Source organism: Leptosomus discolor, chromosome 6 (assembly GCF_034619465.1).
Source record: "Leptosomus discolor isolate bLepDis1 chromosome 6, bLepDis1.hap2, whole genome shotgun sequence".
Taxonomy (NCBI): domain Eukaryota; kingdom Metazoa; phylum Chordata; class Aves; order Leptosomiformes; family Leptosomidae; genus Leptosomus; species Leptosomus discolor.
This window is the reverse complement of record NC_141396.1, coordinates 44,611,091-44,672,038: the sequence shown is the minus strand read 5'-3', so window position 1 is coordinate 44,672,038 and position 60,948 is coordinate 44,611,091. Positions and strand designations below refer to the sequence as shown.

General features: G+C 43.3%; 2 protein-coding genes across 4 annotated transcripts; one reads left to right on the top strand and one right to left on the bottom strand.

Moving 5' to 3' along the window:
* Nucleotides 1-10,734: 10,734 nt before the first annotated feature.
* C1QL3 (complement C1q like 3) lies at nt 10,735-16,343 on the top strand. The gene is made up of 2 exons (XM_086466982.1): nt 10,735-11,322; nt 16,164-16,343. The coding sequence occupies exons 1-2, from the start codon at nt 10,735-10,737 to the stop codon at nt 16,341-16,343; spliced, it is 768 nt and encodes a 255-aa protein (XP_086323108.1).
* A 2,938-nt stretch (nt 16,344-19,281) lies between these two features.
* PTER (phosphotriesterase related) lies at nt 19,282-30,242 on the bottom strand. Of its 3 annotated transcripts, XM_086466895.1 has the most exons (5): nt 29,811-30,242; nt 27,391-27,656; nt 24,332-24,367; nt 23,885-24,025; nt 19,282-19,888 (listed from the first exon to the last, which is right to left on the bottom strand). In XM_086466895.1, exons 1-5 carry the CDS (start codon nt 30,240-30,242, stop codon nt 19,678-19,680), a joined length of 1,086 nt encoding a protein of 361 aa, XP_086323021.1. In that variant the 3' UTR covers nt 19,282-19,677. The 3 variants fall into 3 exon arrangements, with proteins under 3 accessions (XP_086323021.1, XP_009953069.1, XP_009953070.1); XM_009954767.2 differs by lacking the exon at nt 24,332-24,367; XM_009954768.2 differs by lacking the exons at nt 23,885-24,025; nt 24,332-24,367.
* Nucleotides 30,243-60,948: the final 30,706 nt, after the last annotated feature.

Here is a 60,948-nt window from a genome sequence, read left to right as displayed (position 1 = left end):
CCCCTACAGCAGCTAGAAACTTGTGTAACTGCTAAAAAAAAAAAAATAAAAAAAAAAAAAATAAAAAAATCTTAAAATATGCCTCTCCTTTTGGAAAAAGGCTCTTGCTGATTTTTTTTTTTTTAAGAATTTGGATCTGCTTGCCTTCAGCATGTGACTCTGCAAGATCCTTTGGCCAGACAGACACTGGGTGTTGCCAGACTGCAGACAAGCATGTCCCTTGTAGATCAAACTCTGTGCTGCTTTAGTGGCCTCAAGCTACTGGGTACATCAGCAGCTAAGCTGTTTTCTCTGTGGGTCACACGTACGACTGAGCACTCTGCTTTCCTGGCACAAGTGGGCAGCCTCATCCTTCTCGATTTTGTGAGCTGTAAGAGCCTCAAAACAGTATTCTCTTTAAAGGGGAGCAGTCAAGGAGAGATCTGCTAATTATCTCGGGTAGAGGATCCTTTAGGTCTTTGCCAGTTTTTATCAAAGCATAAAAAGCAATTATTAAAATTAATGCAATTTACCATGTGTTCTACTTCTAGCAAAGCTATTTTTGGCAAGGGTTGCCATCTGTCCCATTCAGCAAGATCAGCCACAGACTTTTGCTCTCTATTCCGCTTCCCACAGTTCTCATGTGGAGCCAGGCAAACACATGCCTTTTGCAGACTCAAGTATCTCAACTGCAGCGTCCATCTTACCTGAAAATTGCCATCACCTGGTGGCGAGTGTCCTCTGCATGACAAATACTTTTTCTGCTTTCCCAGTTGCTCTCTGCTGCGTAGCACCTGGGTGAGGAAGTGCTGCACCCTCTGCCCGAGCAGTGTCCAGTGGGACAGGCTGTGGGGGCAATGGCAGGCCTGTCTGCAGGGTGACAAAAATCAGCTTTTGTCTTTTTTTTCATGGTTCTCCAGCCTGTCTAACCTGAAGCAAGTGAAAATTAGTTCATTTACATTTTTAGACAACTGAAGATAAACCAGCGCAAGGAGAATAAATGCGTAGGGATAAAGAGCCAACTCCAGGGGAGTGTTTGTGGGTCCACAGGCATTCAGGGTGTTCTTGCAAGGAGACCATGGAAACCTGGCACAAACACCTGCATAAATGGGAACACAGCAGGCCTGGTTGTCCAGCATGGAGACGAGTGAATCCTCCAAGTGATGTTCTCATTGCCATCCCCTCGAAGCCCTCCAGCAGCAGCACCCTCTGCACTGAGATCTCTCCTCTGTACAAACGAAAGAGAACCTGCAAAGGAGGGAGCAAGGGCAGCTCATCCACTCGTCTGAAGCTGCGCAGATGAAGGAGGTTGGGCAGGTAAAGGAGACTAGTCTAACATGACATTCTGAAGTCATAGCAGTGAGGCAGTTTATTTTCATTGGAAAATAAATTAAAAACCAAACTGTATTTTTACCTGTCCACTGAGCACAGTAAGAGGAAGGGAAGGCCAGATGTGCTGCCATCACTGAGACACATACCTGCTTACTGGCTTCAGACTAGCTACTTCCTCGCACTTTGAAATGAAGAAAGGTGTAATAGATAGAGGGAGGAGGTGTGATAATGACATAATTAATAACAGAAACGTATTAAAAGATTATGCTAAATGCCAAATAGATGCCTGCCCGGTGTAAAAAGAAATAATCTGGGATATAATCCCTAAGGAGATGATTAAATACATAAGGAGGGAACTCTGACTCAAAGTCTTTACACTTGGGCTGTCTGATGGCTGGATCCCACAGCGTCCATGCTTGGCAGCACAACAGTGTATTGCTTTCCACTTGCCATACTTTCTGAATAAAGGAACCTGAGTGACAAATTTGGCAGCGAATTAGTTTGTATTTAAAGCCATTAGTATCCCTACCTGGTGGGAGACAAATGTTGGAGGAGCAGTTACCAGACAAGTTGTCTGGAGGAAGAGGTTGGTCAAAGCTGCCTTAAGTTGCTGCCGTTCACCTCAGCTGCAGCGCTGCTCCACGTATTGAAGCACAATGATTCCTCCCACAGACAGACTCTGCTCTGCCTTGTGCCTGGTTCAAAATGAATTCTCAAAATGATGCCTGACTACGTTCATCTCAACATATTACCACTGCATCATTAGCACTAGAAATGCTGCTCTCCAGAAATGATGTTCCCTTTGTAACCCAGGTCCACAATAGTGCCCCAGTCAGACAGTCTCACTCTGCTCAGAGGCACTGCCCTCTCCTCAGATACAATTTTCTGATTCCTCCCAGCACTGCAGGGAGAACTGGCATTTATCAGGATACTCAGTGCAAATTCTTCCTATTTCCTTCTCTCTCAGGCATTGAACTCGATAAAAGATTCTCACCTCTTTTAGATATTTAAAGACTGACATTAGCAATTTGAAGTTAATTAAACAGAAGATTCCAGGCTAAATTCCATTGTCACAAATAGCAGTGAAACTCTAACGTAAGTTCAATGAGCTTCTCTGCACAGTAGCACCGGAGTGAGGGCTCCTGTCAGGCCAATGAGTCGCTCATGTGTTAAGTGCACACAGCGTTTGGCACTCTGTTGATTAGCTCAGTAGAGTAACTTCATGTGCACGCCACTGATTGAAACTATTTTCATGGAATATTGTGTGTGTTATCCTGCTCTTTTGGATTACATATAAACAATAACATACAAAATAGCAGGTTGCTGAATTGTGATAGCCACAGGTTTTAGTGCTCTGTTCTGATTCCAGAAAAACTCACACCTTTCTGTTTTACATTCATGCGCATACACATGCATGGGTGTGTGTGTCTCTGAATATTATAAATGTACGTATAATGAATGACTCACTACATGAAAATTCCAGCTAAGATTTTACCTTCCTGGAGAGCAGAAAATCTCAGTCCCCAGATGGTAGTCACACTCTCTAGCCCGTTGCCATCCTCTTCTTACCTGGTGCTTTTTGGATTTGTGCAGTAATTGTGGATACTAGAGTTTTATTGCCGTATAGAAAGAACGCAAACAGTCTGGCTGAAGGTGTATGTACTGCATAAGAACACATGTGTATCTTGGAAGGTGCTAAATACTTTGATTTTTCTCTCTGATATGCATTCTTTGTTTTGTTGTTACTGCTAAATGCACTATCACGGAATCACGGAATCACAGAATGTTTGGGGTTGGAAGGGACTCGAAAGATCTTCTAGTCCAACCCCCCTGCCAGAGCAGGACCACCTAGAGTAGGTCACACAGGAACGCGTCCAGGTGGGTTTTGAATGTCTCTGGAGAAGGAGACTCCACAACTTCTCTGGGCAGCCTGTTCCAGGGCTCTGTCACCCTCACAGTGAAAAAGTTTTTCCTTATGTTAATGTGGAACCTCCTGTGCTCCAGCTTGCACCCGTTGCCCCTTGTCCTGTCATTGGCCATCACCAAGAAGAGCCCAGCTCTATCCTCCTGACACTCGCCCTTTACGTATTTATAAGCATTAATGAGGTCACCCCTCAGTCTCCTCCAAGCTAAAGAGACCCAGCTCCCTCAGCCTTTCATCATAAGGGAGATGTTCCACCCCCTTCATCATCTTTGTGGCTCTGTGCTGGACTCTTCCAAGCAGTTCCCTGTCCTTCTTGAACTGAGGGGCCCAGAACTGGACACGCTATTCCAGGTGCGGTCTCAAACGTAAGTTAAATTCACAAATACCAACCCCAAGGTTACATCCAGTACAGGACAGCCTATTAATAATGGCATTGGCAATACGTGATGCTGGGAAACATACACAACAGTTCCTCTGCACGTCTCGCATCTCTGCAATGCCATGAGGAAACCTGGTCCCTTCCTCGTTGTGCTGGCACAATCAGTCCCTTCTGAGGATGAGAGCACTCACGGTACCTTCCAGTGCTTTGCAGCTCTCTGAATGTGATGCATAGTGGGCCGAATTCTGCTCTCACCTGCATTAGTTAACTTTGTTTACAGCTCACCTCAGTGGAGCTGTTCCTAATTTGCGACGGATCAGGCCTACAGATCAATATTGCAATACGCCCTTTTCTAACGATTCTAACAAAATTCTGAGCAGAGCTGCCTACCACAATCAAAGACTCAGCATCTTGCAGGATCACGCCAAAGTCCACTGTATGCCATTTTGTTGTAAAGAAGATTGTTTGGGATTAAAGAGTCTCCTGCTTTAATTAATGAAACAGATAGGATGAAAAATGAATGATCAGAAATAATTGCAATTTGCAATGTAAATCACACCATTAACTACTCCAGAAATCAGTAATACGGCACAAAAAGAAAATCAGTTGAGGGGGTGACAGAAGGAAAAAAAAAATCTCTTGGGCATCTTGCCACTCTGGGGATTTTAATTTTGAGTTTTCCACTCCCAGCTATCCATTCTTATTGCCCATCCATCAACCTCCTGATGAATATAAAGGACTCTAGTATGAAACACAAGGAAGGTTGCTGGGTGCATAGAACAATGAAAGGGAGTCTTTAAGGTTTGGAGGAGGTAGGGTAAATAGCAGATGACAGTTTAGAAAAGCTTTCCTCTGCTCTTGCTTTTTTCCTCTAACATCTCTTTTTAATAGCTTTGGCAGCCTGATAACCATTTCAAAGGTAACCAAAATTGTACTCATGGGCAAATCACCCGGAAATCTCCTCCTGATTGACTCTAACAAGTGACATAATTTTTAATAGAAGTGCAACATGATTTATGCCTCTGCTTATTGGTATAGTTTTAAGCAGGAACAAAGTGGTCGTTTAATCTTACTCCCATGTTAGAGGCATTTATCTTCCACCCCTTTGTATTTACTATTTACATCTTCATAAGAATGCTGACACTGTAGCCTTCACTATTAGCAATACTCCATGATTTAGTAGCACTTATTAATATCTCTATATTTGGGGGTTTATTAATGAACATTGTAAGTCCTTCTGTGCAGCTGCTTATAACAAGTTATCTGCTATGGATTTTGATCAGGAGGGAGTTAAAGGGGGGGTCAAGCAGAAAGCCTCCATGAAAAACATGGCAACCACTGATGGGGTTACATAGGTGGTTGCAGAAGCCAAGGCTTCCACATTAAAAGAGGGTGATGAGTTAAAACGCCCATCCTCAGGAAGGGAGAGGTGGAGGGTGTAGAGAAAAAGGGTCTTCAGCAAGCGCAGCTGACTCAGGCTGTGAGGTGGACCCTACTGTGAGCCAGACCCTGCTGCAAGCCAGACACTATCATGGTCTCTGGGGGCACTGGGTATCCAGGCTGCTCTGAAGAAAGCTGGTGGAAGCTCTGTGTAAAACAACTCATTGTTTGAAACCCAGGCCCTGAAATGCAGTACACTTACTGGCAAATGGAGGGTGTTTATGGAGGAGGCATTTACTGGTTGGTGTGAGCACTGCTCAGAGGCACCTTCGCAGTGCCATGGCTCTCAGCGACCTCGCTAGAAACTACCCGAACCACTGCTCCCCCTGCAAAGGAAAGCGTTGGTCCATGTCACGTAGAAGGGTTGACAGATCAGAAAAAGGGTCTCGGCAGGTGCAGCTTTGCCCAGAGACCATGAAGCTGACGCCAGGTAACAAGGAGAGCCCTTGCACTTGTACGCCACCACCAGTGCAAGAGCCATCAACCTGTCAGGCACCACTGGGACTGGAGAAGACCACCACTACCAAAAAACACTCCCGAGGCTGATGGTACACATCCCATTCATCACTACAGCTTTGTACTTGCCGCCTTGGAGCACGGGGAGGCAAGGGAAGAAGGAGATGACAGAGGGAAGCAGGCTTGCAGGCACCTGGGAAAGGAGAGGAGAAACCTGCAAGAACAACCTTTTCTGCTTGCAGCCACTGCTTTAATCTTTGGAATAAACAAGGGCATTTGCAATTATGAGTGTCTTTTATGGCTAGTTAATGCTATTCATGTTGGCAATTATCAAGTGTCATATATGATTATTTTAGATCTTTAAACTTGGTCAGTTGAACGTGTAATCTTTAGCTCCCCATGTGTTTAAGACTTATTTTTATGTACACAGTTAAGTTTTTATATCTGCGGTAATTCAGCAGACAAAACATGATATACATTACTTGGGGACAGATCTTTCGATCTTAATTTCTCTCCCCCAGTAACCAGTCATGTTTGACTGATCTTTCCAGATTAAAAACTAAAAAGGAAGAGATATGTGGAATTTATTTGCAAATTCTCCTTGTTGAGCCCTGTCACTTTAGTGACAGCCCTCCTGAATTCCCCCCTCATTTGGATTTGAAAAGTGGTTGTAACCCTTTCAAGGCTGGACACATTTTCTTTGGATCATTTTCCTGTTTGCCTTTGTGTTCAGAGGCTGACCTTCAAAGGGCATTATTCATTGCAATAAAATTTAATCTAGAATATTTCCAGTCACACACACAAAGAAGGCTTAAATCCCTGAACAGTGGAGAATACCTGCTGGAGGACTTCCTACATTCCAAAGGACAGGTAAAAGTTTCCCAAAAATCAGCAAAACAATTTTTTGTCTGTTCTATGCTGAAGCTGATTTTCCTTCCATGAGCATGAAAGTCTTAATTTTATGAAAGAATCCAGTGGGCAACGGGCATCACTATAAACACAGATGTTCTTCAGTCACGTTGACCAAAACGAGTTTCTGGGAGAGCTTAGCTAACGCTGCCTGTACAAGCACCTACCGAAACCAGTGCAGGTTGTGGTCCTGTCCAGGACCTACTACATGACACATGCCAGCCCTGAGATTTCAGCAAACTGAGTGAACCAAACTGAGACAGGAATGGCCTAGGATAGCAGCAAAGGTGTCACCACCATGTCACCATGGCATCTTTGAGCCACCTACACTGATACATCTACCCTCTTATGTTATATTTTTATCATTTAGCATTGAACCTGCTTACCTGTTAAGAGCGAGTGCAGGTCATTCCTTGGCCACACCACTGGTGCCCAGGTTAAAACGCTAACCTTTACATTCACAGTTAGCCTGCTGTTTATAAAGGTACAGGGTAGCAAAGCCTTCATTTTCGAGTTGACTGTATTCAAAACACTTCTCTAAAAATAATAATAATTTATAAAAAAGAATTAAAATATAAGCAAGAGCAAAACAGATGCAGATAGGAATGAGCAGGAGCAGCATGGGACTTGGCACAGCGTTCGAACACTCCTTTGTTCAGCATATGACTTTTCCCACGTTACTGCTGCTCACTGTAGCTGGTGAAGGGTTGCCCTTTCTCACAGAGTGTTTTTTCCTGGGCTAACCCTTTGGATCTAACATTGCAGGCATGAGGAACCATTTTGTGCCTGACAACTGCAGAACGTGTTCCCTGTGTGCCAGTGGGTATGTCCTTATTTGGTTTTCTCCAATTTTTCCCTAAGTAAGCGCTGAGGCAATCGCACACACACACAAAACAGACACACATGTTGTACTGTACATCTTTAAGGCTCTGTATGAACATTAACTAATTAGGCAGTAAGGAAAAGAGCTGTGGGCAGGCTGATTCAAATGGCAGAAGCTGCAGGGGATACAGCTCGAACACCAGCTGCAGGTCTGAATGCATAAAGGCCCAGAGACCGGGGAGGGAAGCACAGAGGCTGAAAGGCTGGAGCAAGCCTGTGAGAGGGCTTCGAAAATCCGAAGAAATTTAGCATGTTAAGACGGGCAGCAGCTCACATAGGTACAATGGTTAGATTAAGAATGGACCGACAAGCTCAACTGTTAGCCTTTAGCACAGAGAAGAGATTATATGGTAACAGAAATGCTACCCAAGCCTTAATTACAGCGAATCACTGCTTTGACACGCCACTTCAGGAAAACAAAGGTCCTATGGCAAAAAGAGGTTTCTACATTTCCTTTAACTCTGCTCCAGACTACGAGACCTCTAGTGCATAATTTCCGAGCCTTCTGTTTCCCATTCTTAGTTTCCTTGGAAAAGACATCTTTTCCTTGGGAGCTAAGGATGCTCTAGTCACCAAAACACTGGCCTGGCATTCAAGGTCCCAGGCTATGTTCCCAGCTAACACACAAGCTCCACTGACAACCCAGCACCAGTACTTGCCCCGTTCTCTCTATTCTGCCTACTCAGGGTTTTGTGGCCGTCTTCTTTGGGAGAAAGTCTGCAAGAATTTAGGGTCAATGGGCATTCCTGGCAAGATGCAGGAGGGTAAAACTGTCTATTAAGAACGTAAACGCGGTTGGTATTGTAGGACCTCACTTTAAAAATCAAGGTTATCATGGCTGGAGTAAGGAACCGAGCATGTGTCTGACGCAAATAAGTCACCCAGCATCACTACAGCTTGACAGACCATGGTAGGGGTGTGTCTGAAGGAAGAGATTTGCTGTTTTCTTGATGTTACACGGCTGCTGCAATGGAGGCTTACGCACATCCCGATGTCACAAAAAGCACCTGGGTTAGGGATGGCTAAATACAACACCTCAAGGGCCCAGCTGCAGGCTGAGGCAGACCCATCACTCTTGGCACAACTTTTCTTTTTGTCCTGCCCAGACGCAAGAGCAGTGTTGAAAGCCCTCTCCTATGGGGTGAAGAGCGTGATGAGGTAGAAATATAATCCTTCAAGTGTGCTCAACTGCCTTCCTGGGTCCTGAGGGGAAACCCTTGCCTGGGGGGACTGGCTAGCTTCTGTCAGTGCCAGATAAAGAACTTTTTTAAGACAGAGCGTTGAAGAAAAAAGAAAGAAAAAAAAAACCCTGGGAGGGGTATTTACAAGTGTGGGAAACGGAAGCTTTATCGGGAGTTTTCTGAGCAGATAAGGAGCTGGGCTGGCCCATCGCTACGCAGTGGTGTGGACGCACTCGCTGCCTTTGAGTCTCTCAGGAAAGAGCAAAAGGAGCTGCTGACATTTCTGCTTAAAAGGAAGAATCAATGAATCTTTGTTTCCCACCACCTGCTTGTTTGACCTTATTGTGTTGCGGAATAGAAAAGAAAGAGAAGAGAATGGGTGAGGGGAGAGGGGATTCGTGCTAATAAAATCCAAGAGAAGATCACAGCCCTCTGATCATCACTGGAGATGCTATTATTTGGTTGCTGTCCTATTTGCCGCTGTTGCTCATTTCTGATTCTTGCCTTGCTGTAATAAGTCACACTCTTTCCACCCATCATCCCTGTATTGACAGGCAAATGTCACCCGCATTTGATTGACGTCCATTGCTCCTGAATACAGAAGTATGATTTAGGAATCAATTCCGTTTGTTTATTTAAACAGCTCTATGTGTACCTTGTATATCTGTAAGCAGGACATTAAGTCCCTTAATATTTTCTCTGGAGAAATGCCACTAAGATTGCACATTCACCTTCCCAATCAGCCCCAGAGATGCCCACCAGCCCTTGGGGGAGGAGAAACCGTTCACACACACAAAAAAAAAACCCCAAAAAACCCCAACAAACCAAAACAAAAAAAAAAAAAAAACAAAACTTAACAAAACATTTTGCTGCCCCCGAGTTAAGCCAGAGAGACCTTTTTCTCAGGTCCAGGCATCTGTTGATCTGTATATGTCCCGCGCTTTCCTTTGACTTCTAAACAAAAGGGAACTCTTTCTCTTGGTGTCAGTTTGCTAGCAAAGCGGTGGCTGGCTTTCACACCAGGAAACACTGCAGCCGGTGAGGAGTATGTCAGGTTTAATTCACAGAAAGAACTGTTTCCTTCTCTGCCTTTATTGGGGAGCAGGGAAGATGGAGATCCAAAATTGTGAGAGATGCTAATCGCTATTGCTGAGCGAGGTGGGAGGTATATTTTCAAGTAACTTCCCCTTGGACAATCGGTAACGGTAAAGCATCCGTACGTTTAAAGCGGTATTTCCCAGAAAACACTAATATAGCAGGGTGGCCTCAGGGAAGCATTAAGCAGGAGGTGGATTGACCTTTTAATTCTCCATCGGTGACCTGAAGGGTACCCAGAGGCTGCTAAGCACATCTCTTCCTTTCGGTCTGCTCCAGAAAGGGCTGTCATCGCAAGATGCAGCTAGTGAGTGAGGCTCACGATTTCACTGTTCATCCGTTTGCGGGAGGGGTGGGGGAGGGAGAGAGGGAAAAAAAAAATATTTCCCACACTGCCAGAGTAATGCCAAACTCTCTGTGAGTGGGAAGAGCAGAGCAGATGCTGGAATGAGATGCCAAAGCAGCTCCCCTTTCCCCTGCGCTTTTGGGTGCCTATAAATTCCTCCAGCACGCTCGTCAGCCTCCTCCTCTCCTGGCAGGTGGCACCCGGGCAGGATCCCGCTCTCCCTCCAGCTCCGGCTCCGGCGCGGCGCAGCGGCGCGGGCTCTCGGCGGCGGGGACCGGGGCGGCGGCGGGGCGGCCGGGAGGCGCGTCCCCGCTGAGGACTGTCGTCTCTGCGAAAAAAAAAAAAAAAAAAAAAAAGCGAGCGAGGAGGCGAGCGGGGCGATCGCGAGAGGAAAGGCAAGTTCCAGGGAAAGTTGACTCGGACTGGCACAGCCTGAAAAAAAAAAAAAGTCGATCGCCAGCGGGAGCATAAAAGTGCGGGCGGCCGGGGCGCGGCGGCAGCTCTCCCGCTCCCGCTCCCGCTCCCTCTCCCTCTCCCTCTCACTCCCGGCGGCTGCAGCGGCCGCAGCGGAGCGCCGCGACCCGCCGGAGCCCCGCGACCCGCCAGAGCCCCTGCCGCCACCGGCAGCGGAAGGGCGGCGAAGCCCCTGGGGAGCCGAGCTCGGGCGGGCTCGGCTGTTTTTCGGCTCTGAGGAGGTCCCCGACCAACCATCAAGATTTTGTCCAAAAGCAGGCAAGAGGATCGCCCTGCGCTGAGCCGGCTCGTGGGCAGCAGGCGGCGGCTGATAGCGGCCGGCGCGCTGGGGGTGGTGATGGTGCTGCTGCTGGTCATCCTCATCCCGGTGCTGGTCAGCTCGGCCGGCACCTCGGCGCACTACGAGATGCTGGGCACCTGCCGCATGGTCTGCGACCCCTACGGCGGCACCAAGGCGCCCAGCACGGCGGCCACGCCCGACCGCGGCCTCATGCAGTCCCTGCCCACCTTCATCCAGGGGCCCAAGGGGGAGGCTGGCCGGCCGGGCAAAGCGGGGCCCCGCGGCCCCCCGGGGGAGCCGGGGCCGCCCGGCCCGGTGGGGCCGCCGGGTGAGAAAGGCGAGCCGGGGCGGCAGGGCCTGCCGGGCCCCCCCGGGGCGCCGGGGCTGAACGCGGCGGGGGCCATCAGCGCCGCCACCTACAGCACCGTCCCCAAGATCGCCTTCTACGCCGGCCTCAAGAGGCAGCACGAGGGTTACGAGGTGCTCAAGTTCGACGACGTGGTCACCAACCTAGGTAACCACTACGACCCCACCACCGGCAAGTTCACCTGCTCCATCCCCGGCATCTACTTCTTCACCTACCATGTGCTCATGCGGGGCGGCGACGGCACCAGCATGTGGGCCGACCTCTGCAAGAACAACCAGGTGGGCGCCGCGCCGGGCGCTGGGCGGGAGTGGGGGACATGAGGGCAGGGGGCGCCCGGGGAGAGCCGGGCTTCCTGAGGGGAACCGGGGACATAAGGGCAACGGACGCCGCGGGGGGAGCCGGGCTTCTTGAAGGGCTCCGGGTGCCGTGAGGGCAGCGGGCCCCGGGGGGAGCCGGGCTTCCTGAGGGGAGCGGGCGTCTTGAAGGGAGTCGGCGCCCGGGGGAGAAAGCCGAGCGCCCTGAGGGAGCGGGTGCCCTGAGGACAGTGGGCGCCCGGGCGCAGCCGGACTCCCTGAGGGAAGCGAGCTCCGTGAGGGGAGCGGGCGGAGCGGGGCGGCGCGGGAAGGGCGGGAAGCGGGCGGCGGGCGGGGAGGGGGAGCCAGTCGGCCGCGGGAGGCGGTGCGGGGCGGGGGAGCGGGGCCCGAGTCCGGGCAGTGCGCGGGCAGGGCGAGCCGCCGGGGAAGCTGAGGGGAGACGGCGCCCGCCGTCCGCAGCCGGCGGGGACCCTGCGGCCAGCGCTGGGGCCGAGGCGGGGCGCCCCGCTCTGCCGCGGGTGCCCGAGGACAGCTGAGGGGCCGGGGGTTCCGCGCAGAGCCGAGGCGGCCCCGGGCTGCCGGCTGAATGCGGCCTCGAGGCACTCTTTTCCCCGAGAGTCACGCCGCTGGCGCCCGCTCCCAGCCCGCTGTCCGCGCCGGCCCGCGGGCAGAGCGGCACCTGGCCGGCGTCCGCAGCCGTCCCGGCCGCTGTTGGCCAGCCCGCGGCCGCAGGGCGCTGCTCGCAGCTCGGCCGGGACGGCAGCCGGGGGGTGGTCCCGCAGGCAGCGGTGCCCCCGCGGGGCCGAGCGGAGCCCGGGCAGGAGCCGGGCGTTCCCCGAGGGAGAGGACACTCCCCGGGCAGGAGGGGGAGCCGGGGGCAGCGGGTGAGCGCAGGAGAGGGTGATGCTGCGTGGGACACGGTGAGCTGTGGGGGAGGAAAGCAGCCACGGGACGGGACGGGGTTCCCACGCAGCGGGGCGCCGAATCGGACCCGCTCAGCCCCCGGCCCCGGGGGAGCGAGGTTTCCCTCCGGCAGGGAGAGCTGGCAGCCGTGTGAGCTCGGCGCCCGCAGCGCTCGCCCCGGAACGGGCTGGCCCCGGGGACGCACACGGGGCGCCCGGCCAGCACAGGCACGGCCCGGCACCCCCCGCGGGAGGGTGGCAGCAGTCGAAATAAAGGTCTTGCCCTGCTACCGTCTGAAAGACAGGGGAATCGCCCATTTTACCTAGGGTAAACGCTGCCACGGTGCTCGCAGAAGAGGCTGTGCCTGTGAGATTGCCCCCGGGGAGCCGTTCTTCCCCATTTTGCGCTTCTTCCGTACGTAGTTAACGGGCACAGACAGACTGGCTCGAGCTATGACAGCGTGGCGGTGCCGCGACCCTTCTCTGTCCGGGCTGGCGCCTGCCTCCGGCAGCTCCGCGGTGCTCGCGCCTGTCTCCGGCCCCCGTGGGCGGGAGGGCGAGGGACCAGCAGCCGCTCAACAGGTCGGCCCCTGCCGGAGCCGCCGCGGGGCGCGGGGGACTGAGGGCCGGGCCGCAGGGCCGGGCCGCCGGCTCGGCCGGGCTCGGGGAGCCCCGCGCTGCCGCTGGCCGTGCACCCTCCGGCGGGGTGGGCCCGGCCGCTCTACGCGGCGTCCATGGGACTAAGAACGGGACTCGCTGTCCCCGCCGCGCCAGGCAGGTCGCGAAGGGGCTCGTTCGTTGGCACGTCCCCTCCCGGGGCGGCGGGGTCGCGCCACGGCCCGCTGCGCTAAGCGCGGGCGGGAGCGTCGGCAGCCCGTAAATTAACCTGATACGCCACTTAACCTTTTGTTTATAGCTCCTCAGAAGTGCTGTGAAAACAGAATAACGAGGACATCGGCAGCAATTAATTAGATTAGAAAACGTCTACCATAAGTACCATCTCAGCAGATAAACCAGGACTAGTAAAACAAAATACACCGTAATAGATTCACGTCGATTTCTTCACACAAAGGCAATATTGTCCACGGCGAGAATACCATTTTACTTGCAATTAAAATATTAATAAATTTTTGACCCCTATTTATGTTTTAAAGTGTTCATTTTTCCAAACCCTGAAAAACAAATATGTACCAGTACTTTTTAAAAAAAGTAACCAATCATAAATATTAAATTGAGCCTGAAGTGTAGCTCTTCACAAATATAACGACTTCCAGTACCACATATGAGACAAATCGAACTCGCAGTGATTCAAAGAAAAAAAGGCATGTGGTTCTATGTATGTATTTGTGTATGTCTCTGCAAAGATAAGTATTCAGGTAAATGTCTGCAAACAAACTATTTAAAATTAAGGCACAGTTTTGATGCAGCAATGTCGCCTTTTGATTATAATTTATACTTGAAACACTAAACGCTGATGTGACAGCAGTTAACTTTGTCTATTATTTGCAAGAAAGCTCAGAAACTTTGGAAGTAAAAGGCATTAAATAGAGCCTGGCAACGAGAACATTATAAATTCAGTGTTTTCTAACAATGAAAAAACCCAAACATGGAAAGTGTATGACTGCCTTACAGAAAAAAAATCATGCCTAAGCAATGCAGAGGAGGAACCTCAAGGTCTCCACCGTTAACACATTGCCTTCTTTAATGGTTATAAAGCTCGAACAGGGAAGTGCCGAGATCACATAGCTTAGCTAGTATGCGTGTGCAGCTTGAAAGTGTAACTTCACGATAGATGAGGTGAGCAGTCATGCAACTTAGGAAATGTATAGTTCATTAGTGGTTTATTTTCGAGATGCATTTACCCTCTTGCAGCAGTACACGGAGAATTCATTCGAGACTGTACCCCCAGGCTTTAAAAAGAAATTGCTGTGGCTGACCAAGCAAGGAGGTAAAACCTCCATGAACAGCACACTGGGGTTTACAGGGCATTTGTTCATATGTAGGACAGTAAGATCTATACTTTGGTTTCTAGACTTTCAGTACCCAGAATCTTTTTTTTTCTTCAGCCAGTATGTACTATCTAGAATCTTAAAAATAAAATATCCATCGCTGTTGTAGTCTGTGTCCATATGCTGATTCCCTTAGGACAGTCACTAATAGAATTCAAATTCTCCTTTACTACGCACAAAAAACCTACATTTTAGACAAATCCACAAAGTAGCATTTCATTATGATGTAAATAGAAATTTGGAAAGTGATTTAAGCCATTTTGTTTGCCAGTATGCGAGACACTAGTTCTCAATGGAAGCTTTTCTACTTCAGCTATAGCCTTTTTATTCCTTCCCATTTGCCCTTTCCATTTACAGACAGCAACAGCCTCAGCCCCGTTATTTTCTTTGGAGGGTATTTCCAGGGTTAATGGCCCGGAGCCTTCAACTCCACTCTGCTAGTCATTATCCGGAGGAAATACCCTCTGCTTAGAATAATTATTGCTTAAACACCAGCAGCACAGATCGCCTCTGTAAACACCAGCAGGCAATTCAGGATCAAGAAGCCCTGGAATAGCTGTGGTTTATTGCCATGCCATGTATCAGTTTCCAGTTGCAGACTGACATTACTGAAGGTCCTTCAAGCCTTTCTCACTCTTCTTGCAGGATGCATAAAGAATTTCCACCTCCTCTGATATTTAAGCTGCATAATGCCGTAAGATCCTGCATGGTAAAGAACCCCCTCCTTTTTACCGTTTCAATATTAATGTGAGATCGTATCACATGAAAATTTAATTTGAAAATTTATCATTTAAACTTTGAAAGGAATCCATGGAAATTTGTGACTTACAGCCTATTTTTTCAGTTCAGAACAGATAAAATCCCACATACAGTACGCCAAGTCATGCATTATTACTTAGTTCAGGTTTGCAGTACCACTAAATCACTTACTGCTCTGTAACTACACTGGAACAAAGACAAGCAACAAGCAGATGACGTGTTACACTGAAATAAATCACACACAACTAAGTTTAAATATTTTACCAAACAGGGTCAAATTATATAGAAATAATTTGGAGACTTACAATGGCACAGGCTATTCATTGCTGGAAACCAACATATGCCACAAAATTACAGATTACTTCCAGTTTGATAGTAATGTCAAATTTAATCAGTAGTGGAACAGCAAGGGAGAAATGGAAAAAAAGGTATGTTTAAGTGAAAGCTCCAAATGAAAAGTCCTCAATTACATGTAAGTTCGAAAACCTCTTAAAGCAAATAGTGACTTGCCTGTGATTTTTCAAATGTGCATCTCTTACAACACACAGAAATTAAATGTTTGCTTGCTGCAATGTGGCAATAACAGTTTTTCCAAACCTCAGCTAGGATCCTTACCTGCTTGTGCGCATTGGAGTGTGCAGGGGGAGGGGGTGTGTGTGTGCTTTTTGATTCTTTTTGCAGCATGATCCTATTGGTAGTATGGCAATACATCGCCTCTGGAGAAAGCGCAGCCTGGTATCCGTAGGGCCTCACCCTGGATCCTCACTGACGTCAATCACTTGTCCTGCTGAAATAAAAGTTAACATCAATGCAAAACTGGCACACGACCAGCATCGGGTCTCCGATCTCCAGCTAGTATCGCACCTATATTTAAAAAGGCTCCGAACATCTACAGGAGTACAAGCAGTTGCGTGTTGATCAGGTGACTGAGAAAGGAGCACGTTACGCCTTTTGTTTTGGGTGTTGTAGGAGAAAATCCGCAATAACCGTAGGAAAAAACATACAATATATCCTGCCAGACATTTAAAGTAGCAACTCATGCATGCTGAATCAAATGTTGAGGGTATGCTTTAATTTCACCATGCAGGGAAAATTACCTGAGTTTTCTTAACCACTCATTATGTATTTTACATAGGTTCGAGCTAGTGCGATTGCTCAGGACGCTGATCAGAACTACGACTATGCCAGTAACAGCGTGGTTCTTCATTTGGAGCCAGGAGACGAAGTTTACATTAAATTAGATGGAGGAAAAGCACATGGAGGAAACAACAACAAATACAGCACATTTTCTGGATTTATTATTTATGCCGACTGATAATGAGTGAAAAGACCCACCGAATCAGTCCAAAAATGAAGCTTGCTCTTCTAAGCAATGGATTTGCGTGGCAAAAGTCAATGAAACAAGCACCCCAGGAGAGAGCGACCACCGAACACCTCAGTAGTGGGGAAAAAAAGTTGAATGCTACCTGGTTCACATCTGTACAACAGCAAGAAACCTTACGCTAAAAAATTACAAAGTTAAACAGATGTGTGATCCACTACCGCCAAAGCAAATACTTCCTCATTGTTAGTGTCCATGTGAATGAAGTCTTACATAGATCAAATTTTTATAGGAAAAAACCCACCTAAGGACGCTGAGTAATTTCTTCAGTATGTATGATACTTTGATGTGTTATGATCTTGCTGCTTTATCCATACTTCAGCTTTGGTTCTTGTGACTTAACGGCTAACAATGATGCTTGGAGTCCACTCGTAGTGTGGTGAGGAACGATTTTACAATAAAAGGAAGAGGTAATCAAAATACACTTTCTCTCTCCAAAGGAATTGTTTGCCTTGTACTCTTCTTATCCTTCCACTTAAAACTAGAAACTAATCAGCTTCAAGCCTTAACTCAATGTTCCTGCTTTGTAGGTTTACATTAGACTTTAAAATGAATGCAGTGGAGTTGTTTAAATTTTATCTTCCCCTTAGCTGTGTTCTGAAAGAAAAAGGATAGAGGAAATGCCTTTCCCGCCCCCCCCCCGAAAAACACAACAGTTGACAGAACTATTCTGTTGGACCAAATCCCTGCTTCCACCAAAGCCAATGACAAAACTCTCATTGATATTAGTGGGAAAAGGATTTGGTTTTTAATTTGTAAACGTGTAAATATATATTTAGACAGTTATTACAGGCCCATTCTCGATGGTTAGTTGTGTAAATATTTAGCAAGCCTAGCATCCACATCCTTGGATGAAGGTAGAATGTTTTCTTTGCAGCAATTAGTCTTAATTATTCTTTTAGCACTTAGTCTGTACTTGGGTACTGTTTTTAATAAAATAGTTGTGACTCAACATACTGCAGATGTTCAGCTAGAATTTCGTAGGAATATAATGGGTCAAAACCTTATCTGTCTTAGGTGTCTTGTCTCACTGAAGTTAGTGGGATTAATTCCCACAAAGGAAGAGCAGGAGATCTGACACGTGAGAAAATGCTGTCACACGGACCTTTCCATGGTAGCTAGTGACCACTATGGAGTAAGGTGTGCCTATGAAATGGACACAGATAAGCATATTACCAAAAATGATAACACATATGCAAAGAAAGAAGCAGATATTTACATGCAAAAAAAAAAGTGTGTATTAAAACCTATTTTTCTCATTCATATATATATATAGATATATAAAGTCTCAAAGAAGTTTAATCCATATGAAGGATTAATGGCTTGGAGAATTAAGCTAAACACAGGTACTATGAGTTACATAGTTATAAAAATGCTTTGAAATCAGTCATATCAGTAATGTCCACAGAATATTTTTATTCAGAAAATTGATTTCTTGTTTGGTTTGGTTTTGGGAGGGGAGGCTGTCTATTTCTCTCAGGTTAAAACTTGAAGATTTCATTCTAAACCTAAATTTTGGCAAGATAATTAACTAGCTCCTTAGCACAGTTGGATATGTTATGTATTCTTAACCTTTTGGCAAAATCAAGGTTAAAGAGTAACAGAGGCTACCCCTGGCATTTCTATTTCATGTACTTTGCTACAAGCAACCTTGTCTAATGTTCCAAGGGTACAAACTCAGATTTATCTGCACTAGTGTTGAAAGCGTCTGCCACTGTGACGAAAAAGCTCTTCAGTCCTGGCTGCTCAGTTGAAGTCTGATGGAAGATGTTACAAATCTCTAAAAATCTCTTGCTTGAATGAGTCAAGCTTTTCTTAAACAGAACACATTAGTCTTTCTGGTTTGAGTCGTCCAATTCAAAATAAAAGGCAAGTTAGCCTAGGCTGACTGAGAGGACTGCCAGTCTAACTCATCTAGGATTTGTAAAGGGACATTGTGCTGCCAGTTGCCTGTGTATTATCTTACCAGAATGGTTAACGCTTTTGCTGTGTGACAAAGTGCCAGCCCACATCCGTACGTCGTAGTGATCACTCCTGTTTTTTTTCCATGAGGTTATGTATTTTACTAACAGATATGTAACTCACCTCATGCCTGTTTGTCCCACTGTTGCTTTTATTGGTTAGCACACTTACGACAGCGGTGTAGCTAGAGGTTTTCTACATAGTATCAAACAGTAACACACCAGGCTAGAGATCATTTACAAGGAGCAATGTGTATTTACTAAGGTACTTGTTGGAAAAGCTCAATACTACAAGACATATATGGTCAAATTTGAAGAAGCTTTTGAAGTCCAGCTACCACTGCTACTGGGTGAGACCATTTTTTGGATGAATCACCTGCCCTGGTTAAAGTTAGACAAGAGCAAAGAACACACTTTATGTGAAAAATGCATATAAGGCAAACATTTCTTCCTTTTTCATCATATCTTGATATACTGATTTGTAAAGACTTATATCACAACCTTTGTTATAACTATTACAACTCATTAAAACTGTATTATGTAATATATTTTGACTTTTGGTGTCGCATCCTTACAAAAAGAAGGTAGTCTGCGGGAAGTTTCACATGAGATTCTGAAAGTCCGGGAATGAATGCCATTAAAAAAAAAAAGACATCCATAATAATACTGCACGTAGTTGAAGATGTCATCAAATTGCTTTATTCAAAAGTATATTTTCCCATGTATTTTTTACACTTTCTGTTAAAATTAAGTAAATTGTTAAACTAGGAAGAAAGAATATCTTTTTAGAATTATCTGAGATTCCTTTTGCCTTCTGTTGTCTATGGAAGCTATTTAAAAGTCCCAGGCCTTTTATGAAGCCTTATTTAAAGAATCTAAGGATAATTAGAAGTTTGTCAATATTACAAGGATTAACATCACTTCCTGGAGAAGAAGAATTTAATCGAAAACCATAATCTCCTTCACTGTCCAGATGATGCATCTCCAAATATATTTTTGGGTAATGTTTAATAATAGTATTAGATTACTCTCTATAAACAATTATTTTAAAACTTCAACTGACAAGCTTTTGCAAGGTAGGCTCATATCCAGTAAATCATTCATGAACTGACTTTTAGCAGGGAGAAAATGCAGAGAGAATACCCGATTTTGTTGTCCTAATTAAAGACAAAAGTCATAATCTGTTTGTTTGCATCTCATTAATAACCCAGTTTCTCTGAAGAGAACCAAGTTTTAAAATGACTGCTGTCCTGAAATGGATCTGAATTTTATCAAGCTTCCCTATAAAATAGGAATATTCATTATTCCTACTTAAAAGTCAACCACTGCTTTGGATTTGCTAAGAGTATCTTATCGATTTTATCTTGGGATATGCCTCTAATTAGCATTTTAGGAACTATATTTTTAAGAATATGTGAATATCCATGACCTCCATATTTCATCAACCTATTCTTAGTGTGCACATCATGAGCGATCAGAATTCTGTCTTCATAGCCTTCATCGATCAGCATACGAATCCTGCAAAAGTAGAAGCATTCCTGTCAGTGAAAGGTTCTCATTCTGCAACAGCACAGAACTAGGCAGGATTTACATTTTTTACATTACTGTACTGCTGGACTGTATTATAACTGAAAATACTTGGGTTTAGGTACTCGGTAGACATATTCCTTCTATTTAATTGAAATTAAAACACGTATTTTACTCATGAAAAAAAAACCACCCCACACCTCCGAAAACATACCACCACACATCTCAAAGTGGAGAAGGAAAAGTCTTTCCATTTGGCACATGACTTTGCATTCCCAGTCCCATTAAGCCCACTGAGGAAATTAAGAGCTTCAGCACCATGAAGCATGGACACAGGTTTTATAAACACGAGTAAGTAATAATTTCCTACATAAACTGCTTCTCAGCAGGTTAGCCCTTGCTGCTGTCGCAAAGCTAGTCCCATTTACATTTAGTGACCAGACTCTGTGTGTGACAGGTCCGTTAAGAAGCCTGGCTCAGTTACACAAATACTTCCACGTCTTTAGTTAATTCCCATTTAGCAAGCCCGGTTAATAAAAACCCAAAGTTGTCAGCACTGTATTCCATTCAGACGATTATCATCCAAACGTGTTTCAAAGATGTTCATTACAGAAGATAAGACAGGCACTGCACAGTGCTGGCATATGCCAGGAAATAGGAGTTAATACGGCAGCCCAGCTGAACAGACTTGGCAAAACGACAGCAAGTCAGCTTGGAAAAAGTAGTAATCCTTCTGGTCACTCCCATGTAGCAAGTGTACTACAGCAAGTCCTTCTGTTTCGCATTTTGCTCAGGGAACCTTAATCCCTTGCTCAACTCACGTTTTAGAATTTATTCAGGGGGTGTCTAAAGTCCTGTATTGTGTGACTGTTAAGTTTCCAACTATGCTTCAGTTTAGTCTGGCAGTAGATTGCAGCACTGAAGTGGCAGAGACGGATAGACCAGACCTGGAAAGTGCTTGTTCGTCATGAAGGCACCCAACTCCATCATCTGCCAGCGCTGTGAAGTTCTAATTCTTACCTTCCTGACTGTGCTTTGATCACCAAGAAAGCAAATACTAGTTTTGTAAGTCACCACACTAGATCTGAAAGCCCTTACTGTTAGCTTTTATTACAGTTAGTTACGAGGAGATACATGTAGCAGGATCAAATCAATATGGGCAGCAGGAAGAAGGCAAGAAAGACGGGACTTGGTAAAGTATTAGCATCTTTCAAAAAACCCACTGTAAACAGTTCCACAGAGTGCACAACACTATGTATCCTGTAGTATTACAACATTGCCAGTATCTTCTCCAGCCTGAAATACAGAAAAACCACAGGGCAACCAGAGAGTAACAGCAATGACACGGGAGGGACTAAGTTCTTTGCTGAACAAACATCTTAGCATCATCTCCTTTCATATTTGCACTAATTTCATGGGTTGGGGAGGCATATGGTCCTTTATATTCCGTATTCATTGCTGCTTTTTGCTCATTCCTGTAAGTTTAGTTAGTACTTGCTTCCGACTCAAACACTGTCCCTGAAAAAATTCCTTTTTTACTTGCACTGGCAGTAGACTGCAGCAAAAATGCAGAAGTACACACACGGCTAAACTATGTTCGAGCAGGTATGGCATGACTACAGAGGTTTACGTTTTGAACAGACAAGACCTGAACATATATTTTCCATTTAGTATTTTCACTAATACATTTAAAGGTCAATTTGGTTTCCACCTCTCTGGTGCTGTTTGACAAGAAAACCCCTAAGGAGATTGCCACAGCCACCCTATGTCCAGTGTGGATGCATCAAAAGCCCAACAAAACCCATTTAACAGCACTTCTGATTCAAATGTGATATGGGAAAGTAGAAAATATCTGAAAATATTCTTTTTGAAATATGTGATAACCTTTAGTCTCTGCAATATTAGCTAGCTAGCCTTGTCTTTGGTAAATGAGAGTGTAACCCCCTGCCCTTGGCAGGGCTTAAGTAGGGTCTTTATCGCTCGAAGGCCTGCTTCATTGTGCTCAAGTAGGGTCTTGATCACTCGAAGGCCTGCTTCATTGTTTTAGGTAAGATGGGGGAGGAATTGCATTTGTGCAACAGACAGTGACCACAGAGGGGGATGTTGCCTTGAGCTGTGGTCGCAGGGGAAGACACTGCCCAGCTGTGCCTGAACTGCGCACTCTGGAGGATGGGTTCAAAAGGACAATCATGATGAAGACTATCGAGGAACTCTTACTTCCTCCCCAAGACCACCAAAAGACCCCCGAAGGGGAAGACTGAGCCTGCACAAGGGGGAGGAGATCTAATTTACATCCGAAGCGGGACAGAGTGATAAATACGTAAATATGTAAGTTTTGTTGCTTTAAACAGGACGCAATTACCGCGGCTAGGGGTGCAAGCCTCCTTAGGGTACCTGACCCTTGCTGCACCCAGCACTGCAGAGCTGTAAAAAACAGACCTGCTTCACAATCAACTTGGATTGCAGAGTTCTTTCGCAGATCAAATGCACATATCCACACCACACAATGAGAAGACAAACTTTTCGTGTTTTCTTCTGTAAACAGCCTGCTGCAAGAAACACTCAAACGCCAGAGAGTTTGAGGAGAGAGATCAGTAGCTGAGCAAATATCATAGATGGAATGAAAACTGCCACGGTTGAACAAGCACTTGCTAACCAAGACACAGTCCATTCCTCGCAGTGCTTCTATACATGCTGACCTCCCGTGTACAGGAGAGGGGGAGAAGGCACAGGGGAGGGGAACAACTTCATCCGTTCTACATGTGAAAACTGGATTCGTTGCAACAGTTTAAAACGCTGAATGCAAAACTGAGAGCCCTGTTAAGAGAGAGACACGATTTCTATCGTGAAAAGCAGCAGCAAATGCTTGGCAGTAAGCGGAACAGTAACCACATCACCTTCTGAAGAAAACAGTCTGAAAACGGAGAAGATGAGTTTTGAGGTTAGCTATGGTTTTGAGGTTCAGACTATGTCTGAAATGTAAGTGAAAACTCTGAAGTTACTTCATTAGTGATCAGGGATCATACAATCTTTCCCACGAAGGACAACAAAAGAACCATTTGCGACTCCGGAAGGAAAAAAGACACAGGCAGGATGGCACCCATCCCTGCACACCGACACTGTGGACAAACAGCACAGGAGGATCACGCCTCCGGACAGAGTGGAAGGGGCGAGATGCCCATTCCCAGCTGCTCCTACCTGTCTCAGACAGTTTCTGCAAGGAACACATGTCCTTGGCAATACCTTGTGTTAGCACAGCACAACAGACTTGCCGTGCAGCTGAGCTGAGACTGCATGTGCTGATGAGAAGCAGGGAAGAGGCATCTTGCCATGGGGGCCAATATTTTCACATTGTGAGTGTGAGGAGCATGGGAGCTCTGAGAAGACAGGAATCTCATCCTTCAAAAAAAGAAGGGCAAAAGGAGAGGGGGAGGAGAGGTGATATAGTGCTTCGAACAAAAAAGTCTCGTTTTCAGGCTGGAAGCACCAGGCCAGGTCAAATCCATCCCAGCCAACCAATGAGTTTTGCTGGGTTAGCACATTGTTGAGGAGATGTAACAGGCTCAGGTGGTGCTTAGCAGCAGAACTAGGTTTCCAGTACTACCTTTCAAACAAAAGCCAAATCCTAACAAAAAGCCAGTATCTCCAGCCTTTCCTTTTTTACAGTTCATATAAATGCAGTAAATGATCAAATGCGACCAGATCAGCATGGAATTAGGATGGAGAATGAAATTAAGAAGGATCTTTATCTTCTCAAGTAACTTTCTACAACACTATGATTCTACATCTTCCTTTGCAGACAGAAGAAATTATACCTGCTGTTTTAAAGAAGTAACAACAGCAGAAAAAAAAAAGTCGTTATTTTAGTATGAAAAAGACAATTTTGAACAGCAAGCAGAATCATTCGGTGATGCCCTTAAAACAATTACCAATAATATTAATTTGTCAATGGCAATGCTATAACTTAAACTGCATGGACACAGATACCTTGCAATTCTTTCATTGTCGCTCGGCATGTCAATGTCAGGATGGAACTGGTAATGAAGAAATTCTGTGCCAAACAGGTCATACTCTAAATAGCTTCCAAGTTCAGCAAATTCCAGAAGCTTCTTTGTATCAAATATAGTCCTGCAGAACATACACAGCACAAAGTCAGCATTGCAACAGGAAATAAAAAGAATCTCATGGTACGAGGACAGGCATTTTGCAACTTCCTACTTGCAAGGAACAAACCCAATAATCTATGATTTAATTCACCCTTTTGAAAAACAGGACTCCTGTTTGACACATGCAACCGAAGGTGATCCACAGCATTGTCTCCCTCACATTCATCTGAGACTTCATGCATTAAAAAAAGCAAAACAAACCCAATCCTTCCCTCATGAAATAATGAAAATGTTTACGATAATCTTGAAATGGAAACAGGAAAGCTACTTACTTTTGATATCACTACCTCTCTCAACAGACAACCTAACAAGGAAGGACATTTAAGGAGGAGGTTAATTCATAGTGACATTTAAAAAAAAGGCTACAGATTACTTACACAAAGACAGATTTACTTTCCCAAAAGAGTTACAGGAGACAGCTACATCCAGGCTTGTTTCATCCATCACGCACCGGTAATACACAACTTTGTCTTTAGTTTCTATTCTGTACAGTGATATTTCTAGATTGTCATTAGAACAGCAATATATCACTGTTTGCACTGGGATCTGGCCAGAACGCCTTAAGGAAACGCTCTCACCAAAATATATAATGGCACTGTGAGTACCTGGGACACAGGCTTTGCAGCAGATTTGAAAAGCGAAGGAACAAAGCTACTAAACTTCATCACTCATTTGGAAATAAATAGCAACTGAAATAAGAGCTCTCTGGAACATTTTTTTTTTTTCTTTGAAACATTTTTATCAAGCGTATAAGCTATTTGAAGGAAAATAAAAATACTCAAATGATACATTATAATTTTATCTTTACAACTACAATGTAATTTTTTTCATCTACAGAAAAAACAAGTTTCCACGAGACCACCACAGTTAACCAAAAGGGCAGTAGTTTATTTTTTTTTATTATTGCAGATATTGATGTCACAAAGTAATTTTACCCAATTACATCACAGTCTGTTGCTATGGCAGTGACTGATGTCACAAGTTCAATATTATGACTTAACGACAGGACCAAGTAGGAGGAACAGATGGGTTGAGAGAGAGAAAACCCTTGTTCAAACAAGCCTGCCATCAGCAGGAGCCTAAGACTTGCCAACTGTAATTAATAAAAAAATGTTATTTTTAAATTAATGTTGCAGTTTCCAGAGATTGAACATTTATCACTGAATGAATGAGTTTTCAGAGTGCGGAGCAAGAGAACAGGTTATTTTAGATCCGGCCCTGCTCAGTTCACAGGGAGCCCGCAGCCAACCTGTGCAGGTGGTAAAAAACCACTGCACAATATATTTCAAGAACAATTTCTTTCTAAAACTATTGTTAGAGTTGTGCTTTTGGGTGCTCTGTCCCAACGAAGAGCAGAAGTGCTTAATTTCAGCAGTCACTGGGTCCCCTTCTAGCCACACGATGTAGCAGCAGCAGCAGCGCCCAGCTGGAACTGCTAATCTTTGTGCTGGAATTAGGTGTTTGGGCAACGGGCGCCCCTGGGCAGCCATGCAGAAGGAGACTGGGCGCTGGGAGGCACCCTGTAGTTTGGACCTCATCCATAAATCACCGCAGGGACACCCACCAAACCGTTATCAAGCAAGCCTTGGTAACGGTTGCTGTAAGTCTTCTAACAATAGCCTCACAAGTGAATGAATGCTGATCTCTACCAAGACACCTTTATACCCTTAACCCCTAATAAGTGGCCAAAACCAAGACTCAATAGCTTTTGCTTCCCAGCCTTTACCTACACCATGGTTTCGCTATGGACACTTGCTACCTTTTGTTCTAAGGTGCTAAAATGCAAAACATGGTAGCCAGCATTTTAGTTTTATCATTTAATTGTAAATCCACCTGAAAACTACCATTCTATGTCAAAAGCAGACATGAAAATCAGAGCTATGTACAAATTTATCTCGCATTTAAGGGACTGGGATGCTCCCACGTGGATTCTTCTCACTGGAGGAGACTTAAAATGTTAAGTGCACATTGCAAAGCCAAACTTCACAGTAGTTATAGCAAGTGCCAACCTGAATGTGTGAAAGTAATGATAGGAGGAGTATAAGGAAATGTCATATTGTGCATCAGCGGCTGCTAGTGAAACTGCACCTCTGTCTTAACTGTTTTCCTACTTATAATGCTTATTTTCCACCAATAAATCACTGAATTCAGCAATTTACAACACCATATAAAGGCAAAAACCTTAACAATGTTTATGTTGAATCAAAATGGCTATGTAAGCATTGACACCTGCAGCTTGCTCAGTCCTCTTTCATAAAAAGATTTAAGTAATCACTATTTCCTTAAACAGCAGAGAAAAATATAGTTATAGATACAACAGAATGCAGGCAAATACATAAAGCAAGCCCATATCATTTATATATAATCAAATATAAATAAAATTTCATGGCACTGAATTTTCTGCTCCTAAAATCCCTAAGTAAAACATTGAGTTCTGTGTGAAGCCAAAACACCTATAGATCAATTTGCAAGCTCTTAGAGCCTGTAACTGTTAGAAATTTGGAGCACAGTGCTCCTCCCTGTATTACACTTACATTGAGGGCAAACAATCCAATTGCTGAGAATCATATGACCACAAAGAGTCTCCTTTATTCAGTAACTGCCAAACTAATCAACACTTGGACATTTTCCAGCTCGCCATGAGCAACACAAGGTCACACAAAACTGATTTGGTAATAGAGACTGCGTTTCTGAACTGGAGGGAGAAAAGCACCCTAATTCCTCTCCATGTCTGATGTGAGGCTCCTGGTTTTTGCTCTCAAGGAAACTAAAAGTTAGCTCTCTGGTCTATGCTAAGAACTATCCAAAACCCAACTATTTTCTTTTTAAGCAATATTTCTTCTATTTGGTAGCAGAATGCTAAAGACCTGCCTTCTGCTTTGATCCAGAATCCAGCCAAATATAGGCGCTCTCAATTAGCTTTGCTGAGATTTTCATAAGGCCCTTAGAAGTAGCCCAGTTTTCAAAAACGGTGGGAGCTGCTCAATGTCCAACGCTTTGTAAATACAGGGATTTGTGCAGGGATATAAACTAATGGATTTCCCCTTTTTTAGAATTGTGGCTATTCCTAATCTCACTCTCAGGCCTTCAAAGAGAGCATTTAAAACCCCCAAATCTCTTATCAATGTGAATTTAAAAGATGATCCCCACTGAAGTGCTGGAAGCTGATCAAGGTCTATATAAGTGGTTATTTTTAAGTCAGAAATCTTGAGGATGGTTCTTCACGTCGTGATCCCACTGCACATCAGAAACCTAGCTATTTGCAGTGTATTTCCTCAAAACCTCAGTGGGTTGTGGCAACACTGCCAGGACAGCAGAACAGCTCACCTGTCAAGGTGAGACATGACTGTCTTTGCAGCATCGGCCCCAGCTTCCTGCAGGATGCGGATAATCTGGAAAGGTGAGTCGCTGTTCCTGCCAGGATGGATGATAACGGGGCACCCAAGCTGTGACTGAGCTTGTGCTGTTGCCTGCAGCACTCTGTGTTCACTCTGAGTCAAAGGCCAGGAGCAACCTATTTCTCCCACCACACCACACTTGATGTTAGTCCCATCTGCTCCATTGAGTATCTCATCAACAATAGTGCCTGTAAGCTAGAGAACAGGAATATAAGATTTTTTTGGTTATTAATACTACTTGTGTTAAATAGCATCAAATTTGTCCTATGGACACTGTGCTAGTTATAGTCCTGAGGTCTTTCTAAACTTATTTAATTAACAGTTGGGTGTGTGAAAACACTGCAGTTAAAATCTGGTTTCTATTAATTGATGTTACGCTAGCCATTCACTAAGACCAAAACAAACACAGAACCAAATCAATTTAACAGTATCTGCTCACACAGTCATCTGGGTTTGCCAAGACAGCTCATCTACATACAATTTGAACACTGATTTAGGCTGAGACTAATTTTTCTTTTAAAAAAAAAAAGTTAGTTTATCACGAAACCTGTGCCTCGCACTCCTGAATTTGCTGCAGAAACAATTCAATGTAATTAGTTGCAAAACAAGGGACAAGAGAATAAGGAAACCTTGTCATCCAGATAGGGAAGGGAGAACTCTGGCAAAGATCCTGAAGAAACAAGCTTAAGGCAAATCCTGCTTGTGGGAATGTCAACATAAACAGGAGCTCTGCTGACTTCAGAAGTACAAGAACAAAGCTCAGCTGACAAATTTACAGGGTCAAAGTTAGCTTGGTTTTAAAATATTCATAGGCAAAAAAAAGATACCAGAATCTCCTAACAAAAGCAGTTTGTTATAAAAGCTTTAGTTTTTCTTTTCCAGAATAGGCCATATATCTTAACAAATACATTCAGAATTGAGAGCACAAAATGGCAATGATGATGATCTTCTAACTCAGGTCCTGAATGCTAAGGACATCATGATTTTCAGAAAGAATAAAGTGAGCAAAGGAAGAAGAAAGGTTTGCAAGCAAATCCAGGAAACCGAAAAAACCCAAACCAATTTTCAAATAAATCTGTAACTTATCCCTACTCCACACCTTATTTCCTCAACAGCCTCATACATCATACTGGTAAATACTCAATCTACACACAAAAGTCAGTCCAAGCTACTACAATTTACAGCAGGCTTCTGCCCAACACTTTATCGTACGAACACACATCTTCTGCTTCACGTATAACCAGCCTACCAACAATTTCTGTAGGCAAGTAGATAAAGAATTCACTCTTCTCCTGAAGAACATCTCTCAAAATACTGAAATTGTCTTTGTCTGATCAGGAAACATATCATCATGTCAAATTCACTGGCAAATGAGGAACCACTGGTTATCACGGATCAGTCACTGCACAACCCTTTCTAAATAACTGTCTTCTGGACTGGATTATTGATCACCTGCTGAATACAGGACATCTGTGGGTCTCCAGCAGTCCACCAAATACAGAAGAGAAACCTTTGCCCCAAGAAATCTAATTGTATCAAATGTCAAGTGATGGAAGAATATTTAGGAAAAGTATTACTGTTCCATACAGCTTGGGACCAGTGCGGTTGGCAGCGCTGCTCAAGTTTTGATCATTGATTTTTAAAATTAATTTAACTCAACTGTAAACTGTGACAGATTAAAAAAAAAAGTTCTCAGCTCTGTTCATCTGCATTCACAGCCTCCTGCCTTGGAGAGTTCCCTTCCCTCTTCTCCCCATCATCACATTTTCTTAATAAAAGTTGAATGAATATTTATTATTATAGGAATATCTGGGGACCTCAGTCATTATTAACACGTTGTCTTAGGCACCATACAAACAATGTGATGTAGACTCTGCCTTGAAAAGTCTGGACAAATGGTAGAGAAGAGAGGTACAACAAAAAGCCTGAGCAACGACTTTCAACTGTCCTATAAATATTGCAATTATTTATGCTTTTTACAAGAATTCTGGGTGATCTCATTGGGAAGCAGTTAGCCAGAGAGACAAAGGAGGCAGAAGGGACATACTCCTTCCTTAAAAATTGTAAAAAGAACAGGATAATGCCCACACATGAAGTACTTTATTTTCCTTTTACTGTTGCATTATAACTAATCCCTGAGAGAAAATGGAGCTTAAGAATTGGAAATGCTGATAGATAATCCCAGCACATGCAAGCAGTGCTGGTCCAGCTATAACATACAAGCAGTTCCCAAGTTTTTCACGTTGAGAACTTCTAGATTTCATCTATTTTGCTGGAACTTCTCTCCAACTCTGACTCACCCCGGTATAATTCATAGGGCAGAGACATTGAAGCAATGTTAAGACTTACCTGCTCCACTGTCATGGCCTGTGTTTGAGAATAATGAGTGGAGTCCACATAAAACCCAGCCCCAGCAATAATATGGACTCCAGTTTCTTCAGCAAGTTTCTTCAATGTATTCATATCCCGACCAATTCCTGTGGTTGTGTTTTCCACAATCGTCCCACCACCCGCTGCTTTAAAATGCAACAGCTCCTCCTTCACAGCATCAGTTTCCTGATACAAAAGAAGGTTTTCTTTATGGCTGTAGGGATTTTGCTTAATCCAAAACAAGTTCTTCATCTCAATAGGCCCACCAGACAGAGGCTCTTGGCCTGGAGAAGGTGGACAAAAAAAGCTGCTGTAGTTCATAGTCAAGTGTTCATGAGTCAGTGTATAGCCAAGGCAGTCTGGCTCCACAGGGCGCAAGACAGTCTGCACCTTCCCTCTCAAGGAAGGCATTTTTCTTCAACAAAAGGGAAAAAATAATCAAATTCTAAAAGAGTCTGGGAAGGAAGAAGAAAGGAAACAAAAACATTTCAGAGAGAGCAAACCTTTCTTACACAATTTCTGAATTCCCTGCTCTCTCTCACACACGTAACTACACACTGTGTGCGTTCACTGGAACCTTTTCAAATGCTGTTTCCAGTAGAGTGGTCAGTATCAAACCCAAAACATTTCTTTTACCCAATTGCACGTGTATCAGTACTCTAGCAATGTAAAAATATCACATTCCAGTACAAGGAAATGGTCACCATTTATCATGTTATAGTCAATATCACATTAAGATACATGTTTCCTATTTAATAACAACCACTGTATGTTCATTTAGGATTTCCTGCTTTTCAGTAGCTGTCAAATTTTGTCAGCTTGAGCCACCACATGAACATGCCCAAGGCTGAATACTCCTTACTGGTACATTCAGTTTATTTATCTGTCCCCCGCAAGACTCACTGTCCCCCTCACACGCCGAGGAAGTCGTCCAGGTTTGGGCACCCCGTCTGCCCCTCTGGATGAGGAATGCAGGGATGGGGGTAATCAACTGCTCCTTTGGCTTCAACAGGGGCCCAGGTTCTCCTGCCAGCTGCACTGTGGAGGTCTGGAACAGCCCAGGACAACTCCTCCAAGGCTGACAACAGTCGCTAAAGATACAGTGTGACCCCAACCAACAGGACAGAAGCCAAAGTGCCACGAACAAAACAATGTTATTTCTCAAATGAATGGTGACAAAGACATACATTGAGGCTACCATCTGCAGTTGGTTCACATCAAAGGCATCTGCCCTGTGCACATTTGGCCTGACTCACTGCAGGTTACAATTAGCTGCAGTTCTCCCCATTGGGATCTTGAGGTATTTTTTTCTGTTGGGAGTGGGGGCAGTCTTTTTGATTTACGTGCCGTATTAACATTAAACTGAGCTGACTACCCAGTTCATGTTCGATCTTCCTGATGCTAGTTGCAAAGGCTTGAGGATATGTAGTTATAATCCCGAGTCAACCAAAATCATCAGTTATGAAACAAAATACATGTTTAATCATGTCTAGAGGACAGGACTAACTAGAGCATGCATTATTGATTAAAGAGAGAGTTCTTTCCCATTTCTGTCTCCCTTTTAGTGAATAATATCATAAACATGGGTTTGTTACTGGTGAAGCCCTCAGAGGACATTTTCCTTTTAACTGCTAAAGTCAATCTACCAGGATGACAGAAAAACTGAAATCTGAAGGGCACTGAACTCTCCATATCAAAGGGCACAAGAACGTCGAGATCTCTTTGGGGATACTTTCATCTCACGAGAAGCAGTCATTGTCAGAGTACCAATGTACAAAAGTGACCCAGCCCCTGCAAAAGCCACGTTTCACCTACCTAGTGAAGTCGGTAGAGCTGGCAGTTGTTCTAATAGGAAAAGTTGGCCATCCATAAGAAAGAGAAAGGACTGACTGTCTATGTTTGCTTGCTTTGTGTAAAAGCAGACTTAGGAAGAACTGTTCTTTTATGAATTTAATTTCTAGACTAGTGTGTTGACTTGTTTGAGGAGGCAGAATAATAATTACTCTCACAGAACAGACTGCTGGCTGATTAATATAATGACTTATTTTTTGCCAAATAAATTAAGAAGTCCACGCTTTCAGAAAATATTATTCTTGAGCAAATAATTAAAAGCAAAATACCTGTCTTAATTAGAAACTGCTGCTAGCTGCAATTCAATTATATTGTCCAACCCAGTCGTTCATTCCATCCTTGAACAAAGCTGGTGCTCTATAGAGCAACCTGCTATTTTGGAGAAAGTTCAATGATCTGAGTCATTCTTATATGCACAGCAAAGAGACTAATGTAATTCTAAGACAACTGCATTACCTTGGCTTTTTTCTGCCTCCCCCCACCCCCCCCTTTTTTTTATGTTTAATATCTACACTCTGGTATTCAGCACAACCCTGACAGCATAAACAGTAATAACTACTCTGCATTGGAAACACACTTCCCTTTCCCCATATTCACTGACAATTTTCAAATCCATTTATTACGTTAGGAAAACAAACCCATGTAAATATCGTGTTATATAATTAAATATGTAAGTACTGAAATTCTTTCCATAAAACTTGACACAAATTGGTTATGGTCTGTTTCCTTAACAAGTTTCCACTTCAGTTTTTTAGTTATTTAACAGTGCAGCTACTCAAAAAGACCATTCTAATTGAATGTATTTGCTCCCTTTCGGATTACTACTTTTCAACATTTTTTCCCACAAATCCCTTTCTGACACAGTTAACTTACATTACCCTCAATTAATCTGGCCCACCCACTTCGAAGACCTATGGTTGCACACCTGAGACCTTGTAGCCCGAGGCTGCTGTCTTCTGATTGATAACAGCAGGGAACATCTAAAATTACTAGTTCCACTGCCAGGTTTCTCTTGTAGCAGATCCCAATCTGTTGATTTTCAGACTTGAGGTTTCAGATTAAAGCACACATACAGAGTTTACAGAACCAATGCCTACTATTGAACCTTTTGATTGAGGCCAAGGATTTTTATACATGTAAGAAGCATCACAAAAATGGAAACGGACACAAACAGCATTTAAAGTAGGCCTAATTTTATCTGCATGAAAAATATGATTAATATTAATGTCTGTGCCTGTTTACTAACACAGTTTTAGAAACCCACCACTTTTAGTAAAAAAATTATGAAAAATAAAGACAGCCAACAACCTGAGACTGGAATTATTTTTAAAACCACTGTCCTGATATCTTCCCTACTGTCATTTACATAGACAGCATGCCCTAATTATGCTATAATGATACATGATTCCTAGTAAGATTCACCTGATGGAACCAGAATTTAATGTCTTTAAAACAGCTTTTAGGTGAAAACAGCTTTAAAATGGAATAAGGACTGCTGCTTAATTTAAGCATGTAAATGCTACTAGAGAAATCAATGTTCATGTGCTTTACTATTGATTTGCCTGCCACGTTTTAGACAGAACTCTTTTCCGAGAAAGTTTCTTCTTTCATACACCAAGGACTGAATTCATATCACCTCATTTAGCCATCTAAAATGATGTATGCCTTCTACAGGATAATTGTCCAGACCATTTTCATAGTGGAGATGGAAAGACGTATCCACAGGCAACTCATCCAGCCTTTTTCAAATGTTTGTAATAGGACAGGACAAGTCACTTTCTGCAGTGTCGGCCTCCTTCCATGGACTACAGAGGGAGCCAAGAAACAATCCTGGACAAGACAAGTATATTTTAGATGGTCCTACGTAAAGCATGCGAATTAGATTTCCTGAATCTTAACCCAGTCTAAGGGGAGGGGGAAAGGTGGTAATTCCTATGACAAAAGATAAACAGGTAGGCTCCTACCTGGCAATAACAGGTATTTTGGGTTTGGAAATCATTCATTTATTCTGTGGTATCACTGAGGTGCTCCTGCATAGACCAAGTCTTCTCTGCTCCAGGTTCTGTACAAACAGAGAAATAAATGGTATTTCCTGAAAATTACATATTTAGATAAAAAGAAAACGATAATTGCTTTAAGATATAACCAAAACTTGCATTATTTCACAACAGCCTTGAAACAATACTTACCATTGCTGTAATAAACTCTGGACAAATCTTTACAACCACCATTGTACAGTGCATAAAATATGACTCCCACCATTAGCCAACTATTAAATACTGGTGAAGTAAATATTTTTCCTAGAGGTATTGTTAAGAGAAAAGAGACTTGCTGCTACAAAGGTCATGGTACTGCATTCCTGACTCTGATAAAAACTCCACGGAGTTCAATAGATGTTTTGCCTGAATACTGATGACAAGATTTGCGTTTCTGCTTTTCCCACCTGAAACTTGCGCTTCAGTCATTGTGTCATTTTAATGGTCTTGTAATGGGAAGTCTCCCTAGGTTTGGATTAGTTGCTTCCTACAGTAATCTCATATTGCTGAAACATTATAATCGCATAAACACGGTTTCCATATGCTAACACCGCATTTGTTTTGATTCGGCAAGCATATTTTAATGGTATTAGCACAGATTCTCTCTAGACTTGCATGGGAATCATTTTATTGCCATTACATTACAATGTGAGATTACAGCGACGCTAAATCCAGATTGCTGAGAAACAAAATTTACAAAAAAAAAGCAAAAAGAATGGCTCAATAGGTATTTAGTATAGTCAGAAAAAGTTAAACACAGCTGCTATTTAGAAACAAGGGCTGCCCTGGCTGCATCAAGAGCACGCTAAGTGGGTCTTCCCTTTGTAACCACGCAGCCCTCGGAAATGCGACATAGCGCGGGTTCGCCATGTACTTACAGATGGAGGAAATGCTTTGAGCATTCAATTCTACTGCAAACAACATCTACATCGCACAGAAAAGCCCCAAATCAGAAATATATGACACATCTGTAGTAAATTACCATTAGCTAGTCTATGCTGCATATCTCACCATTCCCCACATGCACGTGATGAGGGAGAGAGTTAGCAAGACAAAGGAAGAGGAGAGGCAGAGGGCAAGAGAACACATGTAGACTATGCCAGGAAGAATTAAAAAGATCAACTTCTTTCTGCCAACTCTGTAGAAGTTTACGGGGTGTAAGGAAGTCAATACTGCTAGCACGGTTTTTCCTCTTCCCCACCAGACAAGCAAGTTTTCCAACTTCTCTGACAGATGGGTACCTTCAAAAATTTATTCAGAGGTGCTCATTACAGGACAAACATGCCTGAAACCCAGCCCTCTCACATACACCAGTTTCAATAATCATGGCTTTTTTGCTCATTCACAGCATCAGGGAAGTACAGCTACAAGGGCCGTGGAGCGGTTCACCACAGCCAGCTGGGCGAGAGCAGCAGCAGGACTCAATTTGCATCTGCTCCTGGATAGACGCGGGCTTACCTGTCACTGAGCCCTGCAACTCTCCCTGCGTCAGCGTCTGCAAAGGTGTCCAACAGCCAGGGATGCCATGCTCCTACCCTCCCAGCACCACTAGCTGTCTCTGTGTTAGGTGAGATAACAGCACATCTCGTATTGCTTTGGGGTTATTTTGCCCAAGAAATGGGGTAAAAGTACTATGAAAAAATGAAGGTTTCTGGGCAAACTCCTGTCTCTTCTGCAGAAATGGCAGATATACTTCTCTGAAGGCGACGCAGATTATTCTCATTAAAGTCATAATCGCTCTTCCCTGTCTTCAGAATTGACATTGGTCTTTTTCCTCTCCCAAACTGGAGCTACGAGATTATCATGATTTGGTAACTCAGACAAACGAGCCAAGGAAAATAATCTTATCTATTCAGAGGCAGTGGGGTTTTACTCCCACTACCTTCATATTCTGTGAATCAAAAAAACGAAACAAGTATCATGACAGCTTTTCATAGTATGGCCCCTCACCTAGTGCAGAAGTGTACTACAGGAACAAGGGCACGCTAGTACTTCCATGAGCACCAACACTAAGGCAAGGCTTTGCATCCTAAGGATCAATGTCAGGAGATTTTTCATGCCTTGACTAAAGCTCTTCTCAGAGAGGAGGGGAACACTTGCAGTGCCTCTCTCCCTACAAGAACTCCTGTCTAACCCCATACAAGCATATGTTGCAGCTCTTCCCTTAATGAGGCACCTGCAGTTTCCCATCTTTGGGTGGATACGCTTTCATGTAGCAAGTAAGAACCTCACAGTTTCACATGTGTAATCTCTTGACTGGGTAGAAATTGGCCACAGATTCAAAACCTAGAGAACTCTTAGGGGAAATATTTAAAAAGCATCACCTATCCCTAACTTGCCACACTTTTTCATGAAACACACTGTTCTGGAGATACTCAGAATAGTGGGTTAATACTGTGGCCTTCAATGACCCACCTCTGGTCCTCAAACCATCCACAAACGTATTTCCTTAGGAAGGCAAGCTAAAAGAAATGCTAAATATTGTTTATCACTACATTTTCTATATAAGCTTTGAGCAACCAAAAAACCTTTGTGCCACCAAAGCGAAAAGGGATATCGAAAGACTTTATATAAAGTTACAATATGTCTATGGAAAAATTAGAAGAGCTTTAGCCAAGCCTCATACAACCCTACAACAATAAAGAGAAGTCCCAGCAAAATATGCATGTACATAGAGCACGTCAGTTATGTTGCTTGAGTGGCACTGGCAATGTTCTACAATCTAAACACAAAGCCACTTAAATTTTAAGAGAATTTAAACACTATCACATGTATGTGAAAGGCCAATGTATTAATACCCTGCCCTCAGAATCCCTGAAAAGCACACTCTGGGGAGAGCAACTGGGCAAGTGAGAAACAAAGCTTTTAAACGTTCACCTGAAAGGGTAAGTGAAAATTCTCACTGCGTATTCCCTCTGTTGCTCGGCTAGTGGCAGACAGATTGACCTTCCAGCTTCGCACAGTTTGAGGGTCACATTCTTGCTCCAGCTAGGCTTTGAGCCAGACCTATATAAAGCAGATTTCTTGCTTACAGTTGAACAGGCTCACCAGAACAAAGTGCAGCCTCTCGTATCGATTCCACAGCATGGCCACAACTTTGGGATCAAAGCAAGCACATGTGATCTGCACATGACCATGTATGCACACCTACAGTGATCTGTCCCAGAGGCAGAGTCTAAGCCACTTAGTATGTAATACTTTGCACAATCCCTTTTGCAATTTGGTTAAAGTTCAGCTGTTGTGAACAAAATAGTCAGACTTTTATTTTTCCTTATTTCTGTGCAGATAAGAGTCTCAAAACCTAGGCTTCTCCAAGAAAAGTCACAACGAAGTTTCTATTCCTCAGAGAGATCTGAGACCAACATCCCCATGTGTTTTTTCAGCAACATCTCCTTTGGAAGAACTTCAGGGGATTTTACATTTTGGGCAGCTTCCAAAATTACTCCTGATAAAAGGTCAGATAAAAATTCTCCCCTAGGGTCCAACATCACATTAATCATATTTCACATGCACACACACAGTTTTTAGGCCAAAAATCAGAACTGAAGTCATATTATGCTATATGCAAATACGGGCTGAGTTCTGCATGTTGAAACATGCATTTGTATTCTTAAGCCCAAACAGAATCATATTTGCTTCTCATGGGTGCTGGGCTACAAGCACATACTCTCTTCCTTGCTAGGACAATGAAAGATATAGGAAAAAAGTCTGTGCTTTTCAGGAATGCATGTTCAGTCATCTTTCCCTTTAAATTTCAGATCTGAAACAAGCATACATCTACCTCTACTATTACTGTTATTCTCATTGACTTTAACTGATTTTCTCTCTCTCATATACGCTTAAATATTTTCAAACAAGCTTCAACATTTCAGCATTCATGTTGGATGGAGCATTATCACTCACTTGTGCAGCACCATCACTAAGAACCACACCAAATCACTCTATGGCTCTTTACACGCAGAAATAAAGAGAAAAGGGATGGAGGTCTAAGACACCAAAGAACAGACATGAGTCCTCCTCACCACACAAATCTAAACAACGGAAGAGTGATGTTCATTACTACCTCCGATCAAGACTGGACATTACTAGCTAGAACAATTCAGATGAACAAACCCCAAGGTCAGTTTTGTGGCAGAACGTACCAGTCACTGATCCACTGAGACCCGTGAAGCCAGGCACAGTGGAAATTAGCATGGAGATGCGGTTCAGTGCTGCATTTGAGATCACAGACTGCAGCAACTGGGATAAGCAGGGACTTCCAAAAAACCACCTTCTTTGCTAGTGAGCTTAGGAGCACAGAACTAAATTCAGTTTTCCACTACCACAAACAACTGTATTCCAAAACTTGCAACCACTGTAAAGACCCACTGAAAAAAATACCCCAAGAAAAGCCTTCACAGTTTCCACTGTGACTGCTCTCTGTGGCAGTGTCAGGAAATGGAAGCCATATGCCCTTCTCAAGGTCCACCTCTTCTCTAACAAGAAACTAGCCCACACAAGAAAAATTAATGTGGGCCAAGGGAAAGCTTAAAGCTGATGGGTGTAACTTGAGGAGGATCTTTTAACTTAGAGACTGCCTTTACAGAGTCTGCATGCTTTGTCAGCGGTCAAAGTCAATGACCTCTTGCTTGTACAAGTCCTGTTGGTTTAAGTCCTTACCCTCAGCTGGGTACAGCTGTGGAATGCTAGAACAACCAACGCACAGAAGCTGACAGGACCGTCAGGTCTCCTGCATATCCGTCTGTTTTTTTTACAGTATTGCTGAATCTTCAGTCTTAACAAGAACGGGACACAGAACTCTGCCACTGTTTTGTCTTTTTGTATCATAGAATGTGATATCACAGTATTTCTGAAAGAAGATACAAACTCAGTATCTCTGTCCTGGAAACTGTTAATTACCTGGGTTTTTTTAAAAAAAAAATCCTTGCTACCCAGTCTAAAGTAAGTAACAAAGAACCAAGTCCTGCAATAAAACTTACAATCCACAAGAATTTCAGCAGTAAGACCAGCTGAACATTTCCAGACCCATCTGAAAATGAGCCATCTGCCAGAAGGCACACAAATCACAGCAAAGACTTAAATTCCTTCCATTTGATGACTAGTCCTCACTACAGTGGCTCTGGACAGGGCAATGACAACTGTGGGACAAACAGTTCTCCTTTTACACTTTGAGGTAAAAGGCAAGATCCTGCAAGAGCAGAAAAAGAGAGTATCTCAGCAGGCAACATGCATTCTTCTTTGGTCCTTCCTCCTCCACAGAAGTTGCTTCAGGAAAAACCCCATGGCTTTGGCTCCACACAAAACCAAGGTTTCAGAATGCCTTTGAGAAGAGTGATCCTACACATTTCTGAGATACAACTGGACAACTGATTTACTTACAACTGTCATATAAGAGATGATGGTGGTGGTCTGTCTTCTTACTTTCTTCTTTTTACCCGAGCAGTTAAATACTTCTGAAACATATCCTGGTCATTGCTAGAATAAAAAGCCTTTCTTGGATTATTACCCACATACATACTACTGTCAGACCAAAGTCATGGCCACTGCTTAGAAAATTCTGAGGAAGCTTTTTAATTTGTGACCAGAAACCGTTCAAGCAGAAAACCTACCCTACCAGTTTTGAGAAAAGGACGAAATGGCTTTTTAGAACTAAGGGGATGGGACAGTCCCTTTCCCTTCCAATACAGTTGGTAATGTAACGACTTGCATATTCTCCAGAAACACAGAAGACCTAAGTTCAAAACTGCTCTGAATTAAACCGAGGAGTTATGTTTCCACAACACAGATGGATTTCTATTCCTCTCCCCACCAGACAGGTGGCCAGTCTGATGCAAGCAGAAGTCTCCTTTCTCTGTTTTCGTGAAACCTTAAGAAGTCTTGGTTTCAAGACTTACTAAAAAATGAACCCTGTACAGTATTTCAAGTTTTGAAAGATTGAAAAAATATTTTAGATCAAGTGAAGTAAGAAATAAAATCCACAGAACATTCAGAGAAACAGTCCCTTAATAAACACAAAACTGATTGGTGTAATATGCTTCGCTATATACTCATTTTTATACGTGAGGAGCAAGCTGACAGCTCCCTAACCACAGAGGGAAGCAGTGACACTTCTTCCTGCTCTGCCACACATTAATTTAATGTTAGCACTGGTCACCTATATGAAATGTAATTAAGCATCTGAATGCCATTGTTGCCACCTTTGATTACAACTACAAAAATTAATGTGATGACGGTGACATGATGCAAATATTATGCCTGTTAAATTCCAAAACATGAGACACATTCATAATAATAAACGACACTTGTGTAGTCTTTCATATAACTATCCCGAAGTACCTGACAAAATGATACAAAACTACCTATTAGAAGCATTGCTTCACCCATCACTGAAACACAGCCCCCAGCTGAAAGAAGGCAACAACCTTTAAACATTGCAGAACATATTACGACAAAGGATGCTGAATCACTACCAAGTATAAAGTACAGGGGAATTGTAGACAAACACAATTTTCCAAAATTTCCAGCCAAAAATTTGTTTCATTCAAGAGTTATCACAAGCCTCTAGCATACAGAAGACACCATCTTTAACCACAGACACAACTAAAAAAAAGAATTATACCTACAAGTTTCTTAGAGATCACATACACATTCATGTACTTGCTAGGCCAAGAGATGCTCGTCTGAGTTCCTCACCAACAGGACCTGTATGCTTCAACTTGGGACCAACTTCACCACACCACAAGACCTGCTGCAGAGGGGCTGCCAAACACCCAAGGCCACTGTTGGGCAGTGGCTTGGCTACTGCACTGAAGCACACTTGGCAGAGGGGACCTGAACCTCTTTCACTCAGAACCAGCACTCCTCTCCACAGCTTGCCAAACTGGTGCAAGCAGAGGAAAAAGCAGGGCTTCTTGTAAAGGGCAGCACACCTCAGGCCACTGAGAAAACCCACAGTCTATGGATCCCAGTGAGGCTCGCAAGCAAGTCTTAGGGCTTTGCTGTTAAGCCTTGTCAAGCTTAAGCAACTCTGGAAGCATCTTGCAGAGGACTGCAGGTGCTTCTAGATGGAGAGGTAGCTGAAGGCAGACTCTGAAGGTCCCTGTTTTGGATTGCGGCATTTGTTCCTTCACGGAGCCATCCTCAGGGACTGACAGGAAAGGAGTACTAGAAAGGACATAGTTCCAATATTTAACTTGTTATGACTGTAAAAATATTCAATACCAGCACAAAGAATAGCAGCGAAGCTCGCCTGAGCGCGGAGGTTATTCTGCTGGTTACAATTACCCGTTCCGGTGAGCCGCTTTCCCAGAAAGGAGGAGGTGTTCACCCCCTCAAGCCCCAGACCCACTTGCCCCAGCGTCGCTCTGCCGTCTCCTCTCCTCCCGCCGCCGTTCCCCCTCTCACGCCAGCGGACCCTGCGCCAGGGCCGCACTCGGGCGGGACCCCGGCCCCGCCTCAGCGCCCTTATCCGCCCGGAGCGCCAGCCTCCCACGCCCGGCACGCAGCGAAGCGCTGGCCCGCCCGCCTCAGGCCCTAGCCCCGTGGGACGGCCACGCGCGGCCGGTAACCGCGGCCGTCGCTTCCTGCCCTCCCGCCTCAGGCCTCCGGGGCTGGAGCGGAAGGCGCGGAACCAGTTCTCGCTCCTCAACTCCGGCGAAGTTTCCCGGCCCGACCGCTCGTTGGGCTGAGGGTGTTAACGGCGAGGCCGGGACGGCGGGTCTGGGCCGCAGGAGGACGCGGAGCGGCTCGGCGGGCTGAGGAGACGCGCCCCGGAGCCCCGCCAGCCCGCTCGCTCACCCCGCGGGCACGACCCTCCGTCGGCAGCACGACAAGCCAGGCAGCCGCGGCAGGGCCCTCCAGCTGGCTGCCCGCCGCTCCCGCCCCGCCTGGGGCGGGACTTCCCCGGCGCGGCCCTGCCCCGGGGCCGGAAGCGGACGGGGGAGGCTGGGGAGCGGCCCGGGAGCGAGGGAGGTGGTGGAGACAGGGGCGCCTCGGCGGGCTGGGGGAGCGGAGGGGAGGGCGGCACTGCCCCGCGGGCGCCCTGCGGGGACCTGCCCGGCTCGGTGCCCGCGGTGGGCCCCGGCGCTGGGCCGCCTCCACGCCACCCACGGTTCGAGCTCCGCAGAAGCCGTTCCCCCGGGACGGAGGTGCAGCAGTCTTTCGTGCCAGCGCTGGCTCCAAGTACGAATGAGAGCTGGTGGATGTGAGCATCCTGCCTGTCCTTGCTCGTACCCCCTGTTTACACGGCAGGGCTTGGATCCACTGAGTCATCTTGGGGGGCTGGGAGATCACGCTGGATTCTTGCGCTTGCAGGAGGCAATATTTTCTAATTTGCCTTTGCAATGCAAATAACTGGGAAGGTTGAAGAGGCACTTCCCAGTATCCACAAACAGGATGACAATGACAGTGATTCTGGATAAAAACGCAGGTGCAAAGTATGAAATGAAAACAGAGTTGACACCAAGTTCTTACACTTTCCACCCAGGATCGCAAAAGTGCCTTATTTCCCTAAGGCTTGCAGCATCCTGTGTGGTACTATTCCATTTTATAGAAGGGTAAACAGATGCTGGCAACATGACAAGCAAAGGCACAAAGGACGATGAACTCCTCCAGCCCTCACACACAGCCAAAGCTGCAGCAAAGCCACTCTCGTGCACTGTGCAGCCATGTTACTCAAACCCGGGAAGGGGACCTCAAGCTTTTCTGGGAGAAGTTTTTGCTGTTCTTGTTGCTATCCATTCTGCTTTGACTCCTTCCCTGTCTTCATTTGTACCCAGTTAGGGTCAGCAATGGCCCTGCATCCTGCTGTGTGGAGCCTCAACCTGCGCTCATCGCTGCAGCACGGTGCCTGCAAATCGATCCTGCTGTGCCTGCCTTAATAAGGCTGTTCATTGCCCGGGGGAGCTGGATCCTTGCTTTTATTCAGATCCCAGATAATCCTGTGATGCACAAAGTGAGTGGGGAAAACTGGGAATGAAAGCCATTGCATGCTGGTGCTCAGGCCTTTTATCATGTATCTTATGGTGAAGGACAAAAGTGGAGGGAGTGAATGAAAAATGAGGAGGGTGCAGAAGTAAACAACTTTAGAGAGGTAGGAGGTAAGAGAAAGTTGTACTTTTATGAAAGTGATGGAGAAATGGAGTTTTGGCTAAAAAAAAAAGAGAAAGAAAAAAAGCATTGTGAGAATACTAGACCTGAGGGGTAGAGACCACAATGACTGGTGATATTGGTGTGGGGAGGGCTCAAACATTAGAATCTCACCCGAAGGGAAATTACTGCCCAGTAAAGGGAAAGTGAGGATGAAGAATGTGAAGCAAGTGAAATGCTTGGGATCTTTCGAATTAGCAGCCAGCCACCACACTTATGCAGCAGTGATTAATACAGATAGATGGCTAAAGCTAAGCTGTTGGGATGATTCCAGTTGTCAGCATCACTTGTTTTTATTTGCTTCTCATATGAAGTCAGGTGAGTATGTGTCCTGTAAAGATTAAGTGGAGATATGAAAGGCTGTCATTTATAATGCCTTGTATTTCAACATGTTCATATTGCTGGGCAATGAATGCAGGAGAAATTATGTATGAGCGCTATGTTAAAAATAGTCATGCAATGCTTTATGGGACATCATTTGTCACTGGCCATATCAAACCTGTTTTCAAGATTTGTGATGAATTTTACATAAGGCCTGCACTTCTACATCTCTTTTGTGTTTTAAAATATAAAAGCATTATTAAAACTTCGGTAGGTACAATGTAAAACCATATTCAATCTGCATTTTTACATGCACAGAATGAGCTCCTCTTTAAAGCAATCTTCAGTATGTCCAAATCAAAGTAAGGTACTATATTTTTATATATGTCCTTCATTTCAACCTGCTACAAAACAGAGGCTTGTAAACATTAAGTAATGAGACTGTCTCGTTCAGACCAAATGTGTAGTGAACAGGGAAAACAAGTCAGCAGCTGGCAGAGTCTATACATATGACACTGTATTCATAATTTAGGTGATATACAACCTTATGTAATGTATCTGGCATTTGTATCCCCTTTCCTAAGTCTGAAAACCAGTCTGTGGTCTTCCTAGAAATATTGAATTGGTTACCACATTAAATGCTTCATGAAACTGGGGGAAACAACCCCCCCCCCCAAACCCCCTCAGCTACGCTGCTGCCATACAAATAGCAGTGGCGACTGTCAGTAACATCACAAACTGAAATATCCTTATTGCAGGGTTCAGAAACAAGGAGAAGTGGTTTACTATTAAAAAAACCCAGATGTTCTTTATTTTGCCAGGTCTGCACTAAAGAAAAGCTCGGTGTCAGTAGCTTTTGTAAAAGTTACAGTCTGCTTAGGGCTAAATAATGCCTGTGCTTTTGTCCGCCTCTGTGATGTGGTGGTCAAAAGGGACACCAAAGTCAATGACTGATGCTTGTTCCATTTGGGACACTGCTGTAAACTGGGTCCACTATTTAACAGTAGATGCAAAATATGACTGGGTGCTTGCAGTGCATGAGCTTCAGTGGCATCTCTGCACTTTCCAGGGATGGAGGAAGAAGAAAGAAGACCGGTAGGTGCAACGCCGGAGCTGATGCAAGGCAGTGCTCTTCAGGGCGACTCAGAGGGAAGTGCCATAAAGGGGATATATTGTACCCAGAGGGTGCACAGAGGTCCCAATCCTGGGTGGGATTTCCCAGGACAGAGACAGCTGTGATAGCCCGGGTAGCTATGGAAACTACTGAGCCGCTGCACCAGGACCCTGGGGACCAAGTGATCTCCTCCAGCCTGAAATCTTCTGCTCAAGGCTCAATTATTCAGGCGTTACAGAAGATATAAAAACCGTGCTGTGTTTTGATTTACTCAGAGAGCAATTGATAACCTGTACACTAGCTTGAATGCAGTGCTCTTCTTTGAAACAAGCCCCTTTTGGGGGCTGTGGTATCAGTGGAACATTATAGCATTCACTAGGCCAACTAATATAACTGGAAAACCAGACAAACTTCTGGGCACAAACAAGCACTTCATCAATATGATGCTATATATGAGTTTTTCTTCTGGTATGACTTCAAGACAAGAGAATTCCAGTTTACTTTAATAAAAATTAATGACTGAAGACTGAAGATTACTATTATTCTTTCCTCAGAAACATAATGAGCGAGGAAAGGGAAAAGAGGCAAAATGTCGTTTCAAGCAGTACTTGTGCAAGAGCCGTTGCAAAGGTAAGCATTTGCATATACCGTTGAGAAATGGGAAGTCAGAGTATCACTTGCACCCATATACAACATAATCTGTGATTTACAAGTTAGTAACATGAATAAATAGGAACCCCAGAACATAAAAATTGCGGCAGAGAAAATTCATCCAGCAAGGGTAAAATATGCAAAATCTAATCTTTAAGGGGGAAACCCTTTATTCATCACAATAAAAAGGCCCCCTGCCATGCCCCCCTTTAAAGTGATTCTGTAAATTGAGAAGGTTAGAATGAATAATTTGCTTGTCAGTCTGGCATACACCTATTGCTCTTAAATGACAGAATAACAGACAGGAGTCCAGCAGTTCATGCAGGAGATGAAATGTATGGTAAGTAGGTTTAAAAATCAACCATGACTGTTTGGAAGGGGCTTCAGGTGTGCCTTTTTTTGATTAGGAAGGTTTTTTTTGGTGCAGTGTTATTTGAAGATGACAATGGCTGTTCTTGAAAAATTCTGATGTAGGTACCAGTCTTGAGTGTTAAAATGCAGGTGCTCCAAGGAGCAAATAAAAACTGGAAGAAGTAGGCAGTACATAATACTGGACTGGAAATAACACAAAGCTATTCATTAACAGCAAAAGTAAATATGTCTCTGATGAATATTAAATTATGGTTTTCTGGAGACAAAAGGCAGAACAATGTTGACTTTGACTAAAGACTTACTTAATCTTACATTCTTAGTTATTATTTGAGTTAGTGGGGGGTATTTAAAGATACTTAAATCACTGAGAAAGTTTGCAGAATTCAGCTTTAAAATGCTTTCAGAATGCCATTTCTCTCCTTGTATTTGGAATTAATGTCTGCTTAAAATACATGGAAATAATGCAGAAGAAAATAAATTACTTGTTATAACTGAGAGATTGGAGGACCAAGCATCCCTAGAACAAGCCATAGTTTTCCAGCCCCTGAATACAATTCTGTAATTCTCTCAGCACCTTCATCTGTTTTTTCTTTGTCTGACTAGGCTAGAAACTCTAAGCAGGTTATACGATGGTAGCTCTCCTGTTATCTTGTTGATTAATATTTTAGGAGGATAAGTAGTTTCAAGCTTTTGTTTGATCTGTTTGATCTGAAAAACTTTTTTTTTTTTTTTTTTTTTTTTTTTTTTTTTCCCAGAGAGCAGTATGCAGACAAGTATTCCTGGGAGTCTGTAAGCTTCTGAGGTGTTTTCAACAAAAAATGCATGGTCTCTTTCTGAGTTAAGAGGAATTTTTTTCAAAGACATGTACATAAATCTACTCGCTTTAGATGACAAGTGTGGTGGGTTGACCCTGGCCAAAATGCCAGGTGCCCACCAAAGCCACTCTATCACTCCCCCTCCTTAACTGGACAGGAGACAGGAGAGAAAAAAAAATAACCACAGGCTTGTGGGGTTGAGATAAGGACAGGGAGATCACTCAGCATTTACCATCACTGGCAAAACAGACTCGACTGAAGGGAAATGTAATTTATTGCCAATTAACTCAGAGAGGACTAATGAGAAACAAAACCAAAACACCTTCCCCCCACCCCTGCCTCCATTCCCGGGCTTAACTTTGATCCCGATTTTTCTCCCTCCTCCCCGCAAGTGGCACAGGGGGACAGGGAATGGGGGTTGGGGTCAGTTCATCACACTGTTGTTTTCTGCCGCTCCTTCCTCCTCAGGAGGAGGATTCCTCACACGTTTCCCCTGCTCCAATGTGGGGTCCCCCTCACGGGAGAAAGTCCTCCATGACTTCTCCAGCGTGAGTCTTCCCACGGATTCAGTCCTTCATGAACTGCTCCAACGTGGGTCTCCTTTATGGTGTGCAGTCCTTCAGGAACCGACTGCTCCAGCGTGAGCCCCCCTCACAGGGTCTCTGGCAGCAAACCTGCTCCAGCGTGGGCTTCTCTCTCTCCACGGGCCACAGGTCCTGCCAGGAGCCTCCTCCAGTGCAGGCTTCCCACGGGGTCACAGCTTCCTTCAGGTATCCACCTACTCCGGCGGGGGGGCCCTCCACGGGGTGTAGGCAGTCATCTGCTCCACCGCCCATAGGCTGCAGGGGCACAGCCTGCCTCACCATGGTCTTCACCACAGGCCGCAGGGGAATTGCTGGTCTGGCGCCTGGAGCATCTCCTCCCCCTCCTTCTGCCCTGACCTTGGTGTCTGTAGAATGTTTCTCTCACATATTCTCACTCCTCTCACTCGCTGCAATTCCTGCTGCACAACAACTTCTTCACTCTCTTAAATACGTTATCACAGAGGCGAAAAACGCTGTCGCTGATGGGCTCGGCCTTGGCCAGCGGCGGGTCCATCTTAAAGCCGGCTGGCATTGGCTATATCTGACATAGGGGAAACTTCTAGCAACTTCATACAGAAGCCACCCCTGTAACTCCCCCACTACCAAAACCTTGCCATGCAGACCCATTACAACAAGTGACTACGCAGACATTTTTTTAGAAAATGACAGTTTACTAGTCACATATAATCTTAAACTGCAGGTGTCTTGCTGTTGGTGAATACACAGTAGAGGAACAGAAGAAGGAGAGGAGTGAAATCTCTGGTTGCACTGCCAGAGTGGAAGGTGGGAAGATGGACAATTTGCATAGTTTATAATGGGCTGCTGGGTGAGAGCAATAAGTTCCCAAATAAGTGTTTCCATCTCTTTTCCAGAAATAAAGACTTTTTTACAGATCCAAGAAAAAAGAGTGACTTCTACTGTTTCACTCACTATTGTTGACTTCAAATCCATTTTATAGTACTATGTGGAGGAGTTTTGTAAAGAACAGCTGCTTTGTTTCTAGCTCAGTGCTGGGATGACTTCATTCAGTAGCACAAAATTCAAGCTTATTTCTGCTGGTGATCAGTGATAACACACATGAGTAAACCAAGAGTGGGCACTTCAGCCTGCCACTTTACTTTCATTCTTTTCATAAATCCCAAGAACTGCAGATGAATGACTTTGATACTGTCCATATTTGCAATTATTACCAAAGTTACCAGTATCTTCATGTGGATGTAATTGAGGGCAAAACTTGAAGCTGCTAGATTTCAATTCACTGTACAAACACAATTTCTTCCACTTAGTTGCCACCTTTTAAACTTTATGTCTTTAATGAGAGAAACTGAGAATGAGAAAACTCCTTAATGAGAGGAATTGAAATGGAGATGGCTCTACAGGCTCAAACTAAATCATAAAGGGAGGCTAGACTGTTTTTATTTTCCCACTAACTCACTAGATCAAATCCTATCTCGTTAAATCAGTTCCATACCTCTGATTCTTTATTGCAAACAAGATTTGTACTTTATAGCCTCAAATTTCCATCAGGAAAAGGCCTTTGAAGGTCATGAGATTGCTTATGTTTAAGAAAAGATAAAATTTGGCTCACAAACCTTTGGCTTGCTTACTTAAAGCACATTTCTATTTTGTTTAAACGTATTTCTCTGCTAATTTGGGCACAAAAAGATACTGTAAGTAGTGTTCTTTAAACCTAGGAGTGAATTTAGGGGTGTGAGATCAGGTCTTCTATGCCCCATCCTCTAAGTAGTCTTTTTGCAATTAGTGAGTAGAACATAGCCCTTGTTCTGTCCAGACGGTTGTTGAATTACGAACATTATTTAACAGAAGATACAACTGATGGCAATTTAGAAGCATATGAAGTTAGCATGAAACATCCAGGCTGCTATCCAAAATGGAACAGATGGATCTGAAATTGGTTAATGCTAGATCAAGGAAAGCTCAAGTATTCGTACTTATTAACGCTATCTAGGTGAGCCCCAGTGACCACGATGTACCCATGCATGCCTGAGCTTGACTGTACTTTGCACTATGCTGGCCTGATCCAAAGGACTACACAGACAGCAAAGGAGTTATCAGACGGTGCCTTTAATCATTTCCCTGTTGAGTAAAACTTTGATAGTTCTGTCTCCAACCATCCACATCCTAAAAGTTTTATTTGCGATGGCTTCTTTTTCTAAACTTACGTTATTGGTCTATATTTTTTCACAAGTAGAGTTTCTTTATTTTCCCTTCTTGTGGTATGGCCATCTGCCACCACTTCAGCTGTAACCTCATCTTCTCGATCTTTTCTTCTCACTTGTTCACTTACCCGTTGTTTTCACCTGTCTTTCTAAGTAATACTAAGCATACATCTTTCCATGCTTCGGTGTCCAGCTTCTTGCTCTGCTCAATCATCTCAGTTTTTGCTCTCTGTCATGGCTTATGAGACACACGGTTCAAAACTTTCTTTTAGAGAAATGAAAGAAATTGCATTTTCTCCAGTGTTCCTGTAACTCCTCACTTTAACCTTGAACTTTTCTCTGATTTTTTTTTTTAAATTTTGGTATAAACCAATGCATAACACTAGACCAACCAGATGCCTCCCCGAACAGACGCCTCCCCAATGTAATATATTATTATTTCTATTTTTATTTAAAAAAAAATATTTGTACTCACAGCAAAAACATAATTCAGCTTTAGGCTTTACAGAATTGTGTTTGGGAGATTATGCGACAATTGTTCTGATCCGTGAAATTAACTACCAAACATTAATCTTGATCAGATTTAGCACACTAAAAGGGGATTCAATTAAAACTTTAAAGGCCTGAGAGTTTTACTTCTGATGTGTAAAGCTGAAGCTCACTCTCACCAACTCTGACTATATTGGTTTCCCCTAACACCTGCATCCAGAACAGTAATTTCCATGTGGAATCTTCTATTTAACGTCTCTCCTTCTGGTCAACATCAGTGTATTTGGAGGGACAGTCTCTCCCACTCCTGCTCTGCTGTCATACTTTCAGTCAGTAACGCTGCTGTGATGGTAGGTCTGTAAGTGACCTGGAAGCTGCCCTGGGATCAGATTGCTAGTTAAGAATTGAGCCCTGTCAGTTTGCCTGCCCTGCCAGGAACTTGCTTTTATCTTTCGTAATTGCTTTTAGAGCTGGATAGCAGAGAGACTCTTCTCTGAGATTCCCATGCTTCATCCTTGCTCATGGCAGATGAGTTTTACAGCTGCTCCAGCCCATTTAGGAATCATTTTTCTTCCACCTAGTGAATATAAATCTGCTGCATTCTGGCTACAATTGACTGTCCCTCGGCTTTGCTTTAGGACTTGTCCATTCAGCACTGCTTAATGATCCTGATCCTGCAGTCCTTTGGCATTGACCATAAGCTGGGTGGGAGAGAGGTCAAGTTTGAGGCTGATGGATAAAAGAAGAAATGACTGCACCTTTCAAGTCAAACTAGGGTGAGCAATTTCTACTGGCTTGCTCAATCTAGGATGCAGCTGCAGTCCATGCTCTTTAAAAGCAAATGTTTACAAGAGAGAACAAGTTTTCACAAGGCAAACAATTTTCTGTGGTTCTAACAGATTTTCTAGCTATTGATCAGTATGGCTACTTTTCTGAAAGGGAAAGAAAGAGCTACTGGGATCAGCAGCAAAGTAGCAGAATTTACACTGTATTAATTTGCATGATACCAAGCTGGTATTGCTTCCAGCCATATTACATAGCTGTAGAAATTTCAAGGCTGACTACTGTCACTTCCAGGGGCTATCGCAGCAGCTGGGGATTGCTGGAGTGAGGGTGACCTGGATTTACCTTTTTCCTGTATAATTCCTCATTTGCAAAATTTCTAACAGGGACAAGAATCCAGCTCTGCAATTAAAAATGTTTCCCTTCTGCCTTGTGCACACCGTGCAGGAATTGAGGTAGCCATAGGGAAAGGGGAAAACTGACAGCTCTTCAGGAATAACCAACTGGAGATCAGGCAAACAAATAAAAGGGATTTTCTCATATTGAGTATTCGTGGGAGAAGGACAGGACAAAGAAAAATATGCTTTCCATTTTTCCATTACAAGGAGCTTCTTGAGTTTTCAGATCTGTATTTTTTTGCTCTTTAGTCAAGCGCCTGCTTTAGACAACATTTTGCATCATTAATTCCCCGATCCTGCAGGCTGTTGCATGTGGGAAGCCCTGTGCTCCCATGTGGAGCCTCACCGTTTTTAATGGTGTGCTGTGTGGGCAAAGGCATTTCCCCCTGGAGAGAAACTTTCAGCGTGAGGTGCATTAGTCAGCCTTCCCTTGTTTGTGTTGATCTACTAGGCAAAAAAAAGAAGATAAAACATAGCAAAGAACTGAAAGCCACACATGCATCCTCATACGCATGCACACAGAAGTACACATCCAGAAAGGCAGGCGTAGCATCAAATGAAGCTATTCTGGTTATTTTTTGTGTTGTCTAAATTATGAGCTGGCAGTATCCCCTTGTATCCTGAAACAGCATTCATCAATTGCAAAATCTCACGGGGTGAGATTTCTCGTTTTTTCCATGTTTTGGTTTCTGAGGATAGAGCTATAGTTATTTTATATGTACATTTTTATTTCTATTCGTATTTGCTGTTGAATCTTAGTTTTACATCCAGATGAAGAAAGTCAAGGATAGTTCTCTTTCAGCTGGAAACATTCTTTCTTTAAAAATTTGGCTGCTGTGTTCTTTGATTTATTGCCTTTCTTGTGTGGGACAACATACCAAATCTCATGTCACAATACTCCTATTATGAACAGAAGTCTTTTTTTCTCCTCTCTCAGTGACAGATAAATCAGAAGATCTTGCATTTTAGGAGACAAAGGTACGGTTTGCTGTTCTGAATATTATATTAATTATCTCAGACACTACACTTGGGACACTGTACCTGCCTTTTTAATTGCCTTGCAGAAGCTGTAAGTCTGAATTCCTACATTGTCATGCAGATTGTATAATGTTACTCCTATGCAAAGGGGTGTGAAAATTGTACTTACTGAAATTCCTCCTCTTGTTTGTACCAGTGACAACAATCATACATGGAAGCCCATGTGTACAGAGAGATCATTTTCTGAGCAAAACAGATGGGACAAATTAATCAGAGATAATAGGCACATGTTACAAATTTGGGGTATGTTTTTGTTTCCCATTTGAAAAGGTATCAATTCAGAAATGTTAACTTGGTATGAATATTTAATATAATTGTCTGTAACATGGATGCCAGTTTGCTAGAAATATGCAGAGCCTGATCCAGCTACTTGTGTTCTATCAAATTGTGGCTTTGTGTATTAAATTAGGGAGAATACTTAAAACTCAGAAACGATGTTACATGCCAGACTTTTAGACTCAGCCAGACTCAATGCTCAGTGCTTGATGTATTACAATTTTCCAGCCAGTGGCCCTCAAAACACTATCCAGATGATGAGGATCCTGGTCATAGCTTCCTTTCAGCCATATCACCTACCTCAGGGACCCTGAGAAGTGGATGCCTCCTTTAATAAGGACACCTTGACACTGATAATAAAATGTCACTAAAATTACTGGAAAACATGATGTTCTGTAAAACAGCAGGACTTTTGTTCTTAATTTGGCTAAGTTGCCTTAAATAGCTGCTTTGTCTAGAAAAGAAGGTACTCTGAGACCGACTGCTGCATGGCCAGTAGAGCTCTGCCTGTCTTCTTGTGGGTAGCGCATACACAGCAGGTCAGCTCCAAAATATATTTGCACATAAAATAGAACGGAGACCAAACAGCCATGAACAATCTGGAAAAAACTTTGTCATTGCCTGTATCTGAACCTGATGAACATTATAAAAAATCTGCTAATATCTAGTAGAATGAAGACTGGGATATTATATTCAGAAAAGACTAAGCAACTGTTCTGAGCAAGCTAAATAACTTTGTGACCAATATCATGAAAGCAGCCAATATTGTGAAGTACCAGACAAAGGTGTGAAAATATCTGTAGGACTGTTTATACTTCTAGCCATCCTCCCACAGAAAGACCCTCTTAAGTCAAGGTAAATTGTACCAACTGCCTTAAAGTGGTGCCTGTCTGTTCTAATTCTTTTGATACAGCAAGCTGAAAGTTAGTGTGATAGTGATTGTGCTGACCGATTAAGGCTGAAACCGACAGGAAAATGCAATTGTCACCTACAGTTTTGTTATTGTGCTGCAACAGAAATATTCTTTTCTTGTACGGTTCTTGCTTGAAAGGGAGACAGTGGTCTGCTCCTTTCATTATCCGTTTAGATAACACTGGTACGTTCTGCTCTAAGGATGCATTTTAAACGGGGTTCTTTTTAAAATTCATTCGGCAGCCTGAAGACACTACCAGAATAAATTAGTTATGCTTAGTGCTGCATTCAAACAGCACCTCTTCAGCTGCTTTGAAAACAGTCACTCCACACTTTTAGTGGTTTATTGCAACTCACTACAACTTGTGTCATTCTGCTACACTAACTTGGTGAGTTTTCCCCTCTTAATTTTTTTGTGTGAATTTAGTGTTCATAAAAGATGCCAAATTAACAGCCCTAGAGCCTTGCCTTTGTTTTTCCAGACAACATTCAGAATATCAGTGGTGAGAGCTCAGTGTTTGCTACACTGCCCCAGCAATGTGACATTTAGTTGGCCACCCCAACCAAAGGAGAAGGCAGCCCGGGCTGGGTCTTCACCTGTCCTGCTCACACTGCCTCAGAATGAGGCACTGCAGTGCCATGTGCCATTCAGAGATGAAATCAGATTTTTCTCCTGTCTGCCGCATCTTCCCTCTTAAGAAGTCACTGACTTTTCCTCACACAATTTTGCCAGGTCTGTTGCTTGCTGTGGGAAAGTGTTTTGCAAGGTTTGGTTAAAAGTGCTCTACATTGATGGCTGTGTAGGCATGAGTTCAAAAAATCAGTTAAACATGGTCCTGCAGAAGACGATAGGCTACCTGTCTTAATCTAAGCACTTGCTTAAGTACTCTATTGATGTCACATTCTCAATATCCATTATACTTACTGTACTAAAAGCTTTCTGCTGATAATCACTTCTGCTTAATACTGAAAGATCAAGTCCTGCTGTAACACTTTATAAAGCAATAGAAGTCCAGGACACAGCTTCTGCTTTATGTACCAAAACACACAAACATCTGAGGGTACAGGATATTTTCCTGTGTGTTTGAGTGACTTGGGGACTAGCATCTTGACTGATAAGCAAATGTTCCTAGTGCAGATGGGGCTTCAGGTTCAAAGAGGTACATTTTTAAAACCATGATACAGCAGATGTCAAGCTTTTCTTGCTTCTTCCTCTTGTAATTCAACTGTGTAAACTTTACACCTGAGTACTTGGACCATGAGCAATTTATTTGAAGATGCCAGTCAAACAGTCAGCAGTACAAATACTCCCAAATGCACTTGTGTTTGATTTTGCAGATACAGAAGGAAAACTGGTTTTCAGTGCAGTTGAAAGCCCTCAAATTTTGTTTCTTAGTTAAAACTTTGGGGGTTTTTTATATACGTAATAGGGGCTGGAAAGAGGGGCAGGAGGAGGATTTTTCTGGCTTTTCTTTAAAGATCAGTGAAGCATTTTTAAAACTACAATTTCAGTGAAATACCCAGGAAGGAATTATGACATTGTAACATTATCAGTAGACTCAGGATAGATTTTTCTCAGGATTTCAGAGTTAGATTCCCAGTCTAGTGACACAATTTGCTCCTAATTAGTTGACCTAATAAGAGCCAGATGAGGCTTACAGAGATTTTTTTGAATCAGAAGTGTTATTAAAGGCAGTGCTAACTCTTCTGCCAGCTGACTTGTGGGTCAGTGAATGCATGGGTCAAGAACAGGGAGGGGGCAAGGCAAAGCAGAGCTCAGAGCTCTGCTGTTTAATCTTTCCATATATAAGTGTTGCATCAGGAGAGACATCATTTTTCGCAGGCCATCATTCTGTTAGCATTGAGTCTTGATGTTCTGAAGCACCAGGGAATGTGTCTTCCCTCACTAGGAAACCACACAGATGCACACCTATATCTGAATATATCGATCTACATTAAAGCAGCATAAAGTACAGTGCGGTTTAATATGTTCCTGAGAGCTTGCTTTGGTGTAGTTAGCTTAAAGACAAGGTCTTTGGTCTAGGCTGCTTGTAGTCCTATAGTTTTGATGGTGTAAGCAGGTGCTATGAAATGTGGTAGGTATGTGTTACGCTGTCCAAAAATTCCTGGTAATGGATTTGGATAAAACATTCTCATCTTCAAGGCTTGGAGTATGGTTTAGTATCACTATGCACTGTTAAATAGCCCTTGGGTTTCAGATTAGAGCTGTCTGTATTTTGCCATTAGGCATGTGATGCAAGAGCATGTGAATCAACTTGGCGTCTCACTGTAGGAAAGGTTCTTCATGTAGGTTAAACCTGTGTCTCTAGTGTCTTTCTATGGCACATGACCAAAACAGGGATGTTTCCTGTAACTGGGGAACAAATACAAGCAAATGGTCTCATTTGTGATACAAAAATGTAGACACAATTGACGAATAGTAGTTAAAATATGAAATATCACAAGAAACTTCCTCTCCTGAAAACAAATTGTCATTTTGGGTGTGATCCAGCTCATTCTAATGTGGTTTTTCATGACAAGTCTGTTTCGTCATCCTCTCAGAATACTCTCATTTTATATCTCTTTGTAAAAAATGTCTGCAATTCAGATGCCTGATAATCAGTGGATGCTGACAAAGAGGATTTCCTAGGTGCCTTAGACTAAAGGTTTAGTTCCTGCCTTTGTAATAGACTGAACACAGTGTTTACCTTTTCTAAATCTCTTGTCTTTGACTATTTTTGTAATTTTTTCCTTCATATAATCTCTCTTCTTAAAGGTACATAAGCAGTAACAGAAAAGAAAAGAAAATAGCTTTTGTAATATAAAATTGTTTGAAGCAAGAAAGCTGCAGAAAATCATCTTATATGCAATGTGCATTATACGAAATTAGTTTGTATTTCTGAAGCCTTAGTCATCACGGTTCCAAGTGCAGCTTGTAATGAGGATATATTAAATAATTAGTGATAATTACATGCTGAAATAATGCTATGTACACGAGTCTGTTTAGGCCATAGGCACACATACTTTGTAATTTCTGTCTGAACAAAGTTACAGTCAAAGTTACAGATGGTACTGGTTTGCAGATGTCAAGATATTGTTCAGTAGCTGTAGTCCTTGAATAGGATGAATGTTTCCAAAATAAGATGAATATTCTATAGTTATTTTTTTTTTTTTTTAAATGGAGGGTCCCTGAATTTGCTAAATTCATCACAGAAAATGGCTGTTAGAGATTATGAGTTTTGCAGAGTAATGTTTCTTCTTAATAAAACTTAGATTTTTTTTAAAAAAAGGGAAACTCTGCTTTTCACAAAAGACATAAAAAATGTCAACATCTACAACTGACCACCTCTCATAACAATTTCTAGAAATGGAACTTTAAACTTCAAAAATAAACTGCAGAAGGTGAGATCAATGTTACCTGTATTACCTAGAATGTGGCTACTCAGCAAGTCTCACAGAATAATTGTAAATGGGAAAATATTTATCTGGCAGGAACAAGGAACCTGTTCTTGGCTTGTTGCTGTTCAGTTGTCTTGCTAATTATTTTTGAATGGTCATGCTAAAATTTACAAACAGGTACAAAAATCACAATGGGATAAATTACGCATGCTATGTTTACCTGAAGACATATGTTCTTCCCTGTATGAAGACTTTATATCTAGACTCAGAGAAGGTATGGGTAAGGTGAGGATGTGATTCAATAATCCAGAAATCCAAAAATCCAGGAATCACAGTCTATAATTAAAAGAAGCAGAAGCCCCAGTCTCGTGCTGTATGCAAGACAATGATGCAATTCCTGCATGCTTACACCTGCCAATACCAAAAAGAAGTAGGAAGATGGAATTACCTCAAATCTACAGTGACAGTGACTCAAGTCTTATTTCACCATTCCTTCCCACTGCTGTCTCCTCACAAAGCGTGCTGAAAAGCACAAAAAGGGCCCTGGGAGAAGCTACAAGAAAGAATCAAGGAAAGCATGAGAGGAGAGAGACCCAAAAAGCTCAGTCCATTAGTTTTCAAATGTTGTTTACCAAGGGTAAGATTAACAATTATGATCCTTATACATCAAGAAGAGCTAGCTGGTTATATACGGCTTTTCACCTGAAAAGGTAAAAATGAGCTAGTGGCTGTGCTGCCATACAGTGAGACCTGGACAGGCTGGAGAGCTGGACGGGGAGAAATTTAATGAAATACAACAAAGGCAAGTGTAGAGTCTTGCATCTGGGAAAGAACAAGCCCATGTGCCAGCATAGGTTGGGGACTGAGCTGTTAGCGAGTAGCGTAGGGGAAAGGGACCTGGGGGTCCTGGTGGACAGCAGGATGACCATGAGCCAGCAATGTGCCCTCGTGGCCAAGAAGGCCAATGGCATCCTGAGGTGTATTAGAAGGGGTGTGGTCAGTAGGTCGAGAGAGGTTCTCCTCCCCCTCTGCCCTGGTGAGGCTGCATCTGGAATAGTGTGTCCAGTTCTGGGCCCCTCAGTTCAAGAAGGACAGGGAACTGCTTGGAAGAGTCCAGCGCAGAGCCACAAAGATGATGAAGGGGGTGGAACATCTCCCTTATGATGAAAGGCTGAGGGAGCTGGGTCTCTTCAGCTTGGAGAAGAGGAGACTGAGGGGTGACCTCATCAATGTTTATAAATATGTAAAGGGCGAGTGTCAGGAGGATAGAGCTGGGCTTTTCTTGGTGATGGCCAAAGACAGGACAAGGGGCAACGGGTGCAAGCTGGAGCACAGGAGGTTCCACATTAACATAAGGAAAAACTTTTTCACTGTGAGGGTGACAGAGCCCTGGAACAGGCTGCCCAGAGAGGTTGTGGAGTCTCCTTCTCCGGAGACATTCAAAACCCACCTGGACGCGTTCCTGTGTGACCTACTCTAGGTGGTCCTGCTCTGGCAGGGGGGTTGGACTAGAAGATCTTTCGAGTCCCTTCCAACCCCTAACATTCTGTGATTCTGTGATTCTGTGATTCTGTGATTCTGTGAAATAGGAAAGGTTTTTCAGCCTCCTTGGAAAAGTTCTCTTAATTGCCTGTTCCACATGGAGGTGAACCCAAGTGTGTTCACCTGTTTTCAAACTGGAGAAATGAGAAAATCAGATAGACTGGTTCTCATTCAGGACAGATATAAATTTTATGTGAATGGGAGCATGAAAGGGGAAGCTTATTCCCTGTCTCAGATTTAAAAGCAAAAGTCACACCATACAAAATAAGGGGGACACAGCCTGTCTGTCCCTTGCAATTCTCTTTCTGGTCTAGCTCACCTCAGAATGACTGAAAGCACAGTATTTTGGCCATTCATCTGAGAGAAAAAGGCTAGGATGCAAATATTAGCTCTGTATCTATTTTTTTCTTTTTTTTTTCTTTCCTTTTTTTGCCTTCTCCCCCCCCTCCTCCCCTGTCGCCGTCCCTGTCCCCAGCATAGTTATCTTTATTCAAGCATATTGAATTTTTGAACAAACTTTTGGTTTTGAGCAGTTGACATATTTGTGACAGAAAGCTATTTTACCAGAAAAATTCCTACCAACTCCAATATTGATCTTTTGGAGGGCAGTAGCAGGATTCCAATTCTATCAGGAATTCCATCAGCAAATGTAGAAGTACAGAGTTTAAGGCATATATTTTCAAATGTTTTCTCTAATTTGAGAAAGAGAAGTCACATCTCTCTGTCGCCTTTTGCTTTGCTTCTACAAATAAGCCAGATTTCTTTTTACTTGAAAATGTCATTATGCATGTTCCTTCAGCTGCTCTAAGAGCAAAACATCCCTATATTTTGTAAAAGAACATATAAACTTTTCTATTTGAATCTTTCTGCCTGTTCGAAATAATCTTTGTATGTGATTAAGTATCATAACCGTTCTTCCGTTGCATTAAGATAAAATAACATCTTTTATATATAAAAGGCCAGATGATTCTTTCCATTTAAGCTTTCCCTGTAAATGTAGAGCATGAGAGCTAAGGTACAATTATTAATATGACAGAGAAATTAATTACTGTGGTATCGTATACCATGTGCGGGAGGGGTGACGGGATGGGTAGCATAGGTACAATGTAGGGATAGATATCCAAACGTTCACCACTGCATGTCTTCAGCTTTGTGCTCACCTTCTGAAGTGGGAATAGAAATTGTCTTGTATGTAGGTTTATTATCTCTCAGAAACATTTATTTTTAACTCATGATTTCTTAGCATCCATTGCTCTAGATTCCTGCAGATAGAGTCATGTAGTTTATAAAACCTTGATCTGCTCAGAAATGTAACTTTAAAAAGAAAAATAAATTTCTCTTCCCAGTCATCAAGATAGGTTTTTGCAGTAGAACAACTATTCTCCTTTGCCCAGGCTCTGTTTCTGTTTGGTATTCGTTATCAGACCATGCCATTCTCAGCAATGACAATTGGCTACAACTGCAATGCCACCGACTGTCTTGATAGCAAACTTTGTTGTCTAATAATGTAGATTTTGACCCCATTCAGCTAAGGAATTCAGGGCTGAAATGTGGAAAATGGTGTATGTAATGAATAGGAAATTGGAAGAAATCGTTAGTTACGAGAGAAGAGGAAGAAATTATAACATTTTTAACTTGTTTGCTTCTGAAACTAAATTGTATGGCATCTGTGTGCACATGCTTGTAAACAAATGGCTGTATATTGCCCTATGTGTGGCTACAACTGCTCCGTTTGCAAGATCTGCCAGTTCTTGTCACTGCATTTCTGATGTTGTAAAGAGCTTGAAAGTTTTAACAGGGTTTTTCAGAGAAGAGAAAAGTGGAGAAATTTGCACCAGACCTCTATGCTAAGAGGTTAGAGAGAGTCCTGACTTGTTGCAGAGAGACATTTTAATGGAGAAAGGGTCACAACTGAGAATTGTGCCCTTAGTATACTCTGGAGTCTCTGTGCCCCTCAGCTGCCAGCATTGCTAACAGTTTTCCCTGGACTTGCAAGAGAGTGCCCTGTAGTGGCCTTTTTGGCAAGGCTGTGGGATGCTGTGTTCCCTGACAGGTCACGTGTTATTTGGATGACGCCTTGGCACCTGTCTACCTGGGCTAGAGCTGGGCTTTCTTTTTTTTGGTTGTCTTTTTAAACAAAATACAACACATAGCTTTATCTCAAAACTTGTTAGGAACAATTTATTTAAAAAATAAAAATACATTTTTTTAAATTAATGATTTTAATAATTTTGCTTGAAAATATTTTAGTCTTCAGATCTTCAACAAAACTGTTTATGGAGTAAAATAGGTGGGGTTATTTCTTAAAAGTATCTTATGACAAGTAGTTGAGATATCTGACCAGCTCCAACATACACCTCTATGGATTAAATAACATTCCTAGAAGGCTTTACTATGCTTTTTTACTCTGATCTGGTATATCTACTTGTTCAGAGTATTCTCAGAAATGATGCTGTACATTCAAATGAACCCATCATGATTTCGATGAATACCAAAGCAATTAATAATGATTAAACACTTACATTAAATGTCACTCTCTGTATTTCAGTTAGAATAGAATTTCTGGCATCTATTTTTGTTTGAAGAGAGTCACGTTGCCCACAGAAAATTTCAAGTGCATGTTCAAAGTTTAGCAATTAACATAGATCAGGAGGCCAGGAACAGAACAGACAGCGAGAAGCGGCTTGGAGTTCTGGTTATTTCACGGGAAGCATGTGCTTTCTCAAGCTGTTTCCTTCCTGAAATCAAGATGAAAATCAACATGCAAAAAAAAATTCTTTCCAGCTTTTTGGAGAAGAGATGGGAGAAGTTTCTTTGTTGCTGTTGTCACATTTGGTTACAAAAGCCCAGCGTGGAAGTTTGAGTGCATCCCCTTTTCCCAGGTCTTTCAGCAGTCCTGACGTGTTAGAAGAAGTTTTTTCTCTGTAGTTTGTCACAGCGGGCCTTTCAGCTGTCACTTCTGAACCAGACTGCAGGGCTAATCGAGGCCACCTTGCCCTCCCTTTCCTTTGTTTTTATATACACAGACACTAATAGTGGGAAGGGAAACATGGGACAATCAAAGCGGTTTCATATCTCTCTGACCATATAAAATACAATAAGCCTTGTAGTGGGGTTAAAAAGAAGGTGAGGATATAAACATCCTCCAGGGACAACTTGTCATTGATTTACGACAAAATCCAAAAATCAAATTGAAATGCTTTCCATTT

Excerpts from the sequence above, each read along its gene's own strand:
- C1QL3 (XM_086466982.1), top strand. The coding sequence starts at position 10,735 with ATGGTGCTGCTGCTGGTCATCCTCATCCCGGTGCTGGTCAGCTCGGCC. Across the intron at positions 11,323-16,163 it reads ACCTCTGCAAGAACAACCAG|GTTCGAGCTAGTGCGATTGC; the intron begins GTGGGCGCCGCG and ends TATTTTACATAG.
- PTER (XM_086466895.1), bottom strand. The coding sequence starts at position 30,242 with ATGCCTTCCTTGAGAGGGAAGGTGCAGACTGTCTTGCGCCCTGTGGAG. Across the intron at positions 27,657-29,810 it reads AGGCCATGACAGTGGAGCAG|CTTACAGGCACTATTGTTGA; the intron begins GTAAGTCTTAAC and ends CCTGTTCTCTAG. Across the intron at positions 24,368-27,390 it reads GTCATGTCTCACCTTGACAG|GTTGTCTGTTGAGAGAGGTA; the intron begins GTGAGCTGTTCT and ends CTTCCTTGTTAG.